The 68,823-nt window shown below is 45.2% G+C and overlaps 8 protein-coding genes across 21 annotated transcripts in view; 2 read left to right on the top strand and 6 right to left on the bottom strand.

Moving 5' to 3' along the window:
• On the bottom strand, window positions 265–11,102 carry LOC8062084 (protein ODORANT1). Of its 13 annotated transcripts, XM_021454072.1 has the most exons (8): window positions 10,826–11,102; window positions 8,252–8,457; window positions 7,786–7,826; window positions 7,603–7,696; window positions 7,224–7,306; window positions 6,528–6,619; window positions 4,670–4,920; window positions 265–1,334 (listed from the first exon to the last, which is right to left on the bottom strand). In XM_021454072.1, exons 5-8 carry the CDS (start codon window positions 7,252–7,254, stop codon window positions 770–772), a joined length of 939 nt encoding a protein of 312 aa, XP_021309747.1. In that variant the 5' UTR covers window positions 7,255–7,306; window positions 7,603–7,696; window positions 7,786–7,826; window positions 8,252–8,457; window positions 10,826–11,102; the 3' UTR covers window positions 265–769. The 13 variants fall into 13 exon arrangements, with proteins under 13 accessions (XP_021309747.1, XP_021309746.1, XP_021309745.1 ...); XM_021454071.1 differs by lacking the exon at window positions 7,786–7,826; XM_021454070.1 differs by lacking the exon at window positions 7,786–7,826 and having other exon boundaries at window positions 8,146–8,457.
• On the bottom strand, window positions 14,676–25,701 carry LOC8054977 (replication factor C subunit 1). The gene is made up of 22 exons (XM_021453846.1): window positions 25,351–25,701; window positions 25,038–25,190; window positions 22,820–23,317; window positions 22,662–22,729; window positions 22,310–22,385; window positions 22,163–22,224; window positions 21,919–22,070; window positions 21,242–21,402; window positions 20,975–21,163; window positions 20,774–20,895; window positions 20,483–20,690; window positions 19,952–20,005; window positions 19,566–19,735; window positions 19,381–19,471; window positions 18,605–18,786; window positions 18,466–18,505; window positions 18,252–18,376; window positions 17,408–17,480; window positions 16,756–16,848; window positions 15,990–16,236; window positions 15,247–15,306; window positions 14,676–15,152 (listed from the first exon to the last, which is right to left on the bottom strand). Exons 1-22 carry the CDS (start codon window positions 25,351–25,353, stop codon window positions 15,016–15,018), a joined length of 2,964 nt encoding a protein of 987 aa, XP_021309521.1. The 5' UTR covers window positions 25,354–25,701; the 3' UTR covers window positions 14,676–15,015.
• Window positions 28,020–37,523, top strand: LOC8063305 (pantothenate kinase 2). Of its 2 annotated transcripts, none has more exons than XM_021453142.1 (23): window positions 28,020–28,569; window positions 29,046–29,258; window positions 29,431–29,486; window positions 30,112–30,228; window positions 30,411–30,530; window positions 30,604–30,698; window positions 30,779–30,872; window positions 31,073–31,204; window positions 32,087–32,199; window positions 32,321–32,513; window positions 32,863–33,074; window positions 33,437–33,478; window positions 33,557–33,605; window positions 34,358–34,440; window positions 34,513–34,629; window positions 34,705–34,768; window positions 35,106–35,252; window positions 35,369–35,521; window positions 35,941–36,024; window positions 36,117–36,311; window positions 36,416–36,487; window positions 36,921–37,037; window positions 37,133–37,523. In XM_021453142.1, the coding sequence occupies exons 1-22, from the start codon at window positions 28,302–28,304 to the stop codon at window positions 37,008–37,010; spliced, it is 2,709 nt and encodes a 902-aa protein (XP_021308817.1). In that variant the 5' UTR covers window positions 28,020–28,301; the 3' UTR covers window positions 37,011–37,037; window positions 37,133–37,523. The 2 variants fall into 2 exon arrangements, with proteins under 2 accessions (XP_021308817.1, XP_002460569.1); XM_002460524.2 differs by having other exon boundaries at window positions 37,149–37,523.
• LOC8062085 (glucan endo-1,3-beta-glucosidase, acidic isoform) lies at window positions 37,720–39,030 on the bottom strand. The gene has a single exon (XM_002462679.2). The coding sequence runs from the start codon at window positions 38,876–38,878 to the stop codon at window positions 37,838–37,840; it is 1,041 nt and encodes a 346-aa protein (XP_002462724.1). The 5' UTR covers window positions 38,879–39,030; the 3' UTR covers window positions 37,720–37,837.
• On the bottom strand, window positions 50,705–52,744 carry LOC110432765 (skin secretory protein xP2-like). Its single transcript, XM_021453573.1, has 5 exons — window positions 52,326–52,744; window positions 51,893–52,232; window positions 51,725–51,811; window positions 51,523–51,643; window positions 50,705–50,871 (listed from the first exon to the last, which is right to left on the bottom strand). The coding sequence occupies exons 1-5, from the start codon at window positions 52,742–52,744 to the stop codon at window positions 50,705–50,707; spliced, it is 1,134 nt and encodes a 377-aa protein (XP_021309248.1).
• On the top strand, window positions 57,410–60,608 carry LOC8063306 (probable inactive purple acid phosphatase 29). The gene is made up of 4 exons (XM_002460525.2): window positions 57,410–57,833; window positions 58,648–59,039; window positions 59,555–60,005; window positions 60,217–60,608. Exons 1-4 carry the CDS (start codon window positions 57,509–57,511, stop codon window positions 60,246–60,248), a joined length of 1,200 nt encoding a protein of 399 aa, XP_002460570.1. The 5' UTR covers window positions 57,410–57,508; the 3' UTR covers window positions 60,249–60,608.
• Window positions 62,527–63,263, bottom strand: LOC8062086 (histone H2A). The gene has a single exon (XM_002462680.2). The coding sequence runs from the start codon at window positions 63,160–63,162 to the stop codon at window positions 62,689–62,691; it is 474 nt and encodes a 157-aa protein (XP_002462725.1). The 5' UTR covers window positions 63,163–63,263; the 3' UTR covers window positions 62,527–62,688.
• LOC8063307 (lon protease homolog 2, peroxisomal) overlaps window positions 66,554–68,823 on the bottom strand; it is an 8,911-nt gene continuing 6,641 nt past the window's right edge. The window contains exons 14-17 of the mRNA XM_002462681.2: window positions 68,542–68,736; window positions 67,650–67,895; window positions 67,396–67,497; window positions 66,554–67,157 (exon numbers count right to left, since the gene is read on the bottom strand). Coding sequence (XP_002462726.1) covers window positions 67,074–67,157; window positions 67,396–67,497; window positions 67,650–67,895; window positions 68,542–68,736 — 627 coding nt within the window. The 3' untranslated portion in view covers window positions 66,554–67,073. The remainder of the gene's footprint in view (window positions 67,158–67,395; window positions 67,498–67,649; window positions 67,896–68,541; window positions 68,737–68,823) is intronic.

A 68,823-nucleotide genomic window follows, 5' to 3' on the forward strand; every position in this document is an offset into this window, starting at 1 on the left:
GATTAGTCATCCTCACTCTTCGGTGGCAGAAAGAAGAAGAAGGATGACAACAGAAAGAAGAAGTTCCTCAATTCCGCCTACTGGAATGTTGGCCGTCGTTCGTTGGGCATTTGTTCTCAGGCCATTTGCCGAGTGTTTGCCTATGCGGTCATCTATACTGCAAAGCACTTAACAGGTTAGGTTTTGAGTTGTGCTTTACACAGCGTGAGTACTATATTGTAATCCAAAGTGCCTGTAACGTGTTTGATGTACTCAGCTATCATATAATATAATTCTTCTTTCATCGGAAAAAAACGAATTCAACCACCCTTCTTCGAGCACACATCTTTGCTCACTAATTAGTGACTCATGCAATTCGCAAACAAAATGCCTAACGAGGTGCAATTTAGCAATATATATACACCAAAGTATAACTACATCTACTCACGCAACGATTTTGTATTGCAAGCATGTACACAACAGCAATAACTTCTACAACCTCTCTTTCTGAAGAAACACATCTTTCAAGCTCTTCAAGCACCAAAGTTTATCCCTTTGAGGTTCATGGGCCCGTGCTCCTCCCTCCCCCACCCTCCTCTCAAATGCATCCCAGCCGTCAGTTGCCTGGGTCGAGGTCCAGGAGTGTATGCAAGGACTCTTGATCTGATCACCCTACTACGATCTGGTCATCCACCTTTGACACCTCGATACCAATGTTTTTATTACTTATCTACGTACACTGGCAGTGGCAGCAACACAAGCAGATGAGATGGCATCTTGGGCTAGCTAGCTAGAGCTTTGCTCCGTTTGAGCTGTTGTTGACCATGTAGCCATCGACCAAGGTCGCCGAGTCCCCCAATCCAAAATCTTGGTAGTCGAGCAGCCAGTCGGTCGCGCCATCCCACGGCAACAACTCCGGACCGGCGGCAATGCTGCTGAACTCGTCCACATCGACACTGCCACTGAAGTTGAGCCACGGCTCGTCGCCGGTGGGAGGCTCCTCTTCCAAGAGCCACTTCACCAGCGGGTCTTGGTCATGGCCACCACTGCTGCTGCTGCTGCTTCCGCCAGTGCTCACGGTGTTCGTGCTCGATTCCGTCGGGCTGCAACCATCGGCCGGCACGTCCCTCATCACGACAACATCATCGTTCTCCGGGCTCTGCTGCTTGGTCGCCTCGTCGGACTTGGCTGACTGCGAGGTTGTAGCCGGGCTGCTGCTTGTCTTCCGGTCGAGGGGCTCGTGCGTGACTGGATCGATGCCCATCTTGATCAGCTTCTTCTTGATGTGCGTGTTCCAGTGGTTCTTGATCTCGTTGTCAGTCCTGCCCGGTAGCTTGGCAGCAATCTTCGACCATCTACACGAAATCATGCATATAGGAAAGAAAAGTATTACTACTAAGTATATGAAATTAATAACATAACTAATCGTCTAATCGCCAAGACATGAGTGGGGGGCAGTGCATGCCCGAGTAAAAATGACAGAATCAACAGGTCGAGTATGCTAAATTGCTAATGTGTTGCTAAAACGGAAAATAACTTGTATATGCATATTCAAACTAATTAAAGATCATCTCTAGCTAGTGGCAGATTTGATTTACTATAGATTGGCGATTGGCGCTTTCGTTTTTAAAAACAGCTTTAGAAAACAGCGTGTACCCAATATATTTGCCGATCGTTTTCACAAGCAGCACACTCAATCATGTCAGGGGTATTCAAAGTTGAGACTGACCTTTCTCCCCGTGTTTTCTACCCAATATTACCTACCCTCCGTACTAAAATATAATGGATTTAAGTTGTCCTAAGTCAAATATCCTAACAAGTTTATAGAAAAGAACAACAATATTTATGATATCAAATGAGCATCGTTAGATATATTATGAGATGCACTTTCATAATTTATCTTTTTGGAGTTGTAAATGCTAATACGTTTCTCTGCAAACTTGATCAAACTTAGAGTAGTTTGACTTAGCACAAATTCAGATCCATTGTATTTCAATGAGACGTGTGTACATGTATTACACTGCTGAGTCATACACAGATTCTTTTGCTTATTTATTTATTTATTTATTTATTTATTTTCTTTACAAAAACTGATTCTCTGGCTTCAAGTGCAATATGAAAGGTCACGATCGAGCTTTCAACCTCATTGGTTTCTTTAAGCTATGTGACTGTGTGAGGAAGCAGCCTTTATATATAGGGTGAGAAAACAACAAGTGGTTGGTAGAGGGTGACCTTTACAAGAAAGAAAATTCTAGCTCCTTCCATTTTCCAACGAGGCAAGTGGAACCAAGTGGGATGCTCTGCGATTTCTGAATCCAATGTGTAGGGTTTCTTAGCCACACAAATGAAGGTAGTGGCCAGTGCTCTAGGTTACACATCAAGAAAGTGATATAGGAAATCTATAATGGTCACTGGTGAATTGCTATGACTATGGCAGAGCCATACCTATAGAAAATCTATGAAATCGTTGAAATGATGCACCCTTACAAATTAAAGGGTACCAACTATGTCCAGGAACTTATGGCATATAAATTAAAATAATATATTTAAACTGAAGCATGCACCATCATGAACTGAAAATCTAGAGCTACTATATTTCCAAAATTCTAATGTACAAATTAAATAGGACAATTATTCTAATTGTTATAAGACTCAAGTTATTTTAAGAAAAATGTCTACCATAGAACAACCTACTTTATAGGGCAGTATTCTAGAATTGAATCCGAAGTTTTCTCTTCATTACATGCAACACCCATCCATTTATGCGTCTACAACTTTTTCAAGATATATCTACATCTCAGTTGGTATATGATAGTGATTGAGGACATTGATTAAATTTTGCCAAAGGTAAGAGACCTGCATCCTTCATGCATGACCATACCAAGGACCACAAAGAAACATACTCATACTTCTTAATCTCTATAAGAAGCTAATGACATGTGTGATGTCTTATGTTTCCTCGTACGATGGCAATAGGTCACCCGCATGTTATGCTTCTATAAGTAGAGCCTTTTTTTTCAAGATATAAAATCACCCAACCTTTTAGAGCACCATATATAATTTGGCAAGTACTGCAATTAACTTAAAATTTTGTAGACTGCTAGAAAAATGATCATGTCCTTAATTATGGCCATAGATGATGAAACACGTACTCACAAGGGATATATATATATTCCCTTCACAAGGGGATATAAGTGTTACTTATAAATTAATAAATAAAAGATATATGGCCGGACACACATATACATACAACAAACAGTAAAAGTTTATAAAGAGCTAAGGAGTACGAGGGGAAAGGTACAATAAAGTTGTGCTGCACAAATCACAACTCGATCCAAAAGTATAATTAATCATTATTTTGCATGTTCAAAATTAAAGGGCCTAATGTATTATTGTCAATTTTGTAAGTAAAGAGAATTCAAAGCACGTTTGCCAGTAGCATGACAATATTTACATGGTCATACATCTATATACACTGTCTAAAATCCTGAAATGTTAAGGAAAGAAAAAAAAGGTAAATCAAATAATGCATATAGGAGCAGACAAAACTATTTGAATTCAGAGGTTAGATGGTTGTAGGTGGGCTAAATGCTAAGGTCGAGGAGAGAGTGAGGGAGAGAGGAGAAATGTGGATATTAAATGCGGCAACTACTATATAAGTAGCCTACTAGGAGAGGGCTGTAAATGTACATACAGCCAGCTGAAGGCTGTAAATGACCTAATTGCCGGCTTGCATCATCGCAATTTAGGAAGCATCTAAAGTTGAAAACCTTGCTTTTTGTACTACTTGTAGTAACTATGCATGCTTTGTATCGTCAAAGAGCAACCAACCAAACAATTCTAGTCCTGTGTGGCTGTGTTTCACGCGTTGACAATGATACCACGTGCATGCATGGGCTCTACTTCTCTGAATTTGGTTACTTGGTGATAGATACATGTGGAGAAATTCCTATACTGGTTTTACCAATCAATGGACAGTATAGCTCTTTTGGATATCGTGTGTTGACAAGTAACTAACGCACGTTCAAGAGTCCACGGGTTTCGATCAGTTATTTTTTCACAATGATTAGCTAGGGGCGGCATGCGTACGATTCTGGTCATTGGTCAAATACTACAATCGATCCAGTAGTTTTTTTACTTTGTTTGCGTACGTGCGTAGGACGACAGCATCTGCTAGCTGTTCGTAGTTTTCGTACGTGGTGGTAAAAAAAAGGGCTGCCGCCTTTTACTACGTACGTACGTATGCCTTACGTATGATCCTGTCATGCGCATGTAATATTTGCTAGCTTATATATATATATGTATTCTTATTCTGGTCACGTAAGCTGTCAGTTCGTTGTCAAGTTATTTGGAGTGGTTTGCGCGCCACCAAACACAAAAAGTCAAAAACAATACAAAGCAGGCCACGTATATATATTATGTGGAATGAGGAAGTGAAGTACTACCTAGACAGATACTGTACGTGTTTCTTGTACCTAGCTTGATTATTGTCATATAAGGGGTAGTACATAATATAATATGGTGCACGGGGTAAATAATTCTGTATGAGAACTGCTCTTCGTAGCAATGGGAACCATATCCATATATGCTATGCACTACGCCGCATGTACCATAGACGAATGCATACGCATGGCGTGACAGAGTAATGGAAGGATGGGCGACGGATGCGCATGCATCGATCACGACATACCTGTTGCCGAGCTTGCCGTGGAGGTCGATGACGACCTGCTCCTCGGCGTCCGTGAGGAGGCCGCGCTTGAGGTCCGGGCGGAGGTAGTTGGTCCAGCGCAGGCGGCAGCTCTTGCCGCAGCGCAGCAGGCCCGCGAGCTTGGGCACCGCGCGCCAGCAGCAATGGCCGTTGGTCAGGATGAAGTTGATGAGCTTGCGGTCCTCCTCCGCCGTCCACGGCCCCCGCTTCACCCCAAGCTTGTCGCAGCACGGCTGCCGCCCCATCCCAAATTACCCAAAGCTGTAAGTATATACTCAGCGGAGCTGGGCTTCGCTCGCGTGACCACCGCCGATTCGAGCACGTCCGGCAAGAGACCGATGAGCGAGCGAGCAGCAGCCCGCGAGTTCACGGCGAGGCCCTGTTAAAAAGGGCCGGCCGGCCGGCCGGCTACCAACCTCTCTCGCGGTCGCGGCTTAAGGTCGTCTCAGGTGGCAGCAGGCAAACGGGCTAACCAAGCCTCGTCAAGGAAAAGGGCCGGAGTGACAAGCGCCTGGCAACTGCTGCGGGGAGTGAGCGTGCGTGCACGCGGGGGCCGCATTTATACTGGTTCCTTTTATCTGCGACGATGGCGACGGAGCACAGCGGCTCAAGGGGAAGAGGGGGGACAGGCCGTGCCCACACGGGGCCCTAGGGTTAGTACTTGCTCGGTCTCTCACCTGCCATTGCACACCGGACAGGGTAATACTAACAAACTTTGCCCTTGGATGATAACTTAGCCTTTAGATCAAGCATTAAAAGACGCCACCAACGTTTTCCAAGCACGTCATGAATTGTTCTGCGACTTTTAAATAAATCCAGCCTTAGCTTGCTTGTGTTGTGTGCGCGCATGGAGAATCCTTGAACACACCAGTTATATCGGGCTTGCTAGTGCTATGCATGAACGAACTCTATCCCAAGCTGATGATTCACAAGAAACAGATCACACAAATGGGTTGACGATTTTTTTGAGGAAAAAAGAAGAATCTGCAATCACTGCTATATATGACCTGTACTGTATGGATACCCCACCGAATCCTACCTACGGAACCGACGAGCAATTCCTTTGTGAAAAAGCTCTGTAAAATTGACGGGTTCCAAACCAAACGCTTTAGCTTTTTGTTTGCCCTGCTGTGCAGGGTAACTGAAGCTGTGACACAAGTTTCTGCAGGTGCAGGGGGCGTGCGTAGCATCAGGTACGCGCCCCACCATGCACGATCAAAAGCTACAGTTTGGTGTGCCAGAAGGCTTTGCCACTCCCCCGTTTCCCACGGGAACGGGACGGGGGCTACTACCTATCAGTTGCTCCCTTACGCAAGGATTCCATCAACCATTCCATCAGCCGGCCGCAAAACCACCTCGCGCCGGCCGGACACACGGCACGACGAGTCCCCATCCCCGTCCCCGGCAGTGTGGGGGGCGCCACGCGCCCGTGCCCATGCCCGCTCGTGCAGGTGCGCACACGGCTGCAGCCGGCCCCAGACGCCACCATGCCTCTCTGCCTTTGCGCACAAGGTGCTCAACCCAGCCCGGCCGGCCGGCCCCCCTCACAGCTTCCCATACGCTGCACCCATCGTCTACCGTAAAGAGAGATCTATCGGACGAGCGAGAGCACCGGCAGCGACTCCGGCAAGTGCATGGCGGGGCTCACTCATGACTCACCTTCGATCGCCTCGCCTGCCGACCACCAGTGAACATTTGGCCCGATCGACGTCGGCAGGAGCTCTGCCGCCAGGTTTCTTCCTCCCTAGGGGTAACTTTATTTGCTCGACGCGACGAGTGACGACTGACGAGGGAAGGAACAAAGAAACATGAGTTAGACAGGGTCTCGTGTCAGCCATACCCGTCCGTCGCCTTCCTCCCATCTGTAGTTACTAATTGACTTGCTGTAACCGGCAAGCCAGCCAACCAACCAAGCTTGGACACCCGCTGTTCCTGCGTCAAGTCAATATGTCCAGAATCAACATAAGATAGGACGGAACGGTGGTTAAAACTTAATTACACGATCAGATACGGGAGACTGTAGGAAACTATTCTTGGGTTTCACTGTCAGCTATGATGTTCCATTGACGCATGAACAGGATAATGATGACTCACAGCACCAGAGCTTGAGAAATGCTGGTGATCCTAGACCGTGAAAACTAATTAACAGAGCCACAGCTAGTACCTCCTAGTTACAAATGTGCAGGGATCCAGCTTGTTCTTATAATTATGCTCAATGAGGAACTAAGAAATGAAACTCCTTGTATAGTTGTATCAAGAGTCTAGGACCACCATTATCGTATCAATGTTCAATGCATAGAAACAGAGAAGCGGCTACAACCCACTCCTGGATAGACTAATGGGCTTGTCATGTCAACTAGGCTGAAAATGGTGTGATGTGGCTAAAATAGTGGTAGGTCGGCAATTCTACTTTGTGCCTATGTTGTACTAGCTTTTTCTTTTTTATTATCAGTACTAGCTTCTATATATATAAAAGCTGGAAGCTGCGAGGAAAAATAAAAGAACATGGTCACATATCAGCCACACTGTCGATTACCTTCCTCAGACCTGTAGTTACTAATTGACATCCTGTATCCTTGAGCCAACCACACTACCACAGGCCAGCTGGCCTCTGCTTATCTGCCAAGAAGATGGTGAAAGGTTCAGGAGAAAGTAGGAGCTGGAAGATATTATTATTGAATGATATAAATACTCTTTCAGACAAGCTATTCCATAAAGGGCATCAGTCTAAGGCAAGGTCTGTGATGAATTCAAGAGACCGTTCATTGTAATGCAACTCAGGATTTGTTAGCATGCAAGGTCCAGCATGCAGGCTCATGAAGTTCAAAAGCATTTATCAACAATTTCCCACTGAATGAAACTCCTAGTCAATGGCTCAACATAGATTTTAGGAGGGAAGGTGGAGAAAAACTAACTGATGACCAGGAACACAGTCAGCAACGATGTAGATGTCTGCAGATATATAACTCATTCTTCTAAGTTCTAACAAGGGCATGAATTGATCGTGTTCTGTAACAAAAGAAAAAAAAAGTCACTCAGTGTTATGTGCTTTGGAAAATTTAGATGAGAAGGCACTAAAGACATCATTGGCATGAAACCTCTTGATTTTTTATTGATGTGATTCAAGTTCTGGACAAATCTGCAGCTATATCTTGGTGAGTTATATAAGCTAGAAATCTTGAGTAAGCTGCAAGAAAAATGTAATACAGCACACTAGATGCAGAGCTAATTGATTACATGAGCACCATATCCTTGTTAGTGGTTCTGCCCATCCTTACCAACACTATCTAATGTAGAGATGCATTTAAAGTGCAGACAGATTTACCAATCTACCAATAGACATAGTATGAACCGAAGTCTAACAAGGTTTATATTGCTTATTCATTTATTTGTCTATCTACCAGAGAATTTCTAAAATCAAGACATTCTTTTATAAGTTATGGACTTTCAGAACATACAAATGATGGTAAGTCAACGGGCATTTGCCATCTGTATGAAATGGAGTAATCATCCTCAAGATCATTGTTGAAGTTATATAGCAGGGCCAAGACGAATGTTGAAAACCTGCATTCCCATTGATGAAAAGGCTTGCTTGCTATTTGTGTAGACTGCCATTTCAGAGATTTTTTGGTTGATACTTCATAGAACTAATCATCGCACCAAAACATGAAATAGTCTTATTGTGCCATTTCTTATGTGGGCTTGGTCCTGCAAGCAGCATGGATGGTGCCATTCATTCCATCACCCTAGTTCATTCCTGAAAATATATACTATAGGCATTTTACATAGGGTAAACTTGGATATGTCAGATAGTTAAGATCAATGAATAATGCTTTGAAACATCCATGTCAAATAGAGAGTTTCTTAAACATTATTTCCAGTACTCAGGAATAGCTGCTAGAGTCATGATAGCAAAGCTATACCATCTTTAAATGGTAACATAAGCAAACTGCGAGTCGCAAAGCGATCGAGGTACCCTTTTAAATATCTTATGGCATAGCTACAACATCACAATGCAAACTAACAAAGGTCCATGAGCACACAATATGATCAGCCAGAACATGAAAATCATAAGGTGGAAATCTGATTACGTTTTCCTGTGTGTGTGCGAGCATGTGTGTGCTTGGACCAGAAAATAAACACACCAGCTTAACAAAAACAAAATGAAAAGGGTAACTTACTTTTTCAGTACTGATGGTGCTAAAAATGAGATTATTCTAGGTGGTAGGTCGATTCCATCCTGTCTGACTTGTACTACAAGATTCAAAGACCAAGACAAGAAATGTATGTTTACTGTTTGATTCCCTGAACCCCACATCTATGTCGACTGCATATAATAATGCCAATAAGCAACCAATAATGTTATCTTATTTCATTGATCACACCACAAGAATTGTACTAGATCACAGGTGTCATCATGTAACCAATATTGCAAGATACTTCCTCTATTGCAAAATGTAGATTGTTTTAATTCTGACATGCTTAGAGAAAAATGCACCAATATACAATATAAAATTAGTTTTGTTAAATCCACCATGGAATATGTATTGATAATGCATTTGTTTGGTATTTTAGATGTTAATGTATTTTCCTATAAACCTAGTCAAAGCTAGAGAAGTTTGACTTAGGACAAAATTAAAATGGCCTGCATTTTGGAACGACAGGAGTTTTATCTGAGCATAAACTCATATAAGCCACCAACTAGAAAGTTCTGGGAACCTCATATGTAAATGGTATTGTGGAGCTCTAAAATGATAGGAAACATCTCATAATACCTATTACTATTTATTGTTTCCGCTCTTACCGACAAGCGTAACAAGATTACAGTGAGAGGTTTATAGCTATGCAACGACTTTTTCAAAAGTTTCAAGTTAACATCAAACCTAATGGTTCCAGCCCATTCTGTGGAGATGACTACCTTTTGAAAAGACCACCAGATTAGAAATTTTGGACGAATGTAATTGTCCAGTGTTTCCATCTTCAAATTCTATTGACCAAATTCAATGAAGAACAACCTGGATTACCAACCTTCCAGCTAGAAACCGTGTAGCCCAATGCGATTAGATAACGAGACTATGAGAGCATATTTGATTATGTAGGGTAAGCAAACCAATATTCATTCCCTTTCATTAGCTTATTTGCATCTTCCACAGTAAGGCACCCCCCAAAATTAATCACAGTACTTGACTGGATTGATAGAAAATGTCGATTAGGAAAGACATTAAAAAAATGTCGATTAGGAAAACATTATTTGCCAGACAGACAGGGGCAGATTCTATAAGAATAGCTCAATGATTCAATATAGCTTGCTCAATTAAATTTCATGATGAATCTATAGCAACAGCAACATAACTCAGGTTGATGCGTGCCCCTCACACTTTCATTGGCTTTGTTCTGGAAGTTGACATGTGTGGCTCGACATAGATCCCAAAGAATGTGAGACTGCCGAAGGATCAGGATACCTCAAACTCAGTGTCAACACACTAGATTTTGTACCGAGAAATTATTGGTATGATTGGCAAAACTCGAGAGGAAGCATGACTTGCATCCTACAGCTAGTTCAAAAGGATATGATGTGTGCTTTATAAGGGAAAAACACAGCAGGAGAACTGCTGGGAGTATTTGACAAGAATAATTGAATGTCCTGTTGAATTGATGCTAGAGAAAGTAGAAACTGAGACAAGGTATCCATGTCGTATCGTAAGACAGCTATGCGTCAGCCAAATTGCAGTGAAGGGGAAGTTGCTTTGCTTGCATGAGAGGGCGACAGGGTCGGATGATTCGTGCTACGGAGCGAAACCGAGAGCACGGCGAAAGTGGGTCAGGATGACCAGGTGAGGACCTCACAACCGAGTATTCCCTGGCCACGAGCAGCCGTCACGCGGCCCGCGGCTGCCCCCTGAAGGGGGCGACACGGAGACGGACGCAACAGCAAACTGAAAGCCGCCCACATTTCGATCGCGATCGCGGATTGGGCACAGTGCCGTGCAAATTCTATCGGATTTGGCGCTTTGGTCCACTTGTGTTTCGAATTGAAAACTCCGAGCGAAGAGCATCGTCGGCTTTTCAGTTTGTGGGGTTGCAAGGGAGAAGGGGGGGCTGCGACGCGAAGGTAGGGGAAAGGGGTTTTGCGGGTACCTGCCGCTGGCGCGTTGCTTCTGGGAACCCTCCACCGTCCATGGACTGCGGTGGGAATGGGGGAGGAGGGTGGGGGACCTGACGGCGGCGTACATTCCCTCCCTCGCCGTCGACCGTCGTCGCTTGGTCGCGATCGCGCAGGAAAGTCCCGCGAGACGACGCTCCCGCGACGCGTTGGCGCGATAGATCTGGTGAGTGAGTGGTAGACTACTAGACTGGCAGTCTAGCAGAGAGGCGAGCACGGGGAGCAGCGGCGCAAACCGGTGGGAACGAACGGCCGAGGCCTTGTTTAGTTCACCCTGAAAACCAAAAAGTTTTCAAGATTCCCCGTCACATCGAATCTTGTGACACATGCATGAAACATTAAATATAGACAAAAACAAAAACTAATTACACAGTTTAGCTGTAAATTACGAGACGAATCTTTTGATCCTAGTTAGTCTATGATTGGATAATATTTATCACAAACAAACGAAAGTGCTACAGTACCGAAAATTTTTCACTTTTCGGAACTAAACGAGGCCCGAGTGTCAGACCAGTGCTCGTGCTCATCGCCGATACGGCGGCGAGAGACCGGTAGTTCAGTGCGGCGGGCGTGGGCCATGTAGGCCACTCGCCCACTCGGCGGGCGTGGGCCATGTGGGCCACTCGCCCACTCCTCGCCGAGCAACTGCAGCAGGGTGCTACTAAGTCCCAATAGCTAAGGCCTGATCGCTGATAAAAACTTTTTGGGTAAACTTTTTGGGTGTCATCGAATGTGTCGGAAGGATGTCGAGAGAGATTTTTAAAAATGAATAAAAAAACAAATTACATAGCTCGTCAGGAAACTGCAAGACAAATCTATTAAGCATAATTAATCTGTCATTAGCACATGTGGATTACTGTAGCACTTAAGGCTAATCATGGAGTAACTAGGCTTAAAAGATTCGTCTCGCGATTTTCAACCAAACTGTGTAATTAGTTTATTTTTTTATGTACATTTAATGTTCCGTGCATGTGTCCAAAGATTCGATGAGATGGATGAAAAAATTTTAGGGGCAAACTAAACAGGGCCTAAACATGGTGCCCAGGCCCCTACTTTAGACCCTATATTTAGTTGGACACCCATATTTCTTCCCCAGACCTCATTCCTGTTGGCCTAACAGGACAGCCCCATCCTTCATCGCGTCTTCTAGCCCCAGTGCACGCTCCCTCTCTTCCCTTGTATGTGTATGACACCCTATGGTAACGGCTCGATGCTCTAATTATGTCCCTGTTAAAAAAAGAAAAAGGAAGAAAAATACAATAACGAGTGGGTCCTTTTTTTGAAATGCTTGTCTTTCATTACCATTAGCCGACCGAGGCCTCAGAAAGTACCAGCTCGAGCACACATGCAGGAGTTACATGCCACATCTCCCGTGTGATGAGTGCTCAAAACTTGCTTAGCTAAGACGTGTTACTTTATTACAAGATCTATGAACATAAGTAAAAGAGAAATCATGAAAGACAAGCCTGAGATCATCAATCTCTTTTAACACCGGGTCAACAATGAAACGCTAGACATCGTTGTTCTTCCACAAGTTGACAAGCTCCAAACAATCAGTTTCCAGCCATACCTGTTGTATACCTTATTGCTTCGCCAGTTGTAACCTATCTCGGCACGCTAATGCTTCCATCAAACAAGCATCAAAACCACGCTCGTACCAGCGTGCTTGTGCAGCATGGAAAGATCCTCTATGATATCGAATTACACTAGCTGTCGCCCCACTGTGCTTGTTCTCATAGAAAGCGGCATCAGAGTTGATTTTAAACCATCCTTGACTTGGGGCCAGCCATTTCGATGGAGCCTCGTTAGGCGCTCGCTGCTGCACCAGATAATTGATTTGCCACAGATCATAAGTTGTGTCCCGTGCCCAAGTAATAGCTTGTTGAATGCTCATCGATAATTCCCCATGTCTCCTCTTGTTTCGCATCATCCACAAGGTCCACATCCCGCAAAGTATCACCGTTGTGTCCTGGCGAGAGCAAATGCCTCAAATTAGATCAGAAGCCCAGTTTGCAGTATTCAGACTTGAGATCTTAACACCAATTCACACTCGCACTTGATGCCAAAATTCTCTAGCGTGCAGTATAATAAGACATGAGCGATGGACTCCTTCGGCGAACCACACACTTCACAAAAAGCTATCACCTCAATGTGTCTTTTCTAGAGGATGTCTTGCTGGCAAAAATTCATAGACTACACACCACCAAAAAATTTGACGAGTGGGTCCCTTCTGTCATTCTCTCTATAATAGGTTTGGAGGCCCAAATTTGGGTGCTACTGTTGGAGTTAAAACAAAAAAAGTTGAGCCCCAAGAAGTAGTGGGCCAAATTAAAAGTAGGGGCCTAGTTTTGGAGGCTACTGCTAGAATTGCTCAGGGGTGTTTCGTTTGGGTTGTTAAAGTTTAACAGGTACTGTAACATTTTTTCTTTATTTGACAATTATTGTCCAATCATGAACTAATTAGGCTTAAAAGATTCATCTCACAAATTACTTTTTAACTGTGTTTTTAATTTAGTAAATAATCTATATTTATCACTATATGCATATGTCCAAACATTCGATGTGACGGACGATAAAGTTTACCAAAGGCAACCAAACGAGGCCTAAAACGCTAGGATTCATGTGATAAACTCTGTCGCTATCACATCAAATGTTTATATACATATATAAAATATCAACATAAATTATTTACAAAATTAAAAATATAACTAGAAAATAATCTATAAGATATTTTTAAATCTAATTAATTCATAATTAGATACAAATTGCTATAGTTATCAATGTACTATTGTACTATAATACTTATTAAACTTAAGTTCCTTCAACCAAACATCCCATTGACCACTCGTCGATAAGAAAAAAAAAAGTTCATCTATGTAGCGGGGAAATCAACGTTTTGAAACTTTCATCGAAAAAAAAAGATAAAACGTTTTAAAAATCAAGATAACGAAATCAATAGAAAATGATTTGGCTTTTGGTGACAACCTAGAGCAACTTTGAGAAGACAATTCCGAACAACATATGTTCTGTAGCATTACCGTATGACAAAACATTCTTGTAGTTGTAGGGACGTTTAGCAAGTTTTCTCCTTTCATTCACAATAACAAATAATGAACCAGGTATTCCACTATTCCGTATTCCCACTTTTAGCTGGCTTGCTCTCCCCTTCCGTGCCTACGCCTACTGCCTCGTACATCCTTTATATATTAGTCTCCCAATTTCAAACTATAAGACATTCCAAGAATTTTGAAGAGTTAAAATATCTCAAAATTGACCAAAATTATATAATTATACTATCATAGATTCTTTATTATGTCATAAATCTTTGTAATTCTCTCTAAAATTTTGATCAAACTTGAAATGTTTTGACTCTTCAAGATTCTTGCAATGTCTTATAATTTAAAACGGAAGGAGTGCATCAAAATCATGTCTACCGTGCAAGGAGCCAACTCTTTATTCATCTACCTTGACGTGCAAAGGATTAAGAGAACACAAAGACACATTAGAGGAACTCGAGCAGTAGAACACAAAGACACATAGTTCCTCTAGCAGAGCCCCTACTTGAATACCGGAGAGGGGGCACCTCCGCCTCCGGCCACGAGTTCCTGCACCTCTTGACTGTACGCGCTCCTTCCCCTCAGCCAGCACAGCACTGAGACTCCCCCGGCCCATGGCGACTCCCAGGTGCGGCTCGCCCGGCCGTGGCGACTCACCGATGCAGCGCCCCTCCTCGTCGTCTCTAATTTTAGGGCTCCTGCTGAAATATAAACTGAAAACAGGATGCTTAAAAGTTGGGAGAGCCCCCAAACAAAAAGTAGGGACCTGTTTAGGGGCCACTGCTGAAGTTGCTCTTATACCGAGAGGCGAGAGAAAGCCAACGGCCCCGTCGTATTGCCAAATTCATCACAAATGAAACACACCACATCAAATTCTCGCTTGTCAGCCTAGAACTATCCTAACTTCCTAAGTGCAAAAAATTTTGGTAACGAGACATGGACGGCCCTTAGAGAAAACGTGGGAGCAGGTAAAATAGCCTAGTGCCTACAGGTGCCATTGGATGAGCGTATGTACAAGCAAAACTCTGAACCTCGCCCTGCTCCCTATTTACCAAGGGATCTGTCCAAACTAGTCGCTGGCCAACTGTGGGCGGTGGCCAATGTCTCAGTTACCTCTTCCTCTTCCCAGCCGAGCCTCCCGCAGCGGCCTTCCCACTGGACCCAGTCGCTCTTGATCTGGCGGCAGGCGCCTTCTTCCCACTAGAGCCATTCCCATTGCTCTTCAGGTCAAGCTGGACTTGAATTCCTGGAAGCAGATGAGGTTACCAAAAAGTTAAACACAGCGAATTCAGAGGGATGGATGGATAGGCTCCTAGCAAATGCCCAACAAGTATGAGGACCTTTCTTCTTGTCACTTTGCAGGTCCAGCTTCGGCGTAGAATCGGCAGGCACAAGTTCATCTGAAGGAAGAAAAAAGAAGTGATTAGAAAGCAAGTCATATGAAAAGTATATTTCTTTTTGGATGCAACTTCGAATAGCATCCGACTGACTAAAAACGCTTTACCAACTGTGTTAATTGATGCAGCTTCCATTGGCATCGAACTGACTAAAAACTTTGAATAGAACTGGCTATATCATATGTTGGCCTTGTTTAGTTGGTGAAAAAATTTGGGTTTGGCTACTGTAGCATTTTCGTTTGTATTTGACAATTATTGTTCAATCATGGACTAATTAGACTCAAAAGATTCGTCTCGCAAATTACAGGCATGTGTCTAAAGACTCGATGTGACGGTGAATCTTGAAAAAAATTGGCATTTTGGGGTGAACTAAACAAGGCATAGTATGGCAGTGTCTTAATGTCAGAAGTACATGTATTATTTATTTCTAGCATTAACCGGTGTATAGTTAGGTGTAGCTATATCACAAGTTCATGTTTCTATGATCTTGATTTGTATTTGCTTGAATGATGCTACAAATCTCCATAAAAATGAGTAATTTCACAATTGCATTAAATGAAGACAGGGTGGCACCACAAAGTTGCCTCAAAACAGATTCATTTTATCCAAATGCCTGACACATTAGTCAAACAAACAGGCATCTACCTGATTTTTTTCTGTTTGTTAAATGGGGAAGGAACACGCACCATTATTTTCAGTATCAGAAGAATCATCTTCGTCATCTTCAGCTGATGCGAGTCCATTTTCTTCAGGCACGCTCTCTTCTAGTGGCTCCAAGATTGCCGCCACTCGTTTCTTTAAAGGCTTTTTCATGCCTGGAATATTGATTAGATCTGCTGCTCGAACAACACGAGAACTACTTCCTTGTTTGTATGCCTTTGTCAAGGCACTTTTAACAGCAGGTTGAATCCCATCCATGGGACTTGGATGACCCTACATTATAAAATAAAATTTATTCAGATCCACAATGACAGGGAATGAAGACAAAGGTAAACTATGAAAAACAAGTTTACTCAGCTAGCGACACGACCGCATAAATGCTTCCAACATGTTAATTCAAGAAATGCATTTACCTAAAAGTTCTCTAAAATATTTGTTGTATTTCAAAGTCACTATAGTTTTGTATCCAATATCCATAAATCACATGATTGCAGATTTCTAGGATATGTTCCATTACATATTTTATGGTTGACATGACGTTGCGACAATGCAAGCAAATTGCACAGTTGAACACAATAGCTGAAGTGCTGAACAGGCTACTGCCTGGACACACCACTCAAAACAATTATGAATGATAATAGTCATTGACACAATGGACCATGCAAAATTACCAGCCAAATACCTGCCAAAGTGAAAATTCTGAACGCAAACGCAAATGCAAAAATAATCTGTGACCATTCAAGGATGATCAAGTGAAAACAACATTAGACAGAACAACAGCATATTACCAACCTTAAATTTGGATACTTCCACAATCGTGTCAAAGTCTTCCTGGCTTAAAGAGTATGTATCCATAAACTCTACCACCTTTTGAACGGCTTCATCCTGGATGAATTGAAATATAAAATTTCCAGCAGATTGCTCAAATAAAATATTTCTACAAGGGAAATTGTATTTGATATTACTGTATTACAAAATAAGAGCTACAAATGCTAGTTACTGACTAAGCAATTCAGCAACTCCATGTCATGGTAGGTTACTAATCAATTCAGCCACAGAACTTCAGACAAAAGACCAAAAAAAAACAGAAAAAGAAAAAGAAAAAGAATAATAGCTTCTAAGCTATGCATTTCAGAGTTCAGATGATATGTGGTAGGGTGCTTGGAGCCTTAGACGACTGCAGAAGTTGGCATAGAACACTACTTCTACAGTCTTAATTTCTTATGTCTGCAGTTCTGTCATCTGTGGGAATTCTTGAAGCAAAAGTTAATTTCATCATTCATCAGTTGGCATCTCTATTTTCAAGACTACTGGAAAACAGCAAAGTTTGGGGCCAATTCCAAACACCTAATAAAGAACTGGCGATTACTATCATCATGAGACCAACAATGATCAATAAATGGAAACATGGAGTTCATTCATGAGTAAAAGATGGAAAAATAACCTTTGGCATTTTTTTCAGTGGATCAGTCAGCTCTCTCAAGATAAGAGTAAGATAATCCAACCTCAATGCCTCCCTGCATTTCTCAAGAATTATAAAACTTATGACCCACAATAAACAATCACTTAAGCCTGGACATCATTCAACTATTCAAAGTTGTAACAACAGGAGAAAGAAAAAAAAAATACATGCACAAAATTTGTCAGTTCTAACACACCAAAAGTACACAAACCAATGGCTTATTTCTTCAGTTCTTATAGTTCAGAATAGAAAAATATTTTATCTTCAAGATCTGAACGAGGCATGTTAACTAATGAATTGGTTGCTAGCAACTTAAGAGTTGGAAGCTGGGTTTAATGGGTAGCAAGCAACTAAAAATTAGCTATCAATTCTGATCTCTGTAATGGGTACCCATTTACAAGCCAATTATATCAGAAAAGGAGCACCATACATCGAGCAATTTAGATTTGGTTACTAGCTGAACAAAATTCCATGAAAAAAATCAGAGCATAAATATTGTTCTGGCATAGCGATATAGCACAAGTAAAAGGTACCACCAAGGACCTTATCATACATACTGCTGAATATTGAGGTAGTATTTTTGACTATAATAGATCTCTCATGGAATGTAAGTCATATATTTCCCAAAGAAAAAATACATTAAAAACAATATTTAAAACCAGAAAAGATAGCTGAGGCTTTCCGCAAAAAAGTACATAATAAATGCAGATTCAGGACATGGCCAGGTAAGAAAACAGGTAGCTTTGCTATACAATACCAGCCCAATAATGTCAGATATGTGACAATAAAAGCACAAGCCACCTCAAGGATATGTGAAAGCAACTACCTGTCCAAGTTTGCTTGCTGGGAGGCAAGAATATGACTGTGAACATCTTCCAGTAGCCTTCTGTTTTTGTTAGTAGTCGAGTATTTACCCAACCATCCACCAAACCTATTAAAGTTCCGCTCACCCTGAAATGTATTTGTTACCCAAATTAATTTAGCCAGTAAGCAAAAGTAAAATATACTAAATATAGTGCCAGTTAGGGTTTGATCATTACTGCTTCAAGGACTTCTCTGTTCCCATGCATCCAAGCGGCACTGTAAAATGTGTAAGCTTAGAAAACCAGGTTGGCAAATTCAAAATAAAGTAATACCAGTGTCAACATATAATAAACTATGACCCTGATCAATACTTACGGTACTATAGATGAAGCAAAACAAGCAGCTTGCGACAACTGCCACTGTCGATATCTTCTTATTTGTACATTAACAAGATCACCGTCCGCTATAGATTCAGCAGCCCGGGCTAGAGCATTCATTCTTTTAACTCCACTTTCATCCTTCCCGAGGGTGTTAGGCCGATAATTGATATAATTTTCCTACAATGGGGCACATTTTTAACTGTGGATTTTACAGGAACTTTGATTTCCAAGACATCAGTGATCAGGAGCAGGAAAAAAGAGAGAATGTGTTGATCCATGTATATCATGTAACGGTGAACTCAAACAAATACTCCCTCCATTCCAAATTGTAAGACGTTTTGGCTTTTCTAAAAACACAGGTACATAGTAAAATCAATGCATCTTGAAAAGCCAAGACATCTTATAATTTGGAATGGATGGAGTAGAATTCAACAATACTGGACTACAGTCACAGCAATACAAAAGGTAATAGCAAAAGAAGTCCAAAAGGACAAATGTTAAAGCAATTATGATATACTTTCATTTGGCAAATATAAATATATAGCAACAAAAAGATGAAATTCCCTTCAGAATTCGCAAAAGACACCATTTAATTCTTATACATGCGAGCATCCCAGCTTTCAAGTAAGCTGTGACACACACTACAGTTAGTATAAAAACTGAATAGCTTGTGCACAGTATATTGGAAAGAAATTTGTAGTAGTCACAACTCAATAGAGAAACATTGAAGAAATAACATTTATAGAAAGGATTGTCATCAGTATTCCAAACCTGGATGATCAAGGGAACTAAATCAGGATCGCTCATGCCAAAATCAATTCTCTCATCCATCCTTAACCTCCCACCATTGAAACCAAAAAGTCTGAAAGTTCAATAAATAACCATGAATAATATAAAGACTGTAGGCATAAATGATGATATTTGACATTGAAGAAATACTAAAGAAAGGGATATACTTGTCAACAGCAGTAAAAGGAGAAATATCTTCATCCTTTGAACTGCTATTAAGCCGCTCCCTTATATCATCATATTTGACCACTGATTGGGAGAGGCTCATATACTGCAAATGATTGAGTGCCATGCGAATATCACCGTGCACTCTTTCAGCAAGCTCTTCCATTGCATTCTAGCATAACAGGGAAAAAAACATATTAGTAACAGAACATGGAAAGTCTACATAACAGAGAATCAGAAAGACAAGAATGCTAGAAGACTATATAGAAATACAAGAGACTACAAGCACTAATTTTATTTTGTTACTGATCTGTTTCTGCTAATTTATATCTCACAGTTTTCATGTAAGTTTAGAAGCACTGGAGTCTGGGAAAGATACAGGACATACCTCTTGAGCTTGAATACCTTCCTTTTTGGCAATTTCCATCAATCTTTTACCCATCTGTCAAGTAAAGAACTTAGAACTGATAAAAGAAAAGGAACATCCACATCACAGGTAGAAAATTAACAGTTCTCTCTTATTAGCAATCATGCAACTGTATACATCATGTAAGATGAGAAGAATTGCAACAAAAAGAGCATTGTAGTTGGTAGTTTCTATGCAACATGTGACAGCCAATGGTCAGGGTTTTTTTTATCAACTAGGTACAAGTGTAGGCAAACTGCGATGTTCAGAAGTTCAGAGTCCACAGTAAGTAGCATCACAAGCCTAGTTTACAAACAGTCCATTTTAGACCCAGAAACACATCAAATACAGACCCATTTCCTACATAACATGAATACCACCAGGCTAAATACATTGTGCATGCCTAGATACAACAAAAGTAAGGAATGTGGTGCTGGATTCTTGTAATTCAAGGGAACAGTAGTAATTCTGAAGGTCATTGCCTCACTGGAACTGAACATGGCAAGAAATAACCTGTTGTTTCGTTGGTTTTCTGAAGTTGAGCATCAGGCAGTAATTAACAAGACTCTTCAATTTCTGGCTATAACGGTCATTACAAATGCAGATAATAGGGATCTTGGATATCTTGATGCTAGCAATAAGATCAGCAACACCACCTCTATCTCCAGCAGACATACCGTCAACTTCATCCATGATTAGTACAGCTTTGGGATGTTTTGACCTGTGAAATTGTTGCCCACTTAATATATAATAATAAATCAATACAAAGTCAAAAAAGTTCATGACTCATGCTGCAACACCAACCGGTTGTCACCATAATTCAGAGTCGCGTTGCTGATAAGCTCTTTGATAGAATTTGATGTACTCCCCCCAACACCCTTCTCAATCTTGGAGTCTGCCTTACCACGGCTATCACTCGCATTTACCTATCCCAAAAAATATTGTTTGAATTCAGGCCTGCCAAGTAAAATGAGGAATAAATAGTGCAAAGACAAAAAAAAATACCTCAATGGCCTGCAATCCAAGCATCTGACTAACAACTTTAGCAGTTGTGGTCTTACCAATACCAGGAGGTCCACTCAGCAACACAGCCTTTTTGGCTGCACTGTCAGCTTGTTTCTTTCCCTTACCCTTTTGGCCAGAATGAAGAAATAGTGCATCCCAACTTTTCAACCAATCATGAAGTTGTTTGACCTATATACGACGAAGTTCATAATGAAGTATCGCTACGTATATGAATTAACTAACATAACCAAAAGGAGAACTACTCACCATTGATTGATTGCCAACTATGTCATTTGGAACTTTTGGACGATATTTTTCTGTCCATTGCATAGAACCACGGTCAACATTCTTGGGCTTTTGTTTGTCAGCGGAGGCACTTGCAGCATTACTATTTGAAGCAATACTTTTGCCCACAGCACTTGCTTCGGCTGAAGAAAATCAAGCATAACATATTAACATGAGTTTGTACATAATGTAAAGCCGTAAAGGTACATCTTCACAGATTTAAGCCAATTCCTAAACCCGCCTCTCCCTCTGGCTAAACAGCCTGCTGTAAAGTTTTCTAGTTTTGCCCTTGGTGGGTTTGTTGTACAGCTTTGCTGACTTTTCTACATTTTAATATTTAATATATTTTCTACCACAGTAGGGGTTTCCCCTACTGCACTCCCCTAAAAAAACATATTAACATGAGAAATGCAAAATCAGAAAAGGAAAAAAGTGACAGTGAGTTCATTCTCCAGAGGATGCAAGCATAACAACAGGATCAAGTTAATATCCACAGATAAAGTTGTTACAAGACACAATGAACAGGAAAGTCATGTCTCAGATAATCAGATCCAAGCAACTATGAGCATGACAAAAGTATGTATTAGGTTATGCTAAGCAAGATCCCACGACATGCTATCTGATTATAGAATCACTAGAAGTTAGGAGTTCCAGTCTACCTCGTTTTTCAACTTTAGCTGGAGAGCTCTTTGTCTGTGATTTCTGAAGCTTTTCAAAGCTGTTGTTGCTTTGTTGTTTGTCTACAGGAGCTTTTGCAGGTTTTGATTTTCGGATCAAATCAAATAAACCATCTTCAGTCAAGAATGGGACACTGCAAATAAGTGTAAGCACGTATAAAAATAACAAAATAAAATGAATGTGCAACATATTGTTTCATGAAAAATAGTAAGTAATAAGTAATACCCCAGATCTTTTGCTTTGTTAGATTTAACTCCACCAAGGTCTTCGTCAGCCAGTAAGTAGCTCTGTGAACAAACACTCTCAGCAAATTATTAAATATATAAAGGGAAACAATAGTCACATAAAAAGGTGCCCTACTAATATACATACCGTCTTTTTACTAATAGAGCCAGTCACACGGCCACCATAACGCTTAATTAGATCAGCTGCTTCCTCACGTTCAAGACTGCACATAGAAACAAACTTAAGATGATTCCTAACTCACCGGTCATTGCATGATATAATTAAACATATACTACATACTGAATATTATCAACAACAACAAAGACTTAGTCCCAGGCAAGTTAGGGAATGCTAGAGCTGAAACCCAACATAAGCCACCACAAAAGGTGAAAAGTAAAAGAAAAAAATTATACATAAAAATTGAAGCACCTGTCAAGGGTACCACTTATGACAAATGTCAGACCAGATAAACAAAAATTATACGTAAAAATTGAAGCACCTGTCAAGGGTACCACTTATGACAAATGTCAGACCAGATAAACAATCAGGGGCACCCTCTGGGACCTCCTACAAATCATAGAAGATGAAATAGACAGTTCAGCAATGAGCTTTTAAATTTTTCAAAACATTGACATTAACAATGATACTAGCAGGTACCTTTTCTCCTTTGTGAGGAGGATCTTTCCTCTCTCCAAAATTCATAAAACCTCTCCCACCTCCTCCTCTACCTCTGCCCCCAGGAGCAGCTCCTGCTCCTCCTCTTCCTCCCCTTCCCCTTCCTCTTCCAGCTCCTTTTGAGGGGGTCTTGGCATCTTCATCCATCCTGTCCTCATCCTCAGCATCATCAACTTGAGCATTAGATTCAACTTTAGCCTTTTTTGAAGGCGGTGGCTTCACTGGAGTTTTCTTCTTCGGAGGTGCCACAAAGTCGTCATCGTCATCTTCTTCATCCTTAGATATTTTCTTTGCCGGCAAAGGCTTGTTGTCCTCCTTGAGTTCATTGTTGCATTTCTGAAGTTTTCTTTTAGCCGCGCTCTTGTCAGCACTGTTTCCCGCAGAGGCGTCTGCCATTTCAACATCTGAGTCCTTTTCTGCTTTTGACCCAAAGTACTTACTTGTCTTCCTTCTAGCAGGAGGATCATGATCACAGGACGCCTAATTGACCGAAGATGCGGAATTAATAATGTCAGAAACTTGGGCAGCACCAAATATTGAAGAATTATGAAAACAAAAAAATATAGAAGAACTGCTGTTAGCTTCGACCAAACAAAACAACCATGATGATGCTACAACACAATGAACGTTTGTGGATAAATAACTCATTTGTTACAATATTATACATGAAATGCTGAAGGAAACTCAAAAGCCTAGTCAATAATCTAATCTAACTAGTAACTAGTAGGTCAAAACTAAATCTAAGGCAACGGCAAAGACTGTAAACATCAAGAACATCATCATTTAACATTGGTTTGGACAAAATAGGGTGACAGCCTTAATAAGCACAATAACTACTATTGAGTTGCATGCACCGACCAATTCAATCCAAAAGCTTAAGCTGATGGGAAGAGGTGGGCAATTCACTTATATTCCAACACTCCCTCTCACGTGGAGGCTCCCTCAGGCCTCAGACGTGGAATAGGAGCGAGCAGCAATTATTTTATTTTAATTGCACTAAGAGCATCTCCAAGAGACTTGGTATTCTTGCTTTGTATGCTATATTTAGAATTTTTTAGAAAAAATTGAACTCCAAGAGATGTGCTATTTGGTTTTCTATAATAGCAAGTGAGCTATTCCTGAAATCTCGCTAGCCATAAAAAGCAAGCCAGCCCCGCTTGCTATCCTCCGAAAATCGTTCGCCACGATGGTTGTGCCCGCGCTCATGTTCCTTCCCGCGCGCGCTGAACTCTCCCATCGTGGGGATCCAGGCTCAACCCACTCCATTTGACGTTCCGCAAGCTTTTTCGTCGCCTCTTCCCCTCCCCACGCCCCTACCGCCGCCCTACCACCGAAGCTGCAAAATCGCCGCCGTCCGAATCGTCCTTTCCCTATTTGCCGCGATGTCGCAGCGTCCTCATGGACAGGCTCTGCCGTCCGAGCGGGGAGATCCTGACTACGCCGCCCTATTATTCCAACAGCAGGCAGATGGGAGGAGCAGACACATGGGAGTAGCATCAGACGGATGGGAGCAACAGTTTGGATGGGAGCAGCAGGCAAATGGAGATCCCAACTGCAGCAGGACTCAGTGATGCTGCCGTGGTTAGAGATAGCCAACCTCTTGTGGAACTCTTCTTTTTTAACAAGGCTTGTATTTTACAAAATTGCTAAATTATAAGATTTAGCTACTAATTTTAGCATGTCTCTTGGAGATGCTCTAACCAGGATTCGAACTCGAGACCTCTGGCTTCGATACAATATTGAGTTGCATGCACCGACCAATTCAATCCAAAAGCTTAAGCTGATGGGAAGAGGTGGGCAATTCACTTATATTCCAACAACTACGGATTACCACAGGGAAATTCCCTATGGCCCTATTGTTGCTGCAAGTAACACATTGACCAACAGGGAAATTCCCTATGGCCCTATTGTTGCTGCAAGTAACACATTGACCGAAACTGGATCCCTGAGCCAATCCACGACACCATGCACCACACATTCACAATTAATTATATTTCAACAGACCAAACCCGTCTAAAGCACCCATAATCAGTAACAATAAGGCAACAGTACAGAGGGAAGAACCCGTCTAAAGCACCCATAATCAGTAACCATAAGGCAACAGTACAGAGGGAAGAACCCGTCTAAAGCACCCATAATCAGTAACCATAAGGCAACAGTACAGAGGGCAGAACCAACAGCAACAGGGGCGGCATCCTACCAATGCAGGCGGCGCCGACTTCTTCTCAGGAATGCTGAGCACGGGCTTCTTCTTCTCGGCCGCCGCCGCTCCCGAGGGCTTCGTGGCGGCAGCTCCAGAGGGCGCCGCGTTCTTGCCATGCGCCTTCATGAACCATTTCCGGATGTCGGACGACTACGCCCCCCAGAAAGCAAAGCAAGAACCGCTCAGTCGTCGTCAGAGGCCAAGAACAGGAAACGAATCAAGAAGCCACTCGCCAAACAAATCTCCGCGGAGGGAGGAATACCAGCCGGGGCGTGCGAGAGAGAAAGAGAGAGGGCAAGAACGCACTCACCATCTCCGACGCGGCAAAGGGCGGATCTTCCGGGCCCGGGAGACCGGAAAGCCGGAGGTTTTTCCCGGATTCTTGGCACGGTTAGATTGGTTAGGGGGCTAGGGTTCTAATATATGGGCGGGCGGGTGGTTCTTGCTTCCCGCGAACAATCCAGTCCTGGTGCGGGCACTGGCGCCAGCCACTGCCTACGCGATGCGGGGGAGGGGGGAGAGAGAGGAGACGGAGGGGGAGGGGAAGGGGAAGGGGGAGCGGCGGCGGTGTGCCGCGGAACTGGGGGCCGAGGGACGAGCGGGGTGGAGGGCCGGAGGACGAGCGGGTGGGGCGAGCGGTGAAGCCGCCGGGAGGGGGTTGCTGCCACCGCCGCCGGGAGGATGCTTCTTCGCAGGGAGGGCCAGGGCGCGAGCGGGTGGGGCCAGGCTAGTTAACTTCGAGCATCTCCAACGGTTTTGCATTTGAAGTTTCCATTTGAGTAATTTGTCAAAATACTCTAAGAGTATCTCTAAAGACTTTGGCAAATTAATTTGGCATTTGTTGTTGTTTGCAAACTCCCATAACAAAATGTAAAGGATAAAAATAGACCATCTCTAAGGAAATTGGCATTTGGACTTGGCAAAGAATAAAAATAGGAGGTCTCCAGGCGCGCGCGTTTTCCTTGCGCGTGACTTTGCACGCGCGATCAGGTTTGCAAAGCCGTCTACAACTTGACATTTTTGCCAAGTTTGCTCCCTCATTTGCCAAGTTGCCCAAATTGCAAACTCCAAATGCAAAACCGTTGGATACCCCTTTTGAAGCTTTTTGGCAAATTACTCAAATGCAAACCTCAAATGCAAAACCCTTTGAGATGCTCTAAGAGAGGCAACAGTTTTGCATTTGGAGTATGCATTGGACAACTTGGCAAATGAGGGAGCAAACTTGGCAAAAATGTCAAGTTGTGGATAGCTTTGCAAACCCAATCGCGCGAGCAAAGTCACGCACGAGGAAAGCGCGTGCGCCTTGAGACCTTCTATTTTTATCATTTGCCAAGTCCAAATGCCAATTTCCTTGGAGATGACCTTTTTTTATCATTTGCATTTTGTTATGGGAGTTTGCAAATAACAACAAATGTCAAGTTAATTTGCTAAAGCCTTTGGAGATGCTCTTATTTTTCATAACAAATTTATTTAAAAGATATAAGTATTATAGTTTTTTACGGATCTAAACTTAGCGGGTGTTTAGTTATCTTTTATTCCAAACATTTTTTAAGGTTTTTAGTCTATTATTTTGCATAATAAAATTAAACAACATTCAAAATTTTTGAAGAAAAAATGACTATTCTCCATTTTTGATTTTTTTGACCTTAAGACGCCAAAAAACTCAAGAGAACTTCAAGTGACTCTTATGATGACAGTAAATTTTGTATTTTGGATGAAATTAAACATAGCTATGAAAATTTTAGCATCTTGCATTAACTCATTCCAAAGTATTTTGCATTTTGTATTTTATGGTGAACTTCCTTTTCTATTCCAAAATTTTTTTGGTTTTGATCTATCATTTTACATAGTGGAAGAGCAACTCCAACAACTTGCATATTCTTGTTGTAGAGACTATTTTAGAATTTGCATAATAAAAGGTAAGCTTCAACAGATGTGCTATCTAGTTTTGTAAAACAAAAAATAGCTATTCATCTCTAAGAGTTTTGCAAATTTCGTTTTCCAAATCATGGTATTTGCCAACTCCCAAAATTATATGGGGAGAGAAAGATGAGTCTATTTCCAATAGTTTCGTATAATTCAGGCCGTAGAGATTTTTGTCAACTTGCCAAAAATGTCAAAGGCAGTTACTGAGATTTTTTTTCAATTTGCTAAAAAATTAAGGATGCCAAAGCTAAATGGCAAACTGTTGGAGATGCTCCTATCTAATTTTATGAAATAGCAAGACTGTTATGGTCCTCTTATTTTTAAGAAGTTTTATACTTTATAAAATAGTTAAACAATAGAATTTTATTAATAATTTTAGTCACACTTTGGGAGTTGCCCTAAATCTCTACAACTAAAAATTATGGAAAAGACCCATCTACCACACCCATGATAAAGCCACAACTCTCATCCCTTTTAGCCATGATAAGCTATCCCATCAACCAAGGCCCACTCACCCATACATGTAAAATTATTTTAGTGAATTTAAAAAAGTCATAACTTTTAAACCGAAGATATAAATTAAATTCCGATAGCACCATTAAATTTTCTCATAACAAATTCTTCAAAACAAGATCACACATGAATATATTTAGATAAAATTTTATTAATGAATATTTATCTCTAGAACTAAGAAATTATAGAAAAAACATAGAGTATGTGGATTTTAAAACCCGTAACAACGCACGGACATTAACCTATAATATGTAAAAAAAATTGGCAAAAGATGGTTATTCTTCACTTTGGATTTTGACCTTAAGAGACGAAAAGAAAACCTAAAAGAGCTTAAAAAGGCTCTCATGAGAATAACAAATTCTGTATTTTTAATAAAACTAAATATAACTCTAAAATTTTTAGCATTTTATATTCTATTATTTTAAATTAGTTAATATTTTGCATTTTGTATTTTAAGGTAAAAACACCCCCTGGGCTCACAGCGACCACGGAGAGGGAGTGCCAAGCGATCCGAAGTCCAAACATCAGTCAGTTTTTGACTTTTCCTCAACGTTTGCGTCCTTTCACCGAGAGCCACAAGCCCGCAACTGCAACAAGCAACAAATCCGCGCCCGCTCCGCCGCTTTCCTCCCCACCTCCACCCAGTGGGCGACGACTGGCGCCCATCGTCGATTCCCCGTTCTCCGTTTCCGTCTCGCGTGTTTGGTGCTTTCGATCTCCCCAAGGCGGCAGGCGGCAGCGCCGTGCGCGCCGCGGGAAGATTTTGGTTGGTGGATTGTTGGTGGCGGCTGCACTCCGTCCCACTGCACTGGTCCAATCTAAATGGCGGCCAATAATAGTGACCCAATCCCGGATCAGCTGGGGGAAGGAGGGGCGGGCGTGAAGCACGAAACAGGGGAGGAGGTGGGGGAGGAGACGTCTTCTTCCGCGGCGCAGGCGACCGCGACGACGATGCTGCCCCGGTCGAGCTCGCGGCCGCAGCTGGACCTCAGCGGCGCCGCGATCCACGGGACGCTGGAGGACCGCAACCCTACCATCCTGCTTCCCAACCAATCCGACGACATCTCCCACCTCGCCCTTGACATCGGCGGTACGTGCGTGCCCCCGTGCAAGTCTCCCCGCCTCCGCTTCACTGTTGGACTCAACAGTGTTTATCGCTCGGTAGCTATGTAAGGTTCTGTCTCGAGTTGGTTAATCAAAGTAGATGAGATGCGGGATACTTAGTAATTTAGCATGTGACCGTGGAAACCCAACTGTGGTCGAATTTTGAGAAGTTGGCACTTCCACCTGCTAGTCCCACAGTCCACACTGAACATTTCCAGATTGCTACCGCATCTCAGGACGACTGCCTGTCTGCGGATTGATAGTGGTGATAAGATGCTACTTGCAACAGTAAGCCGTCAAGGTGGGACTGTGCATGTGGCTTCCAACTCTTGTTGTTCCTCCTGAACTGTTAGGATATGTGCTTGATGGATTAAAATGTGCCAGTTTTAACAATAATTTCTTCACTGTCGAAGGGTCTGACATTTTGTACTCTGAAGTTTGAAATTTATGTTTTCCCTCTAGGATCTCTTATAAAACTGGTATACTTCTCGCGACATGCTGAGCTTTCCACTGAAGATAAGCGCAAGATATCCACAAAGAGAAAACTTGGGATGTTTAATGGTGGCAGGAGAAGCTACCCGATTCTTGGAGGGAGGCTCCACTTTGTCAAATTCGAGACTGGGAAGCTAAATGAATGTTTGGATTTCATTTCTTCCAAACAACTACATCGTGGTGGTATGCAAACACTGGTGTTAGTTATAAATAATTGGAATGTTGTATCATCTTCCTAGTTATTTCCATCACCTTGTTGACATAGTTTCCTGTGCTTCTTCGATAGCTTCTGTGTACCTTTGAATCACAGTTCACCTGTATTTACTTAGCATTGAATATCAGTTATATGCTGCAGGAATTGATTCACCTTCGTGGCGCTCGGGAGCTCAGCCTGATGACATTGTAATTAAGGTAAAAACTAAAGAGACAGCATGACTGATATGTCTGAAGACTCTATATAAGTACTCCCTCCATTATCCACAAATGGAATCTCAAATACCAAGAAAAGTGGTTGGGTTCTCTGACTTGCTTGCATGCATCAGCTTCCACTCAGGTTCCCTATGCACGCATGCATCACGATTGGCTGGCCGTTTGGTTTCCCTCTGCATGCGTGAATACTATTGGTTGTGCTAATTAAGCATGCACAGGCTGCCTTAAACGAATGTCTTGGGAACTGATTCGCGACTTACAAAAGATCAAAAGTGTGAAATCTACTTATGCCTAATAAACAATATAGAGGGAGTATAAGTAAATGATTGGATTCAGGACACCTCAATAGTCCTTGAATAAGAAAAAAGAACAACAAATAGAAAAAGGGGAAAGGCCTAGAGATCCTCTCATGCATTGAAAGGAAAAGAGAAAAATGCTGAATTAATAGTCTTTACAGAAGTCTTTTTTTGCGGTGAGTATCTGTTTATTGCTGCATTAATAATTCTTCCATTACATACTTTATTTTTGCAAGCACAGATTAGTTGTCCTTATTTGGAATTATGGCCTTAGGATTATTTTGTTGCTGAGTGTAATATTTTGTGGAAAGGCAACAGGTGGTGGAGCATACAAGTATGCAGATGTCTTCAAGGAAAGATTGGGAGTCAGCCTTGAAAAGGAAGATGAAATGGACTGTCTTGTGGCTGGAGCAAACTTTTTGCTTAAGGTTCCAAATTCCAATCTATTTAGTCCATATTCTACTATGCATCTATCTTGTATGTGATGTTTATAGTGGATTGTTGGAGATGTATTAAACTAACACATATTAGTAATAATTGTGTTAACATTCATGAATCTAAATTACAAATTACCAGCAAGTAAATAACACTCTTTTTCTGCACTTGGCAGGCTATACGTCATGAAGCTTTTACACACATGGATGGTCAGAAGCGATATGTTCAGATTGATCAGAATGACTTGTTTCCCTTCCTTCTTGTTAATATCGGATCTGGTGTTAGTATAATCAAGGTAACTTTGAGGTTAGCTTTCTAGTTTGTTCTTTTGAGTTTCACCGGATCTTGTTGACCATTCTTTTTCAAAGGTTGACGGGCATGGGGAATTTCAGCGAGTAAGTGGGACAAATGTTGGTGGTGGTACGTACTGGGGATTGGGGAAGCTAATGACAAAGTGCAAGAGGTGCTATTTTTCTGCCCATGGACACCAGATATTTCTGTATACAAGTTTGATTTCTCCTAAACTCAGTAATTTTGTTTCAGTTTTGATGAGTTGCTAGAGTTGAGCCAGCGTGGAGACAACAGCACCATGGACATGCTTATAGGAGACATATATGGTGGTCTGGACTACTCCAAGGTTACTATTACCATCAAATGTGTAAATAATTGTAAAACATGTTGATATTCCCCATAAGTTATTGTATGCACTACTTAAAAGCTGCTAGTCTGACCTGTTATTAGGATAACATTCATTGTGCACTGTATGTTAGAAAAAAATGTTATTAAACTTCTTGTCTTATGTGTGTATTAATTATGCATGCTTCTGCTATATGGCAGATTGGTCTTTCAGCATCTACAATCGCCTCTAGTTTTGGAAAGATAATTTCAGAAAACAAAGAGCTATCAGATTATAGACCTGAGGATATATCGCTCTCCTTGTTACGGATGATTTCATACAACATTGGCCAGGTATGTCAACCTTGCGAGGACATGATATGGTAAATAATTCGTGAATGACTAGTGAGATAAGTGCCCAAGAAAAATGGTTTAGTACTCTCATCACACCTTTTCTATAGATACAAACACTTGACAATTATTCTAAAAAGATTTTTGGAAAATGTGAACAAGTAAATGAAACAGCGAATGAAGCTTATCTGAACATGGAACTTTTTTGTGTGCTTGATTTATCCAGGAATCTAGCCTAGCTTTGAGTGGTTGTGTTCTTTTCTGAAGAGAAGACAATAAAATAAGTGATAGTTCAACATTTTTTATGCTATATAGTGATTTTTCTCATAATCTGAAAGTGATAGAGTTGAAAAATTAATGAAACCAAGAGCGAGCGATGCCAAAGATGATACTAGATGTCAGTGCTGAACAGTGTATTGAAATTGGTTCTTTGGTGGGTGAAGGTCTAATATAACTTTTAATGGTGCTCAATTGCTCATAGCTATAAGTAAACTCACATATTTTTTTATGCTTGATGCTGCATGCTAAGTTGATAAAATACAAACTGTAGTGTTTGGTCATTTCACTCATTTACCATGCCCTGGATTTTGAATTTATGATTGGTGCATACTTCCTTATCGGAAGAAGTACATTTGATTTTAAAGCTCCAAAGTGCCATTGTTGTTGTTTTATCACTGAACAGAACACTCAGTCATCTGTATCAATTCATACTGATACAGGCACATTTCACCTCTTCTGAATACCTAAGCTCTCTATTTTTTTTTCTAGAAAAGCCACAGGAGAGCTGTGTTTCTTTGCACTAAGAAGAAAAAATTCTCTAATTTACTGTGGTCTATTTTTCAACTCAATTGAAGCTGTGGGTTCGGTTTCTTTTTTTTTCTGTAGATTTCCTATCTAAACGCACTTCGTTATGGACTCAAGAGGATATTTTTTGGTGGATTCTTCATCCGTGGGCATGCCTACACCATGGATACAATTTCTTTTGCAGTGCATTTCTGGTAATTTTTTCCCCCAAAATTGGTGCCCCTTCCCTCCCCTCCTCCACCTCCTATGGTTTGTTACGTTATTTATATTAATTTTTGAAATAATGTTCTCCCAATATTTTCTGTGTTGGTAAAGGTCAAAAGGAGAGGCACAAGCTATGTTTCTGCGCCATGAGGGCTTCCTAGGAGCTCTTGGAGCATTTATGAGTTATGAGAAGCATGGTCTTGATGACTTAAGGGCACATCATTTGGTTGAACGCTTCCCAATGGGTGCTCCATATGTTGGTGGAAAGATTCACGGGCCACCTCTTGGAGATCTCAATGAGAAGGCAAGGGCATCTTCTCCTGATCATGGTTAAGTTTATGGCTATGATGGTTTGGTTATATTTCTGAGTATGGCATCCTCTCTTAACACAAATCTGATGCTCAATAAATTTACACCTTTAAAAACTCGAAATGGATGTCACTCAGTCAAACTACATGACAGGCATGCACAAGAACCAAAGGGTCAACCGAAATTTCTATCTCTATTGAAAAGGTCCCTTGAATTAGTCGATATCTTGTTGCTACTATTTTATGCTGGAATGAGATAACATTTCCTTATTCAACATCGTTTAAATCTAGTTCACTTTTGATCGCCAATATTATTTTAAAATGTTTCCATTTTGAACTGTACAGATATCATGGATGGAGAAGTTTGTGCAGAAGGGTACTCAGATTACTGCCCCTGTACCTATGGGGGTTCCAGCTACGACAGGTATGGGAGGCTTTGAAAGGCCGACTTCTAAGGGTGACATTTTGCGGTCAGATGCAAGTGCAGCGCTCAATGTTGGTGTTCTCCATCTCGTACCCACATTGGATGTGTTTCCATTGTTAGAGGATCCAAAGACGTAAGACAAATGTTCAACTCCTGTGTCTACTCTCTATGTGTGTGGAAGTTGGTGAAATTTCATATTATTGAAAATGAACACTTCCTAGATAGTTTAGTTCTATTTGTCAACCCAGAAAAGGACCAACTAAATACTAACTGTTGCAGTAAAATCAGTACGGAAATGGAGCTCAATTTCCATTTTCTAAAAGGCTCTAGAAATTAGTTTAAACAGTTTTTCACATCAAGTTACCAGTTCGTTAAGCCTTTCCTTGTAGCTATGATACCAAAAGCAATAAACAAGTTTCTGAATCTTTTTCCTCAAATGCAGAGTTTCAGCATATATCCAACCTTCTAAATTGTGATAATTGATCTGTTTTGTAGGTATGAACCAAACACAATTGATCTTGACCAGGATGAGTTCAAGTATTCTTCTGTTTCTCTTACTTATAGATATATAATAGCAATTGAGTCCTTTGATGATATCTGAGATGATTGTGCTAGGTACTGGTTCAAGATTTTGTCAGATCATTTGCCGGACCTTGTGGACAAGGTATGATGTTGCTCTTGCAAAGGCATCTGCATAGTTCCTCTTTTCTTTATGGGATCCCTTTCTTTATTCATGACATGATGTTAAAAAAAAGGTTTCCAAATGTCGTTCTCGCTCACAAACTACAATCGTCAACCATCCGAGACTCTGTGTTTCCTGTACCCGCCAACTTAATCAGATGTATCTCCCTCAGTTTCCGAATCCGTCTATTGAATGGAATCTCTGGTACAGTCAGCATGAGGCGGTCTGTAACCACAGAAGGCTAGAACCACACCTCATATGGAACAGAAATTATATCACCCTTTATCTTATGTTATCCAAATACATTTTCTTAAAAAACTCTTAACATCTTTATTGTTGGATCGTTACAAGTAAGTATATCAGGCTGTGAACTGCCTACTAGTAATGAAGGCACACCATCTTTATTGGTTTCCACATAAGCAGGTATGCACCTGCCACAAATGTTTGCCAAAAGGCACAGTTTCAAGGGACTAGTTGCTGTTTCCGTAGCTTAGTGAGCTTAGCTCCTTGACTCTAATGAAGGCAATATTTCCACTGCACTATCATCACAATCAAGTTTACATTGAGATTGCATGTTTTGGGCTGAGATAGTACACATATGTTTTTTTCATTTTGTAGTAACAATTTGTGAATTGAGGATGTTTACCTGAATATCCATTTCTTGTCTGTTTGGAAGTAAATGGAATCCTGAAACAGTATATTCTTGGCTAACTTGTGCATTCTATCATTTGTAGGCAGTTGCTAGTGAAGGCGGGACTGATGATGCCAAGAGGCGGGGAGATGCATTTGCGCATGCCTTTTCTGCTCATCTGGCAAGGTAAAAAATTGCTATTGCATGTCACTATTGCTATCTATCTCTTTGCTACCTAACTTGTGTGTCTAAGGTTAGATTGATGGAGGAGCCAGCTGCTTATGGAAAGTTTGGTTTGGTCAACCTGTTGGAGTTGAGAGAAGAATGTCTGAGAGAATTTCAGTTTGTTGATGCATATATTAGCATCAAGCAAAGGTTGGCATCCTACATGTGCGCATGCATGCACACATGCTCTCATTTGTCTAACATTCTGTTATCTTCTGCTTGAAGGGAAAATGAAGCTTCACTGGCTGTTTTACCAGATCTTCTGATGGAACTTGACAGTATGAATGAGGTATATGACAAAGGGGCTTCTTTCTGCTTAATTCTGCACTTAACTGAAGTCATCTTAACATTTGCCTCTGTGATAGCTCAAGTTATGTACTTGCGATTATGCCAGTTTTCTATTGGCAGCATGTGGATGAGAAAACATGAGAAATGTTGGTTCATGCCACGATCATAAGTCCACGTTTAACAAAGTACCACTAAATGTGTTTCTGGCAAAAGCAAAACATGCCAATGTCACTGTTAGGGGTATTTTTTCATTGTTGTTATTTTTCTTTTCCCTCTGTAGCGAAGCTTCAACTCTAGATATTAATTTGAGTGAACATTTCATTTTCATGGATATCCAGGAAGCTAGGCTGCTTGCTCTAATTGAAGGTGTCCTTGCTGCAAATATATTTGATTGGGGATCTCGAGCTTGTGTAGAACTTTATCACAAGGGAACTATAATAGAAATCTATCGCATGAGTCGCAAGAAGATGCAACGTCCTTGGCGGGCAAGTATTCCAAGTCTGAAATTTTTAAATTTTACAGTTGCATTGCGACGGAGTTATAAAAAAAAGAGTGTGCTGCCACAAACTATATCACTAACTTTATGTACTTTTTCTTGCAGATTGATGACTTTGATATGTTCAAAAAGAGAATGCTGACTGATAGAAAGGACCAACCATACAAAAGAGCACTGCTTTTTGTTGATAACTCAGGTGCTGATGTGGTCCTTGGAATGCTTCCTTTAGCTCGGGAGCTTTTACGCCGTGGAACAGAGGTATAAATTGAAATGCTGAAAAACTAAAGAGTTTCCTTTTTTGTTAGATTTGCTCCAGACTGAATTTAATTAGAAAGAGCAGACAGAATGCTGGCTGCAGAGATTCAATCAAGGGAACACACGATATATTGCATGCTAATGTATAGATCACATTTTCTTATTTCCTATTTCCTTCGTTGAAGATATAGACTGCATGAAAAAAATGGAAAACATCATTGGTGAATGTTGTGATAATTTCTTAGGATCTTATGTGACAATCCAGAACTGATAAAAAAATGGAGATGATTTGAGCTGTCTGGCTGACCTTGTGAAATAACTGTAGAACTGAAGCAGACTTTCAAGATTATCCCATTTGGTGATTACTTATGGAATATCCTATTTTCATAAATTTTCCACTGATAGATGTTTAATGTGATCAGGTAGTTCTTGTTGCAAATTCGTTGCCAGCTTTGAATGATGTTACTGCTAATGAACTTCCAGAAATTATAGCTGAAGCCTCAAAGGTACAAAGTAAACACAATCCCTTACCATTTAGCTGTATTATCGTTTGTTGTTGGCTCTAATTTCATATAACTCAAATGATAATGTATCACAGCACTGTAGTATCCTTCGGAAAGCTGCAGAAGCTGGTGGGTTGATAGTTGATGCAATGGCTGGCATCCAAGATGATCTCAAGGATGAGCCAGTGTCAGTGCCACTAATGGTTGTTGAGAATGGATGCGGCAGTCCATGTATTGATTTCCGGCAGGTTAGCTCAGAGCTTGCTGCTGCTGCAAAGGATGCAGATTTGGTAAGAGGGCTGCAACATTTTTAACTGAATGCATTTTCTCATGCAAGAATCATTTGCAATGTTCTGTTATTTATAATATTGGTTTGCTTTCCAATATAATGCAGTTAATTTTGGAGGGCATGGGACGGTCACTGCATACCAACCTCAATGCCCATTTTAAGTGTGATGCTCTAAAGGTACTTGTTTCTGCAAACCTTACTCGTTTGTTGCTACACAGGCAACCTTGATAGTATTGCAAGAAATTTCGTCATCTAAAAAAAGGAATCATAGATTTTTTATTTAAGAAATTTGATGGTTAGATCAGTTTCAGATCATGACTACAACAATATTTTCAGTCATAGGCATTGGACTTCAAATATAATTGTAGTCATGACTCATGAGCTCATAAGTCACACAGCACAGACAGCAGTATTTTTTGTCTAGACACTCTGCAGTCAACTCCGAATTCAGATGATTTTAAGTGGCAATGTAGCTTCAGCTGAATCTGGAACTTCCTTACCTTTCTGTCAATTTGTTGGAGCTAAAGAGCAGAATCTTTGATAAGTGGTATGTCCCACCTAATCATGTATGCCATTTTTAAAAGTTTACAAGTTGAGTTTTTATGCGCAGCTTGCTATGGTCAAGAATAAGCGATTGGCAGAGAAGCTCTTCAATGGAAATATATACGACTGCATTTGTAAATTTGAACCAGTTTTTTAACAATATGGGAGTGGCAGTGGAGCATTGGTAATGCACACTACATATTTTGCCACGGCATTGCTTAAATCTGGTAGTACTAACGAAGTGGGTATCTTTTCTTCAGTTTTATCACCAGTTTTCAGTTTTATCGTCTTGCAGCAACTTGATTGGTGCAGCCGGCGAGACAGAAACAAGCATGCGGAATAATGGTCATTCCAGTGTACGGGGTACAAGAAACGCCCTTCCAATACGCAGCTAGTGTCTGTGATAATAGTGTCTCAAACGATGTAATAAATAAAGGCTTTAAAGTCCATTTCCAGAAATATTGAATGGAGAGGTTTGAGCCAGCCAACTGGAGTTCGTGTACCCGAAAAGCGAGAACTCGTTAGCAGCCTAGCAGGGCCGAAGTAATAACATACTAATCCTGGAATGATCTTGTCATTCTTATGCCGTGCTCGAATCAATCCAAAATTTGTTCACCTGCCGAGACAATGCTGTCACTCAAATGCTAAAAATCAGTTATTAGTTTTTGCATGGTTGTTTTCAATTCTGAGAAAGACTGTCACCATACATTTTACTCGTTAGTTAAATTGTACAGTAGAACAGATAACTCAAATCAGGCCTTGTTTACTTCCAAAATTTTTTGCAAAATAGAAATAGTAGCACTTTCGTTTGTATTTGACAAATATTGTCCAAATATGGACTACCTAGGCTCAAAAGATTCGTCTCATCAATTCTGACCAAACTGTGCAATTAGTTTATATTTTTATCTATATTTAATACTCAGCATATAGCAGTTGATCCACTAATCAACGATTAGCCGTCCATCACTCCAGAAACTATGAGCTCTAGGCAAAGTTGATGTCATACGCCTTGCCGCCGTCCGCTCTGAAGATGCCAAAGTGGCGCTCGAACTCGGGGCCGGGCTTGCCGTCCTCGTCGTACAGGTCGAACAGGAACACCTCCACGGGCACGCCGGGCCGCTTGGGCGTGCCGACGCCGCGCACCGCCCTCTCCACGATCTTGGCGTTGTACGCCGCGGCGTTCTGCGGGGTCGCGGCCGGGTGCCCCGCGGTGGGCCACCCGGTCTCGGTCACGGCGACCGGCACGGCACCGAACCCCTCTTTCTCCAGCGCGGCCACCAGCGCGTCCACGGTGGCGTCGAACAGGTTGGTGTACACCAGCGCGCCGTCCTGCACGGGCGCGGCGCCGGCGCCGAAGAGCGCGTACGCGAGCTGCACGTTGGCCGGGTCGTTGACGTAGCTGATGAAAGGGTAGGTGTTCACCATGAAGGGCGCGCCGGTGTCGGCGAGGAACTGCAGCATGGGGCGGAGGACGGGGAGGGAGGCCGCGTCGAACGCTCCTGCGGAGGGCGGGTACGAGGCGGCGAGCACCGAGGAGGCGTGCGCGGAGGAGACCTTCACCCTGCCTCCGAGCCCCAGCGCGGCGAGCGCGGCGTGCAGGTTCCGCATGGCCGGCACGAGGTGCGGCGCGTAGAACTGGTTGTTGTACAGCACCTCGTTGCCGACGGCGAGGTACCGGACGCGGTCGGCGGGGGCGTGCGCCAGGACCGCGGACCGCAGCCACTGCGCCGCGCCCTCGGGCCCCGACGCGGCCAGGAAGGTGAGGTTCTCGTTGGGCACGCCCACCATGAGGTCGATCCCCGCCGCGGCGAAGGCCGGGAGCACGGCCGGGTCGGGGAGGAAGAGCCGCGCCTTGGTGATCCCGTTCTGCTTGAGCAGCGCCGCCGCGGCCGACGGCGGTGGGAGGTTGCTGCCGACGCGGCCGTGGCAGATGCCGATCTTGCCCGCATCACCTGCCGCCGCCGCCACCGACGCGACGGCGAGGAGGACGTGGCCCAGAAGACACAACGCTGTTCTCGTGGCCATTGGTGAGGGAAGGAAAGGGACTAGGAAGGGGATGCCACGCTTTGGTTGTGTTGTCGCCGTTAAATAGAATTTTTGGTTTGCCAAGAATAGTAGGGTTTCTGGTTGTTTGTAGGTGTGGCGGATCGAGGACGTCAAGGTTGAGTCGTGAGGAATAAAAAGCGTGGGTCACTGCTTGGTTCTGATACTTTATGGTTGTTCGACTCGATTGGCTGTTTTGGCTCGGTTTGGTAGTGGCCGTTGACACATACTAGCCGTTGGTTTTTCAAATTATAGCTTTTGTGCTAGGGACTATCCTCTCTCTCCAGTACTTTTTTTTTTTGAAGCAGAAGCAAAGGAACGGCCGAACGGTACCGGAGGCTTTACCTTCCCTTTCGAGCCTGAGTATCCGACATAAACGCGGGGCTGAATTTTTGAAGTGGCCAGAAAGAACGTCCGCATTGATCAAGCCGTTGGTGTGGCTGGAAACTCTCTCCGTGCGCTTCAGGATGCAAATGGACGGATCTCTCTTTGGCGTGGCAGCATCCTTGCGCGGGAAAAAAAAGAAGAATTCTACGCAGCTGCGTCGCACGCCGCTCCCGCTGCAACAGCGCGTAAAAGTTGCTAAATTTTAGTTAACTAAAATTATTTTAGTTATTTTTAAGTGACTAATAGACTAAACTATTTTATCGTCTTTTTAATCAATGTGTTTAAAATTTTAGCTACTAAATAACTAAAGTTTAGCAACCCAAGCCCGAGGGCAGCTCTATCCAAAATCACGTAAAGCTGCTCCCCTCGTCCATGGAAATCCTTCGGTGCTGCACTAGTCCATCAATGTCTCCAATCTGCTGGGTGAGGTCCGATGGTTAGCCGCAGGCAACAAGGGCGAGAGGCTAGCGGCAGTGGCAGGTCGTCGGGTTGTGCGCCTGCACAGGCGTTCGTCGACCGGTGAACGGGGGCGGCGGCGGCGGCGGATCCTCCGCCTCCTCCTCTTTCTGCCACCGTACCAGTACCTAATTTCGAATGTGAAATGTTCTTTTGATTTCCTTTACAGGTGGTTGCATTTGCAGTTGTTGAGCACTGAAGGTGAGCAGCGACATCATCGTTGTTATCTTATCGACGTTTCATGTGTCAGATGCTGCTAGAATTGACAGATTCTTGAAATTGTTAGTTTTATGTGTCAGATTTTGACAGAATGGCTGATTTTAATCGGGTTATTTGTTTCCCTGCTTTCGCTGAACAGCAATAACAACAGGCTTAAGGGATCTTCAGCATTGGAAACTTCTGTTATTGGCAGGCAAATAATACCTGATACTGAGAGATGCAAATGTGAAATGTGTATCGATGTCAGGATGTTTGGCTGGTGAGATATAAATGGAACTTCTGCTCTCTTCGTGGTGGTGTTTCTGGAAGGCACATCCACATGATAAAAATAGAAGAAAGGTTCATTGATGGCTACAAATAGAATGTTGTATTGTACAGGGGTTTTGTATTTCCTTTTTTATGTATGAAATTCCTTCCTTCTCTGAGCCGGTATTCCTATCCCGCTATTTTATCTGAACATATTGTTGCTATCATAAATAAATGTGTTGATGTCATTACAGAGCATGGATCACAGATGAAAGATCACTTGTATGAATTGAAGGCCAAAATAGTTTACCATTTCATATTATTCAGAATCACTGGAACTGGAACAGTACTATCTTGTTGATCAATAAGAAATCATCTGGTTAAAGCATGGCTAATCAAATGTTGCTGGATTTGATACTTCATCAAACTGTAATCTTCTAGCAGCAGAAGCATCTTGATGAAGACCAAGTAGACTTGTATATCCTCCTTGGGTTGGATGAGCAGCCATGGTCGGAAATCCACCAAGTACAAGACTTGTATATCCTCGCTGCAGATTTTTCAGGCTGTGACTGCAAAAAATAAATTGCCATCTACCGTAGATACTACATCGAACAACTGCCAGCTTATTCATTTAAGATTATCTGTTAAATTTGTCAGTAATTCATTAGTATTTTTTCTCACAACAAATCAACAATAGTTCTTTCAGACATGTCAGCCAAGCGAATGGGCTGTGCAGCCGTAGCCAAAGAAGCTGCAGTGAGAAGAGAAAGCTGAGTCAACCTGAGCACCTCGCTCTTAAGCTTACTTTAATTAAAACTTTTGGTATGAATTTTTATGTTTGACATATGCAAAGACATTACTGGACGAAATTTATCCTAGAAAACTTCTAGAATAGAGCCTGAGTCGCCCTATGGTACGTTAAGAACAAAGATGAAACCAACATATATTTCTAAAAACATAGGTAGAGACATCTTATCCCACCTCACCCTCCAAGAAAACACTGTCCGCATTCTATACCCGGTCAAGGTTACGTGGGTATTTCCGACGACGTATACTGTATATAGTCTCACGTCTCACCCATAGGGTCCGTGTCGGCGGCGGCACCTCGGCTGTACTCCACGGCGAGCTGCCTGATAGTGGTAAAGACAGACCGGCCTTCCCGTGTCCGTGTCAACCGGGGTCGGAAATACCTCACCGTTGGGTTCGCGTTTCCATTCCATTCCATCGGAAAACCGAAATCACATACACGCCCACCGGGCCGTGACGCCGTGACGCCGCCGCTCCGTCTCCGTGGATTCACTCATCCCCAGCCGCATCCTGCAGCCGCACCCGCCAAGAACAAACCGACGCGGCGTCGCTGACACTACTCGACTCCTCCCAATAATACTAGGCCTGTTTTAGTTTCCAAAACATTAAGTATAAAAAAAATAATTAATTATAAAATTTATTTATAATTTACGAGTCGAATCTTTTAAAACTAGTTAGTTCATAATTATCAAATACAAATAAAAATATAAATACTATACTAGGTTAATGCCTGTACGTTGTTACGGATTTTAAAACCCACATACTCTATGTTTCTTCATTGTTATTTCATTTCTGTCTATATTCTTCCTTTTTTTATTTCTTTCCAGTTTTCATTTTTTTGATTTTATTCTATTTCCTGTCTTTTTCTTATTCTTTTCTTGTTTTAATTTTACCTTTTATTTTCTTTTTTCTTTTTTCTTTAGGTTTTATTTTTATTGTTCTTCCTTGCTTCTATTTGTTTTTTTTTTCTTTTCAGATTTTCTATGTTTCTTCATTCTTATTTTATATTTTATTTCCTTTTAATATTCTTTTTATCCTTATTTAAATTATTCATTTATTTTATTTGCTCTATGCACTTTTTATCATTTGTTAATCATGTTTGTTTTTATATTTTTCTTCTTAGTATTTATTTTTATTTTTATTTTCTATATATATGTGATGTTTATGTAGTATATATTTAGTGTTCTTGTTGTGTTATATCATGTTTACATAGTATATATGTGATGTTCTATGATGTTTCTTATGGTGTTCACTTAGATGTGATGTTCTATAATATATTTAATGATATTCTATGGTGTATTTAGTGATGTTAATGTTCTATAAATATATTTATGATATTTAAAAAGTAACCCTTTGACATTATTTGAAATTTTTCTCCATTTTGTGTTTTTATTTTTCTTATGCTTTTTACTCTAAATTTTATTATTATTTTTATCTATGTCATGTACTTATTGTTGGGGTACCATAATAAGGGATACCCAACTCAGAGCAATGAAAAAACGCAAAGAAACATACTAACCACAATCATCAAGGCCTCAGACGCAAGTTCCGACTCGCCCGACCACTTAGGGCATCGGACGCAAGTTCCGACTCGCCCGACCCATCAGGGCCTCGGACGCAAGTTCCGACTCGCCCGACCCCTCAGGGCATCGGACGCAAGTTCCGACTCGCCCGACCCCTCAGGGCCTCGGACGCAAGTTCCGACTCGCCCGGCCCCTCAGGGCATCGGACGCAAGTTCCGACTCGCCCGACCCCTCAGGGCCTCGGACGCGAGTTCCGACTCGCCCGGCCCCGTCTAGGCTCGGGCGCCGGACCCCACTCCGCCTGGGCAGCAAGACTTTCACCGCACGGCGCCCGTACCCACGACATGACAGACGCGACGGCTTCCATACCGCGGCAGGGCAAGGCGATAACTATTCCAACCACCCTGGTCACTGTGGCCTTACCTCTGTCACTGTACATCCTTACCTCTTTCGCTGTAGCGTACTGTCGCACAGTAAAAAGGGAATGGGAGAGGTAAAATCAGCACCACTGTTTGGGGTCTTTTCCCACTAGTGACGGGATGTGCAGCAGTGCTCGGTAACCCTCTACAGGAACAGCCATGCCGACCCCTACAGGGCTCGGTAACCTTCTACAGGAACAGCCATGCCGACAACCATCCCTCAAGGACGAGATGGACAAGCCTCAACAGGGTCGGGACTGTGGTTTCACCATTCAATAAAAGACATCTACTCATGTAAATACCTGGCCTTCCCTTGAAGCTATAAAAGGGGAGTCGGGGTTCACAACTAAGGATAAGTTCAGAAGGTTCACACACGCAACATTCTTTCACAGAGCAGCAGCCCGCACTCTGTCCACACCAAGCCGAGACCTGGGACTTAGCCCTCTCTCGCAACCAGCTTGTACCCCCTACTGCAAGCACCTTTGGGTGCAAGGTTATACAGAATCCACAGCCACACTGGACGTAGGGCGTTCTTGGCCCGAACCAGTATAAACCCTCTGTGTCTCACTTGCATCACCATCCAAGCTTGGTCAGTCATGCAGACTTATACTTGTTAGTGCCTAGACCGCGAGTCTAGACGCCGACAGTTGGCGCGCCAGATAGGGGCCTTCTGCGTGACATTCACCTGTCCCTACTAGGAAGGTTTGGATGGCGGACGGATTTCGCCCGCTCCGTCGCGGCACCATCATGGTGTTTGGGAGTTTGGAGTTCATGTCGCTTGGTTCCGGCTACGACATGGTCCTCCTCCCGCCACGTGACGACGTCGAGCCTAGCCCCGAGCCGATCCCACCACAGTCAGTGCGTGGGAGACGTTCGGGACACCATGCGGGGGGCTCACGGAGGGGGCGTCAGAGATCTAGGATCTCCGACCCTACTTCTGAGGCTAGGACCCGTCCGGCCTTTCCCCCGCATATTCCTCACCAGGTCGCCCGATCCTCCGGCCCGACAGGCGCTAGAGGAAGGGCTCGCGGGGCATCAAGCCCCGGTCTCAGGACCAACAGAGGATCATCGCGGCCTCCCGTTCCGCCCCGGTCGAAGGGGAAGGCAAGGACCGCACCCGTCCTCCGCAAGGGGGACAAAGGGGCCTCAACATCCCGTCCTCCTCCACCTACGGATGAAGGAGCAGCAGCGGCACCTCCTGAGTTACCTTTTGGGCTCAGGAATGCCGCCGCCACCTACGCCTCTTCCGTGAGCACTTCATTAAGTGCGTACGCGGAACTTTCAGGGCACCATTTGAGGTCTACACTGGACCTCGTCTCCACACCGCCCGTCTCATCATACCCAGAGGACCTAACCTCGGGCGACGACGAGTGGGCTGACGCTGATTTCTCCGGGTGTGGCGACCCGGAGACTTTCATGCGCTTCTTGGAGGCTAGCAACTATTGTCTCGGCTACTCCGACTCCGACGACGGAAGCTACGATCCGTCACGAGAGTGCTTCAACTTAGAAGTCGGAGGCACGCCGCACGACGCCCAGGGGGACGCAGGGCCCTCTAGACAAGAGGACGCAACTCCACCTCCCAATCCAACTCCCGGAACCAATCCCGGAGCCCGTGGGGTAGCATCTGCCCCCGCTGGGGGACACCGTCCTGACCTCGCACAGCTCGATGAGCTGGAGGCCAGGCTCGAAGAAGAGCGCACACGCCTCCGCCAACTCCGCGAGGCCCTGGTCCGAGAGCCATCAGGCCGCGGGCATGGGGGCGAGGCTAGACGCCGTGCCCGTGACGTCAATCGCCGTATCATCGAGGACCAAGGGGGTAACGCCCCAGTCTTCAGCACGGCCAGCCAAAACGTGATAGCCGCTGCGCTCCTCCTCAGGGCGATGCCCGAACCATCGACCCCTGAGGGAAGAAGAGTGCGCCAGGGGTTACGTGGCCTCCTGGAGCAGGCTGTGGTGCAGAACGCGGAGAGTTCTGCCTCACAATCCCATAGCACAAGACGTCATGGGGACCGACCCCCCCCCCGAACAAGGCACCAACGGTACAGGGTCCGCCGCTCCCTGACCCCCAAAGGGGCGACAAGGCCCCGTCGGTACACGAGCGCGTCGGAGCAGGCGCGGACGTGCGGGCCACCCTCGAGGCCAGGCGACGCGACAGGGACGAAGTCGAGTCCCGACGTTACCGACCCCGCCGAGGTGGGAGGTACGACCCCGATCACGATCGCAGCACGTCACCAGAGCCTCCGAGTCCCCGCGTCTTCAGCGAGGCCATACGCAGGGCCAAGTTCCCGGCGCGATTCCGACAGCCCACCAACCTCACCAAGTACTCAGGGGAAACGAATCCTGAGCTCTGGCTGGCGGATTACCGCCTAGCATGCCAGCTGGGCGGCGCGGATGACGACCTGCTCATCATCCACAACCTCCCACTCCACCTGGCCGATACGACCAGGGCATGGCTCGAGCACCTCCCTGAGCGCATGATCCATGACTGGACTGACCTGGTCAGAATCTTCGTCGGGAACTTCCAGGGCACATACGTGCGCCCTGGGAACTCCTGGGACCTCAGGAGCTGCCGGCAGAAGCCTGACGAGTCCCTCCGAGACTTCATCAGGCGATTCTCCAAACAATGCACCGAGCTCCCCAACATCACGGACTCCGACGTGATCGGAGCCTTTATTTCCGGTACCACCTGCAAGGAGTTGGTACACGAGCTCGGACGCAAGACCCCCACGAGCACTAGCCAGCTGCTCGACATCGCCACCAACTTCGCCTCAGGCGAAGAGGCACTCGGCGCCATTTTCTCCGACGGCGCAGCCAAGGGGAAACAGAAGGCCGAGGCCACCGAAGCCTCAGGATCACGCGACCCCAAGAAGAAGAAGAAGGGTCGCAAGGGGAAGCAGGGTCAGTCGGACGACCACCTAGTCGCCGCGGCTGATCGCAAGAACCCCAAGAGGGCTCCCGCTGGCCCCGGCCTCTTCGACGAAATGTTGAAGAAGCCGTGCCCCTATCACAGGGGCCAACCAAACACACCCTTGAGGAGTGCACCGTCCTCCGTCGGTACTATACCGACATCATCACCAAGGAGAGTGCCGAAGAGCCTCCCAAGGACGACGACCCCGAGGGGGAGGTTTTCCCCAAGATCAAGAACTGCCTTCTGATCTTTGGGGGACGCGCGGCTCGCCTCACTGCGAGTCAAAGGAAGCGCGAACTCTGAGAAGTCTGCACAGTCAGCACAGCCGCGCCCTCGTACCTCAAATGGTCTGAGAGCGCGATCACGTTCGACTGGCAGGATCACCCGGATCGGATTCCCAATCTAGGGAGCTATCCGTTGATCGTCGACCCCATCATCGCCGAGACCCGTCTCACTAAGGTGCTGATGGATGGAGGCAGCGGCCTCAACATACTCTACGCCGAGACTCTAGCCCTCATGGGGATCAGCAAGTCCCGGCTGAGGAACGACACTGCGCCATTCCATGGAGTGGTGCCGGGACATCGTGCCCACCCCCTCGGACAGATCGATCTGCCCGTATGCTTCGGGACCCCCGACAACTTCAGACGAGAGGTCCTCACTTTCGACGTGGTTGGGTTCCCAAGGACCTACCACGCCATCCTGGGATGACCATGCTACGCCAAGTTCATGGCCATCCCTAACTACACCTACCTCGAACTCAAGATGCCAGGGCCAAAGGGCATCATCACCGTCAGCACGACCAGTCAGCACGCCTACCAGTGCGACGTCGAGTGCGTCGAGCAGGCCGAGGCTCTGGCAGAATCTCTGGCCATTCTTACCGGCCTCGGCGACTGCGACCAGGACGTCCCCGACCCCAAACGTCACGCTGGGAGCTTCGAACCGGCGGAGGAAACTAAGCTAGTCTTCCTCGACCCCGGAACATGTGAGGGCAAGGCGTTGAGGATTAGCTCCAGCCTCGACCCCAAATAGGAAGTGGTGCTCGTCGACTTTCTCCGCGCAAACGCCGACATATTTGCGTGGAGTCCCTCGGACATGCGTGGAATACCGAGGGAAGTCGCCGAGCACTCCTTGGACATCCGAGCCGGCTCCAAGCCCGTGAAGCAACGCCTGCGCCGATTCGACGAGGAGAAGCGTCGGGCCATCGGGGAAGAGATCCACAAGCTGCTGGCGGCCGGATTCATCAAGGAGGTATTCCATCCCGAGTGGTTAGCCAACCCCGTGCTAGTTAAAAAGAAAAATGGGAAGTGGAGGATGTGTGTAGATTATACTAGTTTAAATAAAGCATGTCCAAAGAATCCCTTTCCTTTGCCTCGTATTGATCAGATAGTTGACTCCACCGCGGGATGTGAAATTTTGTCTTTTCTTGATGCTTACTCCGGCTACCATCAAATCAAGATGAAGGAGTCCGACCAGCTCGCGACTTCATTCATCACCCCTTTCGAAATGTATTGCTACGTAACCATACCTTTTGGCCTCAAGAACGCAGGGGCTACATATCAACGGTGTATGCTCCAGGTTTTTGGTAACCTGATAGGCAAAACGGTAGAGGCTTACGTAGACGACATTGTCGTCAAGTCCAGGAAAGCGAACGGTCTAGTTGTCGACCTGGCAGAAACATTCCGATGCCTTAGGGCAAAAGGGATCAGACTCAACCCCGAAAAATGCATCTTCGGGGTCCCCCGAGGCATGCTCCTTGGGTTTATTGTGTCTGAACGGGGAATCGAGGCCAACCCAGAAAAGGTCTCGGCCATCGCGAATATGGGCCCCATTCGTAACCTAAAGGGAGTACAGAGGGTAATGGGATGTCTAGCCTCCCTAAGCCCTTTCATTTCTCGCCTCGGGGAAAAAGGGCTGCCTCTGTATAGGTTACTTAGGAAATCTGAGCACTTTTCGTGGACCCCCGAGGCCCAGGAAGCCCTTGACAAGCTCAAGGCTTTGCTCACCAACCCTCCCATCCTGGTGCCCCCCGCCGAGGGGGAACCACTACTTCTCTACGTCGCAGCCACTGATCAGGTGGCCAGCGCAGCTATCGTGGTCGAGAGGAAGGAAGAAGGGCACGCCCTGCCGGTCCAAAGGCCGGTATACTTCGTCAGTGAAGTACTCTCCGACACAAAGACCCGATACCCCCAGATCCAAAAATTACTCTACGCTGTAGTGTTGGCCCGGCGCAAGCTCCGACATTACTTCGAATCTCACCCAGTCTCAGTGGTCTCATCTTTCCCTTTGGGAGAAGTGATTCAGAACCGAGAGGCCAACGAGAGGATTGCCAAATGGGCCATAGAGCTCATGGGTGATGGGATCACATATGAGCCTCGCAGAGCTATAAAGTCCCAGGTTCTGGTAGACTTTGTGGCAGAGTGGACTGGAACTCAGATCCCGCCACCTCAAATCCAGCACAAGTGCTGGACCATGTACTTCGACGGGTCTTTGATGAAAACTGGGGCCGGCGCGGGCCTTGTCTTCATCTCACCCCTCAGGGTAAGGATGCGATACACAATCCGGCTCCATTTCCCTGCTTCGAATAATGCAGCAGAGTACGAGGCCCTTGTTAACGGTCTCCACATCGCGATCGAGCTTGGGATCAAACGGCTCGACATCCGAGGCGATTCTAGACTCATCATCGATCAAGTCATGAAAGAGTCCAGCTGCCATGACCCCAAGATGGACGCGTACTGCAAAGCGGTTCGACGCCTGGAAGAAAAGTTCGACGGCCTCGAACTTAACCACGTGTTAAGGAAGTATAATGAGGCCGCCGACGCGCTCGCCAAGATGGCATCCGAGCGGGCCACGGTCCCCCCGGATGTTTTCGTCAGCGACCTCTACAGACCTTCCGTCGACTACAAGGACGACAGGGGGTCGGACGAACCCCCCAACGAGCAGAGTCCCGACCCCAAAGACACTGTCGCTCAAGAACAGGAGGCCATGGACATCGAGCCAGAGCAACCTGCATCTGACGACTCGCCTGATTGGCGCTACCCTTTGCTTCAACGCCTGGTCGACGGCACTTTGCCCCTCGACCAGGCCGAAGCAAGGCGCGTGGCTCGTCGTGCCAAGACCTTTATCCTTCTTGATGGGGAGATGTACAAGCGAAGCCCCTCGGGCGTCCTCATGCGTTGCATCCCACGTCAAGAGGGGGTCAAGCTCCTACAGGACATTCACTCGGGGGCTTGTGGCCATCACGCCGCGCCTCGGACGTTGGTAGGAAATGCCTTCCGACAAGGTTTCTACTGGCCCACCGCCGTAGCCGACGCCACAGAGATCGTCAGGGCCTGTAAGGGATGTCAATTTTATGCCCGGCAGATATATCTACCCGCTCAGGCCCTGCAAACGATTCCCATCACCTGGCCTTTCGCTGTCTGGGGCCTCGACCTGGTCGGGCCTCTGCAGAAAGCGCCCGGGGGCTTCACACACTTACTTGTCGCCATCGACAAGTTCTCCAAGTGGATCGAAGTCCGACCCATTACAAGGATCAAGGCTGAGCAAGCAGTGTTGTTTTTCACGGACATCATCCATCGATTTGGGGTACCGAACTCCATAATCACCGACAACGGCACACAGTTCACCGGGCGAAAGTTCTTGCAGTTCTGCGACAGACACCACATACGTGTGGACTGGGCGGCAGTGGCTCACCCCAAGACCAACGGTCAAGTGGAGCGTGCCAATGGCATGATCCTCCAGGGTTTGAAGCCCAGGATTTTCAACCGACTGAACAAGTTTGGAAAAAGGTGGCTCAAAGAGCTACCAGCCGTCGTCTGGAGTCTGAGAACCTCCCGAAGCCGAGCCACAGGCTTCACCCCGTTCTTCATGGTCTACGGGTCGGAAGCTGTCCTCCCTACTGATCTGGAGTACGGGTCCCCGAGGGTACAAGCCTACGACGAAAATAGCGGCAAAACATTCCAAGAAGACGCGCTGGACCAGCTGGATGAAGCCAGGGATGTAGCCCTCCTACACTCTGCCAAATACCAGCAGGCCCTCCGCCGATACCACGCACGACGAATCCGAGGCCGAGCCTTTCAAGTCGGCGACTTGGTGCTGAGGCTCAGACAAAGCAACAAGGGTCGTCACAAGCTCACACCCCCCTGGGAAGGACCTTTCGTCATCGCCGAGGTTCTCCGACCCGGCACTTACAAGCTCGCCAATGAAGCAGGGGAGGTCTTCAGAAACGCATGGAACATAGAACAGCTACGTCGCTTTTACCCCTAGAACTTTTGTAAAAATTTTCGTTTGTTCAACATCATGGAGGAATAAATGAAAATTTAAGTTATATGGCCCTTTTTTGTCAGGGAGCCTCGGACCTGCCCAGCAGAGTCCCAGCCTCCCTCGAGGGCTACTTAGGGGGGAACCCCCCGTGTCAGCTCCAAACCTTTTTCCTTTTTTCGCGCAAGTTAAAAGAACTCCGACCCATGGTCCTTTCCCCCTTTTCTCTTAGAAAGATTTAGGGAAATCGGAAACTCGCCCCGCAAATCTTAAGGCATGAGCACTAGGAAAGGTCAGCGCTCATGAGCAAGGGACCGCTCCTACTCACCTTAGATCCGCGGGACGGATTCGGACTTCTAAAAAAAACCACTAAGGGAAAAAGGAAGAGGACTTCGGCTTGGGGTTTCTGGTTACCGCAAGGAACTTACCCGACCTCGCGCAGCCGAGGTCGGATCGGCATAAGGAAAAAGAAAACAGCTTAAAGAGCCATTAAACAAATATCTGCATTCAACATTAAACATTGTATATATATGTTACACAGCCCACCGGCCTCAACACCCACAAAAAGAAAAATAAACTAAGAATCCTACTGCCCTGTCTGCCCAGGTCCTTGAGCCCCGAGGGGGGGAAGCTCCACCTCGTCGTCGAAGAAGGTGGCCAAGGCATCTCCGGGGGCAGCCACGGCGTCCTCAAGCCTCTGCACCTCCTCCTGGGCCTCAGTCTCATCATCCGGGAGAACGTAGCCCTCACAGACTGTCGGCAAATCAATGCCGGCATAGTGAGAGCTCACCACCGCCAGGGCTTTCTTCACCCTGGCGTGGAGTGCCTCCCTCATCCTCTCCCCGGCCCGGGAGTAAAGGGCTTCGACCCGACTGCGCAACGACGACCCCGACGCCGATACCCCGAGCCCCTCACACGCCGAGGTAACCACGGCTTCAAGAGCCGAGCGGTCTGAAGCCTCAGCGTCAAGGGACCTTTGTAGGGCCTCGGCAGCAGAGGACGTCTCGACCACCTTCCTCTCCAATTCTGGTTGAAAAACAGAGTAAGAAGCAAAAAGTCAAGAAAAGCAAACTCAAAAAGTATAAAGGAGTCCGGGGTAAAGGGCGCAAGTCTTACCCTCGGCACGCCTCTCGTGCTCCGCCGAGCTCTGATGCTAGCGGGCCACCTCGCTCAGAGCCCCGGACAGGTCGGTCTGGGCTTGGTTCAAGGCAAGGTCTTTCTCGGCGAGCAAAACTTCAAGCCGAGCGACCTCACCCTTGTACCCCTCAGCCGCCGCCTTCTGCGCCTCAGACTCTTGGGTGAGGACCCCAATCCTCTCCTCCAGGGGGGCGACCTTATCCCGGGCCTCCCGAGCCTCGGTGGCCAGTGCCGAGCACTTCTGCCGAAGCTCGGCAGAAATCTCGCACTCCTTCGCGAGCTCTCCCTCTGCCGCCTCCCTGGCAGCCCTCTCGTTCTCGAAGGACGCCCTGGCATCCCTTTCCCGATGGAGAAATACTGACTTCTCCAGGGAGGTGGCCTTGAGCGCCTATAAGATCGAAAGTCACACAGGGAGTTAATATCGCAAAGCAAGGACAAAATTACTTCACAACACGGGTGAAAATCTTACCTGAGCCAGATTGAACATGTCACGGCCCACGAGCTGAGAAGCTCGGTTAAGGGCCTCGACACCAGCGCGCCCACACGCGTCCAGACCCTGCCAGAGGTAATTCTCTGACGGGTTATCCAGAACGAATCTGGCTCCCCCCTCGGCATCGTCAAGGTTGGGCCAGATTACGGGGCTCTTGCCCCATCCGGCCCCTTCCTCCCCTCCCGCCGCGGGGCCCTCGGGCGCCGCGCTGGACACCACGATGGCTCGGCCTCCCTCGGTATGCGCAGGTCGGCCCGCGCCCCCCAGATCAGCATCTCCCGAAGGAGGCGCAGCCTCGGGGGCAAGGGTCGTCCCCTCCGGTCCTTGGGGCTTCGGCGCCCCCGTGTCTTGCCCCTGGTGACGCCCTGCCTCCTCGTAGCCCGGAGGTGGCGGCGACACGGGCCTAGCCGACCCGGGGGTTGACTGAGCCCCCCTCTTCACAGCTTTCAGGGGGGCCAGCGCCACCGAAGGCGCCTTTTGCTTACGGCTGGAGGGACAATATCAAGTTAGAAGAAAGAGAAAAACAAAAAATCAGCAGAAGGATCAGGAATCCTATCTCTACCTCGCCCGAGGAGCAGACTTCTTATGGGAGCTCGGCGCTCCTTGGGGGTCTCCCGCGGTGCCAGGGGCCGTCGGTTGGACCCCTGCCTCGCCTGCCGACGGCGCAGGAGGCGCCATGATGGCCTCGGCCTGCGACACCTCCACGGGGGCACTGGCTCCCGCCCCGGACGTTGGGGAGGGCTCGGCCCGACCCTCCGACACTACTGGGTGAGGGGGCTCCTCGAGCTCTACCCCCGACGCCTTCTCCCCCTCTTGGGGGCTCACGGGGGCTGGATCCTCGCGTGGGGCGCTGTCCTCGTCTTCCACAACGATGTGGGGGACGGGCTGCCCGCCCTCCGGCGCCTGGGTCCCCTCGGGGGCCTCCGACCCACCTCGGGCCATTGACCCCTCCGGGGCCTCGATCTCCCCGGCAGCAGGGACTGCGTCGTCCTCCTCCATCAGCTCATCGAGCCAGTCGACGTCGCCCCCCCCGCCCTCTATCTCCGAGACCGAAGTCTCGGGAGACGGAGGCGGGGCGACCCCCGCCTTCTCGGCTTCACGATGACTTTTGGCGGAGATCTCCCGCCGCTCCGCTTTTCGCGCTGCTTTGTCCTTCTTGTCCTCCTTGGCCTTCTTCTACTCCTCGTTCCGGGCCCGATTCTTGGCCCGGATTTCCTTGTCCTCTGGGATAGGGGGTGGGGAATCCTTGACAACCCCCATCCTCTGTGAACGATCAGGAGTCAAGGAAAAGGCAAGAAGAAAATGAGAAGAAGGCGCAAAAAATCCATACTTACCAGGGAAATGTAACCCTTTTCAGGGCGCATCGGCACTACGCGGGAATTTTTCATCTCCGGGTGCGTCGTCTTCTCAACCCGGGCGGTGATGTCCGAGGCCGATATCGGCTCAGCCAACATCCTCGTCCCTGCCCAGGGGACCCCCCGGGTCATCTCGAACATGGGCACTCGCCGCTGCGCCAACGGAAGCAAACTCCTCTTATGGAAGGCGATTGCCACCGTCGCCGCGGTGACTTCGGCATCTCGCAACTTCTGAAGCCCCGCGAGAAGCGGGGCGAGCTTCTTATGCTCCTCGGACGGAGCGCCCCACGCCCACTTCATGGGAGCCTCCGTCACCATCTTCCCGGTATACTTTGGCAGCAAACCGCCGTCATTCCGGAGGTAGAACCACCCGCTCTGCCACCCCCGGTTCGACGACGGCATCGAACTCCAGATATACAATCCGGACCGCTGCTGACGAAGCTGCAGCGTGCAGCCACCGGCCCGCAGAGGGATCTTCTCCTTCCCTATGTAGCGGGCCGACATGTCCGCCTTGAAGAGGTGAAGCCAGAGGTTCCAGTTGACTGGAACCACCAGGAACCCCTCACAAACCGTGGTGAAGACGGCGGCCTGCATCACCGAGTTTGGGTTCAGGTTGTGTAACTCCACCTCGTAGTGGTGGAGGATGGCCCTGATCAGGCGGCCGGCCGGAACCCCGAACCCCCGGTCTAAGAACGACAGGAAGCACACCACATAGCCTGACGGCGGGTTTGGCTCCCTGTCGTTCGCCGAGGGAACGATCCATTCCGAGAAACCGACGTCCTTGAGAGGGCGGAGAATCCCGGCCTTCACGCGCGCCTCCAGCGCGGACTTGGTCACATTGTTGGGCGGCCACGCCTCGACGCCGGCCATGGCTCCGGGAGGAAGAGGAGAGTCTGCGCGGTGGAGGTGGAAGAGATGGCGGCAGATGAAGGGGGCAGGAGGCAGAGGTTTTGTGGCGCAGGAGCGAGAGGAAAGAAACCAGACCCACAGCGGCCGCTTTTATAGAAGGAGGGGAGCCACGACCACGCCCCTGCGAGGAAGGCCAGGCGAGAGAGAGAGAGAGAGCAACCGTCGCCCACTCAGGTGAAAAAACTCGAAGCGCCAACTCCCTCCGATTCCCGCGCCCGCCGCACGCACGCATTAATTTCGCAGGCGAAACGTCCCATCCAGCCGGGGCGAGACGGCACGGCCGTTTCGAGTCCCCACGCGCCGCGCCTCAAAAGGAGCGCCCTGAAAAGTTATATCAGGACGGTTCCTTCCAGGGGACGTGGCGCCCGACCCCGCGCGGACCAAGTGTCACAGGAGGTCACCGTCAGGCGCAGTTTTCCGTCTCGCCCGACCCCATCAAGACCCCGAGCTGAAGTTGCAAAGTGGTCTCCCGTCGGGCGCAGATTCCGTCTCGCCCGACCCTCAACACTACAAAACAAGTGTGAAGAAAGCCTTTTAAGGCCCAAAATCCCCAGGCCATGGCCACCTACGTTCCAGAGGTTGCGAGACTGACCTGCGAAACAGGTTCGAACAGTCGCCTTAGGATGACTGAGCGAGGGATGACTGGAGATGAGCACAATAGAGGCCAAGGTCCGAGCCCAACAGGGAGTCGGCGCATCTTTGCAAGTCATATCCAAGACCCATGCGGGTGTCACGTGAGTGGGATCCCATCGAGGGAGGCATCGAGCCCTCGGAACCTAACGAACGGTTCCGACATCCACTGTGACTGCCCTCGGGTACTTTTTGAGATGTGCCCATAAGGCCACTAGCCGACCCCTATCGAACGGGGCTCGGGCATCCACTCGGATCTACCCGCCTGTAGCTCCCCGGAAGCGTCGTCACTCGCCCAACGAGGGTAGTACGGCATGACCCACCCCTCCTCCGAGCGAAAGGGAGAATGAGGGACGTAATTACAAGACGAGAAAGAACCTGATCGACCCTCGCGGGGAAAGGGCTCGGGGGCTTCCTCGCACCATGGGAACAGGCACTACGTGTAAAGAACACGCAACCTATCCCTTAAAACACTCCAGACTAAAGATGTCAAGGGGTGAAAGCCTTTGAAGGAATAACATCATTCCTCCAAAAGGCTCGGGGGCTACACCCGGCGGGTGCGCTCGCGCGCACCCCCCGGAGAAGAGTAAAAGGCTCCGAGTCGACTACAGCTCGTGGGGAAAGAACCTCTAAAGAGGTGACCTCACCCCTTCAGAGGCTCGGGGGCTACTGTTGGGTACCATAATAAGGGATACCCAACTCAGAGCAATGAAAAAACGCAAAGAAACGTACTAACCACAATCATCAGGGCCTCGGACGCAAGTTTCGACTCGCCCGACCCCTCAGGGCATCGGACGCAACTTCCGACTCGCCCGACCCATCAGGGCCTCGGACGCAAGTTCCGACTCGCCCGACCCCTCAGGGCCTCGGACGCAAGTTCCGACTCGCCCGGCCCCTCAGGGCATCAGACGCAAGTTCCGACTCGCCCGACCCCTCAGGGCCTCGAACGCGAGTTCCGACTCGCCCGGCCCCTCAGGGCCTCGGACGCAGTTTCTGACTCGCCCGACCCCGTCCAGGCTCGGGCGTCGGACCCCACTCCGCCTGGGCAGCAAGACTTCCACCGCACGGCGCCCGTACCCACGACATGACAGACGCGACGGCTTCCATACCGCGGCAGGGCAAGGCGATAACTATTCCAACCACCCTGGTCACTGTGGCCTTACCTCTGTCACTGTACATCCTTACCTCTTTCGCTGTAGCGTACTGTCGCACAGTAAAAAGGGAATGGGAGAGGTAAAATCAGCACCACTGTTTGGGGTCTTTTCCCACTAGTGACGGGATGTGCAGCAGTGCTGGCGATCCGACCCCCGCGACCCCTACAGGGCTCGGTAACCCTCTACAGGAACAGCCATGCCGACAACCATCCCTCAAGGACGAGATGGACCAGCCTCAATAGGGTCGGGACTGTGGTTTCACCATTCAATAAAAGACATCAACTCATGTAAATACCTGGCCTTCCCTTGAAGCTATAAAAGGAGAGCCGGGGTTCACAACTAAGGATAAGTTCAGAAGGTTCACACACGCAACATTCTTTCACAGAGCAGCAGCCCGCACTCTGTCCACACCAAGCCGAGACCTGGGACTTAGCCCTCTCTCGCAACCAGCTTGTACCCCCTACTGCAAGCACCTTTGGGTGCAAGGTTATACAGAATCCACAGCCACACTGGACGTAGGGCGTTCTTGGCCCGAACCAGTATAAACCCTCTGTGTCTCACTTGCATCACCATCCAAGCTTGGTCAGTCACGCAGACTTATACTTGTTAGTGCCTAGACCGCGAGTCTAGACGCCGACACTTATGTATTTTTATGTATATTGTAATATCAATTTCATAAACCTAAAACAAAAATACTATTATTCTAAATCGATAATATTTTTTTACAAAGACAGAACATTGAATATTGTCTCTACTTAATAAAAGAAAATATTTTATCTTTATAAGATAAATATTAATTAATAAAATTTTATCTAAATATATCCATGTGTGATCTTGTTTTGAAGGATTTGTTATAAGAGATTTAATAGTGCGATAGGAATTTAATTTATATCTCTGGTTTAGGAGTTATGATTTTTTTAATTCATTAAAACAATTTTGCATGTATAGGTGAGTGGGGCCTAGGTTGATGGGATAGCGTGTCATAGCGCAGTAAAAAAGACCACCAAAGGAATGGACGGGTCCTCTCTAAAATTTTTAATTGTAGAGATAAATATTCATTAATAAAATTTTATCTAAATATATCCATGTGTGATATTGTTTCGAAGAATTTGTTATAAGAAATTTAGTGGTGCAATTAGAATTTAATTTATATCTTCAGTTTAAGAGTTATGATTTTTTTTAATTCGTTAAAACAATTTTGTATGCATGGATGAGTGGGGTCTAGATTGATGGAATAGTTTATTATGGCACAGTAAAAGGACGGGTTTTAGTTGTAGAGACTAAGTTAAAACCAAAAAATTTCGCCCACTAGAACAAAGGCCTTGTTTAGTTCAAAAAAATTTGCAAAATTTTTCAGATTTCCCGTCACATCGAATCTTTAGACGCATGCATGGAGTATTAAATATAGATGAAAATAAAAACTAATTGCACAGTTTGGTCGAAATTGACAAGACGAATCTTTTAAGCCTAGTTAGTCCATGATTGGATAATTTTTATCAAATACAAACGAAAGTGCTACAGTGTTCGATTTTGCAAAAAATTTTAGAACTAAAAAAGTCCAAAATGGGAACCGTCCAAACCCGCCTCCTATAAACTAACCAACGACCAACCTTCCTCAGGCGGTCAGGCGGGCCTCAAGTGACCCGGTAGGCAGTCCCCCAAGATTCCTTCTCGCGATCTCACTGCACGCCGCACCGCACCGCGCCAGCATCAGCATGGGCGGCGGCGGCGGCGGCGGCCTCGGACGCCGGCGGCACTTCGCCTACCTGCCGCTGCTGCTGCCGCTTCTCCTGCTCGCCGTGGCCGGTGCCGCCGCGGGGAAGGAGAAGGAGAAGGGCGCGTTCGGTAAGCTGCGGTTCCGGCGGGAGAGCGGAACGTTCAAGGTGGTGCAGGTGGCGGACATGCACTACGCGGACGGCCGGAGCACGGCCTGCGAGGACGTGCTCCCGTCCCAGGTGGCCGGCTGCACCGACCTCAACACCACCGCCTTCCTCTACCGCGTCTTCCGCGCCGAGGAGCCCGACCTCGTCGTCTTCACAGGTCCGTCGTCGTTCTTATCCAACCCCGTCCACACAAATTTTTAGTCAATTAAGTAATCAATCGATATGACTTATCCATCTCACTTTTCATCTGAATCCATATCGCTAGTGCATAGTGCTGGTAGTTTGGTATTTTGAACTAATCAGTTGGATAGAATATGTGGAAAGATTAGTCAGTCAGCGTGCGCGCGCGATGGCGATGAGACAGAGAGTTGTTTAGTTCATTGAAGTTGTTAAGGATCATGGTCGAGATCCCGTTCTGAAAAATTAAAAATATGTAAAGAGAAGTGTAGCTTCAGCTGCTTTGATTAGTTCAAAAAGGATGTCACGGGTTGCACAAGCGACAGCATGTGCGTGGCCTACCTGGAGCTTGTGTGCTTCGGACTGGATTCCAGGAATTCCGAATCAAGGGGCCCGGCGACGGGTACCATGCTATGACGAGTCAGTGAGGTCCCGGTTGTTGATTGGCCTTGGATGACGACGTTGGGCAATTGGCATGATGATGGATGCGTCCGTGAAGGCAATGAGCAATTTAGCACTGAATGGAGGTAATGCATCGGAGAACAATACAAATGTAGCCGCTTTTGTGACCATGTCTAGGTTACTGTAGTGTTTCGTCTTGTTGTTTGACGGACAATTATGGTTGATCTTTCCAAAGCTGCAGCTTTTGGAACCTTGGGTGTGGGAAGAACAGAAATTTAGCGAAGCGGTTGCTTTTTATATTGTGGTAAAATTATTCCTAAACCATGCACAACAGTGATGGGCATGTGTAGACCATGTGTAGGGTATTAATTTATGACAGTTTTATTGGGCAGGTGATAACATCTATGGTGCCAATTCAACTGATGCAGCCAAGTCTATGGATGCAGCAATTGCCCCAGCCATTGACATGAAACTTCCTTGGGCTGCTGTGATTGGGAACCATGACCAAGAAGGTACACTGTCACGTGAAGGTGTAATGCGTCATCTTGTCGGCATGAAAAACAGCCTTTCAAGCTTCAATCCGGAAGGAATTGAAATTGATGGTTACGGAAATTACAATTTGGAAGTTTCTGGAGTTGAAGGAACACCCATGGATGAAAAATCAGTGCTCAACCTGTATTTCCTAGACAGTGGTGACTATTCTACTGTACCATCAATCAATGGTTATGGTTGGATCAAGGCTTCGCAGCAAGTCTGGTTCCAACAAACATCTTCAAGTCTACAGGTTAACAACTTACTGACACTCTTTGGGGAAAATGTTCATCTTAGCCCATTGCTCTATGTTTTCCCTTTTTGCCTGGTACAACAAGCTCAAACAAATCAGGATTGTTGTTTGGAGATTATTTTCTTCACTTGTGAGCATCTGTTATCATTATAGAAACTATATCATAGTGCTAAATTAAATGAAATGGTGCATTGATTTGAGCGAGTATACTTAAAAGGTTCCTAAAACTATGGGTTGATGCCTTGATGAAATCAGTAATTGTACACTACTGTTGTAGTGCTGTACCAAGCTTAAATCTGCAAAAATGCTATATTTAATCCTTCTGAAGTCTCAAGTCAAGGACATGGGTTAATTTTGGTAATGCTATAGTTCACAAAACTGAACATATCTAAAATGCCAGATGGACCAGATTGGTACGAGCAGATTAAACTACAAATAATGTATTTACACTCGTTTCTGTACAGAAGATCATCATTGTTCTATGTTATCGATCACAATTGTTCTTGAAAATGCAGGCAAAGTATATGAATGAGAACCCGAAACAGAAGGAACCAGCACCTGGCCTTGTGTTCTTCCACATTCCACTACCAGAGTTCAGCAGTTTTACGGCAGCCAATTTCACAGGAGTAAAGCAGGAGGGTATCAGCTCAGCATCAATTAACTCTGGGTTCTTTGCCTCCATGGTGGAGGCTGGAGATGTAAGGGCTGCCTTTGTGGGACATGATCACATTAATGACTTCTGCGGGAAGCTCAATGGTATTCAACTCTGCTATGCTGGTGGATTTGGTTACCATGCTTATGGAAAGGCTGGGTGGTCAAGGAGAGCAAGGGTGGTGTCTGTGCAACTCGAGAAAACAGACAACGGTGAATGGCGAGGAGTCAAGTCCATCAAGACATGGAAGAGGCTTGATGATAAACATCTTAGCACAATTGACTCTGAGGTCCTCTGGAACAGAGGCTCTAATGGTAAGACACTCTCTTATGCCTGGATATGATGCTTAACTCAAGCCTGCCTTAGTAACTGTATAGTATGAGACTTGGTGCCGTCGGTGAATGATTCTCGTAAAAGGGGAAAAGTATCTAGGACAAGTGATATGATGTTTGATGTATGGTTTATTCCCCGATGACATGAACTTATTTTTTCTATGCAACAACTAAACTATGAATTGCCTGACAGGGAGGCGCAGGAAAAATCCTGGTGGTAGTTAACTTTTGATGCAGACGGGACTGGTGCTCTGAAAGGGATGTCTACATCAATGTGTATTGTTGTATGGTCAATTTACTATAGAATCGGAAAATGCAGAAGTGTGTACATGGGGGAGAAGATCATATACGGACACATACACGCAGGTTTCTGCTGTTGTATTTTTCCATGTTTACAAAATAAGTAATTGCAATTCAAGGCAGCTGTCAATTATTGCAAGTTTTCTCATATAGTATAGTGCAATGGTCAAAGGACGAGAATGCTATGTCGTTGTAGTCCCATCTCTCATGTATTGTTACTGGCACTGTCTTTCTACTGCAATTGAAACCTCAGAGTTACCACAATATCAATTTTTCATATAACTACTGAAGGTTCTTATATGCAATCAATTAAGAAGCTAACTGGTAAGAAATTGCCATCAGTACATCCGTTAACTCGGACTACTGATATCCTAGCTGGCATGGTATGTTCAGATGATGATGCTGAAATCAGGTAATGGGAAGCGTTCAACATTTGCATAGATTTGGCACTGAGACAGGAGCCAGCAGGGCTTGTTCGTCAATTTGTTTCAGTCACATCGGTAAGAGGGGTAAATGGTGTAGCCCATTGTTGTGATCAGCACTCTTTTGACGGATGTGTGTTATTTTTAAAAAATGTTATACATTATGCTTTTTTTCCTTATGAACTCATATGCTAACCCTGCTACTCCGCAATAATCTCTCCGCTCGGCTGTGATTGCTGCAGCTGTGACTGCAACTGCAGCAGCCACAAATATAAGGTCTGATTGGTTGCCTGTATTAGGCTTAGCCTTCATTAGTTCGTTGGTCTGAAAAGTCACGGCTGAAAGTACTGTTCGCTGATTTATTATGAGAGGAAAACATTGTCGACTGACAAAAAAAAAATACAGGTTATAAAACAAGCGAACATAAATGCATACAGTGCCTTCTTATTTGATTGTCTTGTATAGACAAGTTAACATTATGTTTGTTTGTTTACATTTTTGTTCTATATAGTCATCTTAAATTTTGAGGTCTCATGTTTCTAGTAAAGGTAGAGAATGTGAAAAAAAAATTATTTTATTTTTCTGTGTCTACCGGCTTATACAAATCTGTATTGTCTGCGTTGACATGCTTTGAGAGCACTATGCAAATCTCCATAAGTCTCTGCAAGCAACTAAGGTCTTGTTTAGTTCATGAAAATTTTTTAAGTTTAGTTCATGAAAATTTTTAAGTTTGGTTACTGTAGCACTTTCGTTTGTATTTAATAATTAGGCCTTGTTTAGTTTAAAAAAATTGGTTCGGGGTACTGTAACACCTTCTTTTTTATTTGGCAATTATTGTTCAATCATAGACTAACTAGACTCAAAAGATTTATTTCACGATTTATAGGCAAACTGTGCAATTAGTTTTTGTTTTCGTCTATATTTAATGTTTCATGCATGTGCCGTAAGTTCGATGTGACGGGGAATCTTGAAATTTTTTTGATTTTTTATGAACGAAACAAGACTTTATTATCTAAATATGGATTAACTAGGCTCAAAAGTATAAGCTTAACCCAGCTCCTTTGGTCCTGCATAGCCTCACCATCCTAGATGGGGCCTTTTTCTACCAAAGAGATCAGTACTGATCAGGCTGAAAAGCTCCTTGGGCTATGGCTACAAAGAGATCTCAAGACCCGAGGGGTACTCTCTCATGTAACCTTTTGACCTGCTGTTCGAACTTGGATATTCTTATACGGATTCGTTTCCTTCAATTTAGGCCTTGTTTAGATGCAAAAAGTTTTTGGATTTTAACATTGTAGCATTTTCGTTTTTATTTGATAAACATTGTCTAATTATGGAGTAACTAGGCTTAAAAGATTCATCTCGTGATTTACAGTTAAACTATGCAATTAGTTATTATTTTTATCTATATTTAATACTTCATGCATGTGCCGCAAAAATTCAATATGACGGAGAATCTTGTAAAGTTTTAGGTGTATCTAAACAAGGCCTTAGCCGAATCTGTGAAGAACCAGATGCCTTGGCTGCTGACTGAGATCTGAGGATGACTGTTGATCACGCCGAGCTAATTTCCACAGGTCCTTATAAACTGGTATGGTTCGTCTCTCTTGTCACAGTTTATTCTGAATAGATCTGACATTCAGCAATGAACTACAGCATCACCATTTCCTCTAGAGAACAATCATTTTGCTACGTTATGCTTCATTTCAGATATGACTTCCCGTATCTATTTACTGATTCAACAAACTGACGAATTGCAAAATCAGAGCAGGAAACAGAACTTCGTGGGTGAACATTACTATGCAACGAGCTCTGATTTCTGAAGATCTTCTCAATGAAAATGAACATACCATAAGCCACAGGGAGGAAACTAGACCACAACACATCCCATCCACAGATCTAAACACGAACATGTTACACAGCGCTAATGAACTCCCTACTTTCTAAGCCTTCTTGGGGGACTTGGCGGCCTTCTTTGGGGACTTGGCCTCCTTGCTGCCGCCGCTGGCCGCCTTCTCGGCCACCTTCTTGGGCAGGAGCACCGGGTTGATGTTGGGGAGGACGCCGCCGTGCGCGATGGTGACGCCGGCCAGCAGCTTCCCGAGCTCCTCGTCGTTGCGGATGGCCAGGAGCACGTGGCGCGGGATGATGCGCGTCTTCTTGTTGTCCCTCGCCGCGTTCCCGGCCAGCTCCAGCACCTCGGCGGCGAGGTACTCCAGGACGGCTGCGAGGTAGACGGGGGCGCCGGTGCCCACGCGCTGCGCGTACCGGCCCTTCTTGAGGTACCGACCGATGCGGCCGACGGGGAACTGCAGCCCGGCCTTGACGGACCGCGACACCGACTTCTTCCTGGGGCCGCCAGCCTTGCGCCCGGCCGCCCCCTTCTTCGCCTTGCCACCGGCTCCGCTGGCGTCCATGGCTGCTTGCTGCTGCTGCGGTCGAGTGGAGAAAAATTTGGGGGCTCTGGGCGCGAGAAGTTGAGTGGTGGGAATGGTGGTGACTGGTGATGCCGCTCAACTGCGAAACGGGGGTGCATTTAAATGGCGTGGGATGGGGAGATGTGGTGGGCCCGTCGATCCGCGTGCGAGGAAAAGCGATAAGATCCCGGGGGATTTGGACGGCTGGATGGGGTTACAGCAAGACGATCCGCGGGAGGGATGGTTCAGCCAATCAGGTGCAAGCAAAAAAGCAGAACGGAACCGCGCGTCCGCGGCCTTGTTTACACCCAAAAACCAAGATTTAGGATTAAATATAAACGAAAATAAAAACTAATTATACAGTTTGCATGTAAATTACGAGACGAATCTTTTGATCCTAGTTAGTCTATAATTGGATAATATTTGCCACAAACAAACGAAAATGCTACAGTAGCGAAATCCAAAAAAATTCGCATCTAAACAAGGCCCAAGCTATTTTTTAGCAACAAAAATGTGAGAGTGGTAATACAAGTATAATTCAGTATATAAATATATATATACTATACTATCCCAAAATGACGATGTTGTTGAGGCCTCCATTTTTTTACTCCGATGTTGACCATTATACTCTCAACGAATATTTCTCATGAAATATGCTAGTGTAAATTCGCGACCAAAGTTTATACATTTTGACTCCACATGTTCTTATATGTCAATTTGCCATAGAGATAGAGGGAGTAATGTTGATGGAGCCAAACCATGAGTACTATACTTAATTAATATTTTCTAATCTAAAGGTAATCAATAGCTACTAGTTTGAATAGTACAATATACTGAAGTCAATATTATTTTTTTTCTTTCGATGAAGTAATACACCACCCGGACAGAGAGTGTCTATTGGATATTACCGTAACAAAAAGCAACCCATTTAAATTATTTTACAAAATATAAGATGCTGGTGTTATTTCTAGAAAGAGTTGAATACAATGGCGGCCCTTTTAACTTATGTGCATGTGCCACTTAGGTCTACGAACTTGTAAACTTGAAATCTGCCTCCCTGAACTTGTTTAGTCGTGCACCAGAGGTCCATATTCCTTTGGAGGACGTTGATGATAAAATTTTACAAAACCACCCTCTATAGTATCTTACTACCTCCAGCACTCCTTCTCTACTAACATCGGCGTCCACGCATTGCTCCAAGGCTGGCTTGCTGCGCCCCCGCCGCACTTGCATATCAGCCCGCCGTGTCTCTTGGCGTGACAAGGGTGATGCTCGGTGAGGTCGTGGCCATGTGGACCGCAGTGTCATGGTTGTCAGTGAAAGATGGAAATGTCGTGGTAGTCAAGGCAGCGAGACCTGGCAGATCGACATGGGGAGGATGGCCTATCTTTGGTGCGGACTCCTCACTCGACATGCAGCCGAGGCTGGAGGTGCTCTTCTCCGATGATGTTGCGCGCCACCGTGAGGTCTCTCGGGCATCGTCCAACAGCAAGGCTCCACCGTGGGCCACAAAACCAAGGAGTTTAGACTTTCCACGGCGAGGCATCATATCGCTGAAGCCCATCCACAACAGCGAGATGGACGACGCAGGCAAATGCGCACCGGTTCATCTCGGCCCTTCGGGAGGGGTTTTAGGTGCAAGTGGGTGGACGCGGGGTGCACAACTAAGAAAATAACTATGCTAGGGTGTTTTATATAAAATTTTATCTTAGTCGGCAAAATATAAAGAGATATGGACCTTCGGTGCATGACTAAACAAGTTTAGGGAGGCAGATTTCGAGTTTTTAAGTTTATGGATCTAAGTGGCACAGGCGCACAAGTTAAAGAGCCAAAAAAATTTTATAGTTTTATAAGACATTGAAATATAAGGCCCAATCCCATGAAAATTATTCTCATATTATTAGCTATAAAATTTGCTTTTCTAATGGCCTTGTTTAGTTCATCCAAAAACCAAAAACTTTTCAAGATTCTCTGTCATATAGATGAAAACAAAAACTAATTGCACAGTTTGCCTTTAAATCACGAGATGAATCTTTTGAGGCTAGTTAGTCCGTGATTGGATAATGTTTGAAAAATAAAAACGAAAATGCTACAGTACCGAAATCTAAATTTTTTTGAACTAAACAAGGCCAATGTTCTACATTATAGTGAGAGAGCAAAAGAAAGATGTCGACGTCAAAAACGATGATTGTCTTGGATTGTACGGCTAGCAAGGCCTATTTGGCTTCCACCGCTGCCGCACGCACGCCATAGTTGTGGCCACACCGTGAGTGTGGCGGACGAACATGCTGAGCTCCTTTGTTTGGAAGGGTAAAATAAAGAGGGCCCCTTTGGATCACAGGATAGGAAATATGTAGGAATAGGAAAACCTTAGGAATACATATGCCATACCCCTCCGTTCCTACGAAAATTCAAAACACAGGAAAGCTGAAATGAAGTCCTTTGGCAGTAGCACAGGTGAAACACAGGAATAAGCCACAGAGACTAGATGCTTCCATTATTTTTTAAAATCTTGAACATCTACCAGTTATTCATTCAAAGTCACTCGCTTTGTTGTTTGCCTCTGGAATGACCCAGGCCAGCCCACGTAAGGCTCACCAGAAGCTGCCAACCAAAAAAAAAAGAACATGCACAGAGCGCGGGCACACACTTTGTTTCCCGCCAGGAAAAATTCCATGAGGTCTGAGCTAATGTTTTGTTTCCTATGGAATAGAGTCATAGGATTCTAATCCTATGGAAAACTTCCTTTGTTTTTCATATCAACCAAAGGCTAGGAAAGAAAATATTCCTTAGGAAAGCTAATCCTACAAAAATCCTTTGCCCACCCTGTGAACCAAAGGGGCCCAGAAAATTGTGTAGGATAGGATTCTCAAAGAATTTTTTTTCCTACTTTGGTTTATAGGAAAAGTACAGGAAGCATTCCATAGAATTGGCCTAACCAAAGGTCTTCTGTATTACATAGCTAAAATACCTACTCGCTTGGCTGATAAACCATAACTAAAAATATTATTTATTGATTTGTTAAGAAAAAAATACTATTGAATGGCTAACAGATTCGACAGATAAGCTCAAGCAAACAAAGCGAGCCGAACATTTATTTCTTCAACTCGATATGCCAAACAAGTACTGTTGTAAATAAATTTATGGTTCAAATTGCAAACCTACGGAATAAACGAAACAGCGCTTCGCAGAATTATCAGATTACATATGCCTTCATCATACGAAGCGCATTGAGATCAACATCCATTTCGTCCTTCCGAAAGAAAGTAGCTTTGAGTCCAAGTGTCCCAGGTGTGGTTGTATTTTCAAAAAAAAAAAGAGTCTATTCTGGTTGTTACGTGCTCCATTGCCTCACCAATTCACGGATATAACTGATGACCAAAGATTTCCATGACTCACAATTTGACTCAGGGTGGATATTAAAGAGATGTAAATATGTTGTACACATATTTTGTTACACAAGTGGTTTCGACCTATATATGATATATATTAATTAACTGAAGTCACCCAACCCCAAAGGACGTATGATGATTCTCAATCTCTTTAGTTTTGATTTGACAACCTCGTTTTAGCTATATTTCCCTGGAATAGATTACATATACACCCATATTATCGACAGAGGAACCAACCAGTGTTCCTCCCAGATTTGTCTTGCATCTGTGTATAAAGATCAACAGCTGGTGTCGCAAAAAATATGCAGGGAATCCCAGCAGAGGAACGAGCAGATCTTCTCACTGCTCTCCGAATTCTGACCAGTATACACATTCCGGATGCGAAGCCTAACGAAAGAGGGCGTGCCAAGACCTGTGCTGGCAAGAGAGCTAGGCTCTTACTCTCACTGTTGATCATTCGCGTGGTACTGTGACGATGATCCTCCGAAGCAAATATCCATATCAAAGGCGAGTTGGGTGCTATAACTTGGAGCGTGATCTAAGTGGGCATCCTCCTTCGAAAGCATGGTCGAGTACTTCCTCGATGCGCTTCACAAGCAGAATCTGACAGCAGCAAAAATTTAATAAGCACCAAAAGGCAGATTTCAGCAATACCCTCTTCCACAACTACATATCAAGAGGTTCTATGTTTGAATCTAGTATGCGAATACCCCTAAAGTGCATGAATCTAGCATTCTAGCTTTAGATTTAGTAGCTCCAATGCTAAGAATATCGTCAAAGATCACACCAAAGTACCAAACAGCTGCCCAAGCAACATGCAAACAACAATGCAACAACATACCTCCATGCCAGAGAGAATCGGTGATGGAACCTCTGATAAGTCCTTCAAGTTCCTTTCAGGTAAAATTACTCTCTTGATTCCATAGCGATGTGCCGCAAGTACCTAAATTCCACAGAAATGTCGAGTTAAATAAAGCAGAAGGATACCAACACAAAAATGATTAAATGTTCCACATTTTCCAAGTGAAAAGATAAAAAAGGAAGCGGTTTTTCCTCAAAAAAAAAAAGGGAAGCGGTTAGGCAATGGTCATGTACCTTGTCCTTAACACCACCAACTGGTAATACAAGGCCCCTTAGAGTCATCTCTCCAGTCATAGCAGTATCTGCTCTGACTTTTCTGTTACTAAAAAGTGACACCAGAGCCGTTACCAATGTCACACCTGCAGAAGGCCCATCCTTTGGCACAGCACCAGCAGGAAAATGTATGTGAATATCACGGCTCTCCAATAAATTGATATCAGAAGTAGGTGACAAATTGAGGTCAGCAGCTCTTGCTCTCACCTGTAAAAATCAAGGTCGTGTTGTAGTTACAAAACAATGGATTATTCAATTTGAGATGTCCCCACATGCAAAACTAATCAATTAAGCTTGTGCTATTTAATATAAATAGAATTTTGCAAAGAAAATACAGTTAAAATTCCAAAGCTTCAACAATAGGGATGCAAGTGGGCACGCAATGATAAGAACACAGAGGTGCTAACAGGTGGCAATGCCGTTCTAATTTATTTTAGCAAGTTTTGGGTTGACCCCAAAAATAACCCAAGACAATGGGAACTTGCAACTTCTATCCACCAGAGTTTAGATAAACATAGAAGCATGAATTCGCTATGCAAATAAGGTTTGTCAAACAATTTCAATGCTGTTACATGTAATATGTATTTGTGTATGCATGTATATAGCTGGACTGGGCCCGGGCCGTGTGCTTCCTATAGCCAGCTGGCTCTCTCCTGTAATTATTATGGACAGGGATAGGAGTTTATGGATAGGAATAGGGAGGAGATCTTGTTTGGTTATGTTTCTATAAACCCAAGATCTCCTCCGGACTATATATACATGTAACCCTGTACCTTGATCAATCAATCTACATTTCCAAGCAATCTTGTTTACTTTCAAATGTGGATAAATGCCAGGACAAGAAGATCCATACCCATGTCAGAGCTAGCTGCGCTGACTCCTTAATAACATCACCAAGCTGCCCAGTCAAATGCAAGTCACCCTTGCCGACCATGGCTGTAGCCTCCACAAACTGAACTTCCCCACCAACCGAAGTCCAGACAAGACCAACTGAAACTCCTGGGCTTGCTACCCGATCTGCAGCTTCTCTATCATCAAATCTAGGAGGCTGTACCACAAACATCAAGTTCCTGTTTAGATACAACGAAAAGAATGATAGAACTCTGTATTTGTCCATGAAATTGTGTTTAAACAT

The sequence above is a fragment of the Sorghum bicolor genome, chromosome 2, assembly GCF_000003195.3.
Source record: "Sorghum bicolor cultivar BTx623 chromosome 2, Sorghum_bicolor_NCBIv3, whole genome shotgun sequence".
NCBI classification, from domain to species: Eukaryota; Viridiplantae; Streptophyta; class Magnoliopsida; order Poales; family Poaceae; genus Sorghum; species Sorghum bicolor.

Excerpts from the sequence above, each read along its gene's own strand:
- LOC8062084 (XM_002462677.2), bottom strand. The coding sequence starts at position 7,254 with ATGTCAATTAGTAACTACAGGTCTGAGGAAG. Across the intron at positions 6,620-7,223 it reads TAACTACAGGTCTGAGGAAG|GAACAGCGGGTGTCCAAGCT; the intron begins GTAATCGACAGT and ends GACTTGACGCAG. Across the intron at positions 1,335-4,669 it reads CACGGCAAGCTCGGCAACAG|ATGGTCGAAGATTGCTGCCA; the intron begins GTATGTCGTGAT and ends GATTTCGTGTAG.
- LOC8054977 (XM_021453846.1), bottom strand. Across the intron at positions 22,386-22,661 it reads ATAAGTGGTACCCTTGACAG|TCTTGAACGTGAGGAAGCAG; the intron begins GTGCTTCAATTT and ends TTCTATGTGCAG. Across the intron at positions 21,164-21,241 it reads TAGTTGGCAATCAATCAATG|GTCAAACAACTTCATGATTG; the intron begins GTGAGTAGTTCT and ends CGTCGTATATAG.
- LOC8063305 (XM_021453142.1), top strand. The coding sequence starts at position 28,302 with ATGGCGGCCAATAATAGTGACCCAATCCCGGATCAGCTGGGGGAAGGA. Across the intron at positions 33,479-33,556 it reads CTTGACCAGGATGAGTTCAA|GTACTGGTTCAAGATTTTGT; the intron begins GTATTCTTCTGT and ends TGATTGTGCTAG. Across the intron at positions 34,630-34,704 it reads TATATTAGCATCAAGCAAAG|GGAAAATGAAGCTTCACTGG; the intron begins GTTGGCATCCTA and ends TTCTGCTTGAAG.
- LOC8062085 (XM_002462679.2), bottom strand. The coding sequence starts at position 38,878 with ATGGCCACGAGAACAGCGTTGTGTCTTCTGGGCCACGTCCTCCTCGCC.
- LOC110432765 (XM_021453573.1), bottom strand. The coding sequence starts at position 52,744 with ATGGAGGAGGACGACGCAGTCCCTGCTGCCGGGGAGATCGAGGCCCCG. Across the intron at positions 51,812-51,892 it reads CCGGATGGGGCAAGAGCCCC|GGTCTGGACGCGTGTGGGCG; the intron begins GTAATCTGGCCC and ends TACCTCTGGCAG. Across the intron at positions 50,872-51,522 it reads GGGAGAGCTCGCGAAGGAGT|TCTGTGAGGGCTACGTTCTC; the intron begins GCGAGATTTCTG and ends ATTTGCCGACAG.
- LOC8063306 (XM_002460525.2), top strand. The coding sequence starts at position 57,509 with ATGGGCGGCGGCGGCGGCGGCGGCCTCGGACGCCGGCGGCACTTCGCC. Across the intron at positions 57,834-58,647 it reads CGACCTCGTCGTCTTCACAG|GTGATAACATCTATGGTGCC; the intron begins GTCCGTCGTCGT and ends TTTATTGGGCAG. Across the intron at positions 59,040-59,554 it reads AAACATCTTCAAGTCTACAG|GCAAAGTATATGAATGAGAA; the intron begins GTTAACAACTTA and ends TTGAAAATGCAG.
- LOC8062086 (XM_002462680.2), bottom strand. The coding sequence starts at position 63,162 with ATGGACGCCAGCGGAGCCGGTGGCAAGGCGAAGAAGGGGGCGGCCGGG.